Raw genomic sequence first — 72,089 nt, forward strand, 5'->3', positions numbered from 1 at the left:
AGCCAAAACACAGCTTCTTATGCATGAAATCCACAAATAAGAACATAATGACCTATATGCAACACAAACTGTACTTCCAATGAAGTAGCTCTCCTTTTTAATCATTCAAAAAGTACCTCGGGATCTTACAGTGCATGGAAATCATCAATATGTAAATACCTGATTATCCAGGTGATGTGGAAAAGAGTCCAGTAGCACAGAAGGTTGGTTAATAGGATGGTGTGTCCCAGTTTTTTACCGCACTTGTACTTGCTCTGAATATTTAGGAACCATATATAAAATGATCGTCTCCAAAGTTATAATTTCCAAGAAGATCTTATACACACACTATTTTCATAAGCAGTCAACTGCAAGATCTTTAGAACCATGAGGGGATCTCAATACACAACAATTTAAGATTAACCATTTTGTTGAATGTAAGATTATATCCCCTCCCCCAAAAGAAAGAAATTAAAATAGAGCAAAATAAACAGCACACGTGGAATCCTGAGCCTCTTGATGCCTTTTGCCTTGGGCTAAAGTTCCCTGGTGAGTTGCAAACTTCAAAAGTGTCCTCAAACTGGAACATTTCCATAGGAAAAGTCAGCAGAAAATATTGACCCCAGGATCAATTGTTTCTGTTTAAGTTACAGATTGCTGCAGTCAAAATCAGCAGCCAGTGTTTGATAAAGACAGCTCCTCTTAGAAAGAACTGTCATCTCCAAACACGTAGAGAGACACTCTCTCTGTCTTTCAATTACAATCATTATTTCCAGAATGGAGAAGATGATGATGATGATGAAGATATTGATTATGTTTGCTCTTGGAACGAACTACTGGTCTTGCTCAGGTAAGGTATTCACCAACCTGGCCACCTGCTCTGGATGATGCAGAGCCACGCTGGTGCCTGTGTCTTGTCTCACTGTGCCCCATGTGCTTGCATGTCCAGGTTTCCCAGTGTACGACTACGATCCATCCTCCTTGAGGGACGCCCTCAGTGCCTCTGTGGCAAAAGTGAATTCCCAGTCACTGAGTTCGTATCTGTTTCGGGCATTCAGAAGCTCATTAAAAAGAGTAAGTGCACAGTGAAGTCCTCTCTACTCCTCCTTCCAATGCTGTCTGCCTTTTGTCAGTTCATTGGATATACTTTTAAGAAATGTTCTCCAGTTTAAAAATGATAGTAGCTAGTCATGTCTTTCATACTGTCTCTTTTCTTTGACAGAGAAAGGATTTAATTACAATTTTTGTCATGAGGCTCTCCAAGCCACTTTTGATGACTGATTCTTCTGCTGTATTCTCCTCTCTAACCTTGTCTTCTGGTTTCCTGCATCTTGCTTTTGTACTTGAAGTCCTCGTGGTTCTTTCTGAGGTGTTTTATTAAGAACTTCTCATTTATTGGAAATGAGCCTCCTTTCAAATTCAGCAGCTCTGCTCCTAATACTTACTGGAAATAATCTGGCTTTTGAGCCAAAGAAATCCACCTTTCCTTGTCAATTTGGTAATAGTCTGTTTCCTCTTAGCCTTGGGAGCTAGAGAGAGAGTAATCACTTGGGCTTCCAGTGACTAAGTCTGTGATATGCAAGGAAAGAAATGTAAAAATATCCTTCAAAGGAAATGAGAAACATGAGCAGCAAGTCATCTCCTGTCTTCCTGTTCCCCAGGTAATTTCACGGCCTTATTATCATCTTCATGGGGCTCCTTTGGAGGTAGGAATGAATGTATTTTCAAGCAAATTTAGGTTAAGGTGGGAGGTAGAGAGGTTCTATAAAGTTGCACGTCTTAGGAATGAAGGCTCTGTGCAGCCAGGCAGCATGGGAATGAGAATGAAGACACGGCCGAAGGTCCAGGCAGCAGAGACCAGATGGGTGTTGATTTCTCTCTGTCTGCCTGCTGACTTCCCCCATCCCTCCTGGACTGACTCTTAGCTTGTTCCCTCTGCTACTCTGTAGAGCACATGGCTCATGGTTTCCTAGTTTTAGTCTCCAAATACAACATATTCAGCTTGATCTTCTTCAGAGCCTGGCTCCCAGTTTCTCTTTTCCAAATTTCAAGGAAATGAATCAAATGGACCCAGTTTTCTTTTTTAGTTTGGTTATAGTTCATGAAGACTATGGGCTGTGTTTTTTTTAGGTGCCATTCCAGAATCATGGCCAGAGTGGGGGTCACTTGCAATATCCAGAGATGTTGTGTGAAGGCACTGGTCAGCTGCCACACCAAAGGTTGAGCTGCTCCTGGATCAGAATACAGAACCCTCTTCCTTGCTTATATTGTCTTTCAAATGCCAGTTTCCATGGGCACTTAATGAAATCCACTTGTGGTGATGTGGAATCGGGATCTTGTTGCCAACCTTGCAGATGAACAGTTTAAATTTACTTTTGATTTAGCTATTGCTCACTACAGAAGAAAGTTAGCAGTGTATTAGATGAATAAGAGCATGAAGACAGATCGCAAGAGAACCAATTACTGACACCATGGAAATCTGGCCTGTGGGGATGAGCTATTGTGAGGTACAACCACCAGAGCGTGTTCTGGCTCATGCACCATCTTGGTGTGGTCACCCAGACTTGAGCCCAGACACACATGCACCTAAAAATAGACACACTTATATGTGATGTGTGTGACTCTTGATGAGCACGTGAAAAATGTTGCCTCTCCACCTCAAGTACACTGCTCCTTTACCTGGAGGTCTGCCTATTCTTGCCTCTCCCTACCCTTTTCTGATTATTCAAATTCATTGATCAAGCTACAGTCACCATGCCCTCTTGTTGAGAACTCTATTTCTTCCCCCACTGGAAGGGAGATTCTCTTCCTTTCATCTTTCCTGGTGATATTTTTCCTATTGGGAGTGTTTCATATTTTCATTTATGTTGTGTGTATTAACCACGTCTTTTATAAACACCTTATAGATGGCTCCAAATATACCAATTCTCTCTACCCTAGTAGACATGAGAGATACACTAAGAGGCAAAGCCCTCAGGAAAGAGTTGAGTGAATAGATCACTAGCACTAGGGTTACAAACAATTCACAAAAGAGGAAATACAAAAGACTAAGAAAGATTTGGAAAAGTATTCAACCTCTCTAATAGAAGAAAGGTGCAGAATTAAAATCGCAATGTGAAAAAGAAGAATAACAAGGTAAAAGAATAACAGGGTGAAAAAAAATCACAACTACTGCTTAAGAGTTTGTAATTTTGTAAAATTGTATTTGAAAAGCAAGTTGGAAATATGTGTTAAACGTATTTACTAGCATGTTAAACGTTAAAACTAGTAAATATTTAAAACTTTCAATTACATAGTTTCACTTCTAAGAATATGTTCAAAGCAAGTAAGTGGTTTAGTCATGAATATTTGGGGGTACAGTTCAATGGTTGTAGGGAGAAGGGTTGGGCCCTTCTGCTTTGCCCCCAGGTTTGCTTACCAAGCCCACTGATTCTCTACTCAGACTACACATCATCATCGCGTGGGATGATGTTTAAATATTTAAATATTTCTGATGTCCAGGACGGATGGTTGACTCCTTAAACCCCAGTCTCTGAGGGCAGGGCTCATATTCTTCAATGTTCTCCTGCTCATTCTAATGTGTGGTCTGAGTGAAGAACAACTGGGTATTAACAACAAACCTGGATCAAATATTCTTGTAATTGATTTCAAGTTACTCACCTCCTGGACTCCAAATCTGAAAAACGATGAGAAAAGATAAAACCACATGACTTTAGCATTGATGGTTTTCTTGCTCCAACCTTGACAATAGGCTCACTTGGACTGTTCCCTCAGTGGACACAAGCAGAGAAAGGAAAGGTGGGCACTGGCCCTGTGCTGGGCAGGGGGAAGCAAAAAGGACAAGTCAGGCTGTGGTTTCATAGGGAGCAGTTTCTACCGGGGAAAGAGAGGGAAGGGAGATGGGGAGGGAGAGGAAGGGGAAGAAAGGGGAAGAGGAAGAGGACACAGTTAAATAAACCAAATTCATTTCCAATAGTGGAGAGTACCGTAGAGTAGGGTAAGCAGGTTAACATGACAGGCCCGGTCTGGGGCAGCAGTCAGATGGGGCAAAAGTGTCCTCTGAGGCTGCGTATTTGAGCTAAGACTCACTCCAGTGACAGGAAGTTCCCACCATGGAAAGACCTTTTGAGGAAATATTGGGGTGAGCTGGCAGAGTCAGTGGGAGGGCCCTGAAGGACAAAAGGCCTTGAGAGGGAGGCTGGCTAGAGCCAAGTGAGCCTGGAAGAGAAAGGTGGGAGTGGAGAGAGGTCAGAGAGGTGGGCATGAGTGGGACATGCCTAGGTCATGATTATGAGGAGATTGGGGTCTGTTTTAAGGGCAATGGGTAACCCCTGGGGACATCTGCATTTGCAAACCATCTCTGCTTAGCTTGGGCCACAGTAACAAAGTACCATGAACACATAACAAACCATGGACTAGGTGATGCATAAACAGCACCAACTTATTTCTCAGAGTTCAAGAGGCTGAGATCCGGGATAAGCGTGCCAGCACGGTCCGATTCTGGTGAGGGCCCTCTTCTGGGCTGCAGACTGCTGATTTCCTGTTGTATCCTCACATGGCAGAAAGAGAGCTAGCTAACTCTCCAGCCTCTTCTTATAAGGATGCTAATCCCACTTACTAGAGCTCTATCTTGAAGACCTAATAACCTCCCAAAGGCCCAACCTCCAAATACCACATCAGGGATTAGAGTTTCAATATACGGATTGGGGCAGGGGACAAACAGTCCATTACAATCTCTCTAGCTGCCTGTGGAGTAGGGGGTGGGGGAGAAACTGAGCATGGTGAGATGCTGGTGTGGGGTCTCAAGTCAGGGGAGGGAGGATGGGGGGAGCAGATAGATTTGTGGTACGTTTGGAGGCAAAGCCATGGAGGTTTGGGATCCTTGAGGTCTCCATACCCTTTTTTGTGTGTCCATTTTACATTTCAACCTCTTTGCATTTTTTGGTTTTTGACTTTCTAAATTATTCTCAGCTAGTCATTTCTGATCTTTACTTTTTGTGCATTAATAAAGGATTCATTTGAAAAACCTAAGTGACCAGTGATGCCCTATTAGTGAGGGTTCTCCAGAGAAACAGAACCAATATGACATGTATACATATATAAATGCATGCATATGAATATATGGCGGGGGGTGGGGGAGAGAGAGACAGAGAGAGAGAGAGAGAGAAAGAGAGAGAGAGAGAGAGAGAGAGAGAGAGAGAGAGAGAGATTTATTATAAGGAATTGCCTCATACAATTTCAAAGGCTGGCAAGTCCAAAAGGAAAAAACAAAATCTCACGAGGTAGGCCAGCAGGCTGGAGATTCAGGGACAACTTATAGTTTGAATCCAAAGGCAGTCTGCTGGCGGAGCTCCTTTCTGATGGGAAGATTTCTGACTTTATTCTATTAAGGCCTTCAACTGATTGGATAAGGCCCACCCACATAATGGAGGGTCATCTGCTTTACTCAAAGTCCACTGACGTAAATATTAATCCCATTCAAAGAATAGCTTCACAGAAACATTCAGAATAATATTGACCAAATATCTGGGCACCATGGTTCAGTCAAGTTGACACTATAAAATTAACCGTTACAATTGTCAAACAGAATTGCTGTGGGTCTTTTATTTTTATATATTTGTATTTCTTTTAAAAATAAAAACCAAAATGTAATTATTACAAAAAGTCAGAAAATACAAGAAAGGGAAAATGAAAAATAACATTCATTATCCATTTCTGTGAGAAATACTCACTATAAACCCATGAGAGGATATCCTTTTGAGGTTTTTAAATTCATATGAAGGTATAAAATGCATTTTTAAAGAAAAGACCATATTGTAATACTGATTGTAAATTACCATAGTTTATTTCAGTAGTAATGCTGGGTTTTTAATTTTCTCCAGTTGATTTCTTATTGTTGAGCATTTAGGCTGTCCCACATTTTTTGAATTACACAGAATAGAAATTTACTGGCAGAAAGTGAGTTCAAAGGAAGCAGCAAAAATGTTAGGTGTTTCTCCTTATTCTTGAAAGACCCCTTCAAGATGCAAAAGAGGTTGCAAAATTATCTCACAGCTCAATAAAACGATCTGTACCCCCCAAAAACCCGCATTTTCATCTTTTCAGCTTTCGTGTTGCCAGTTTGCTTCCATCGAATTGCTTTCCGGTGAATTGCTGAAGCGTGCTTCGCAGTGGAGGGCCCCAAACAATGGACTTCAGTTGATGGGAGAGGTTTTTATTTTTTAATTTTTTAATGAGACTCAGATTTAACATTCAAAATATTAAAATTATAAATATATGAGGCAGTAATTCACAGTGAGGTTGAGTTTTTATTTCTACTTGTTTTCAGAAAATTCTGCTTTTATCAGCACTCATTACGTGTCCTATGTTAGGAGACATAAAGATCCCCATCTTAAGCTTGGAGTTTTGCCACTTTTTATCCAAAACAAAATGTTCTGCATGTGCCTATTATTCCCTAATTGTAAGCAGTTCTCGCTCTCACAGAAAGAGCGCTGCCTCCATCTCTCTCCTTCCTGGGTAGTATGTTCAATGTGTTGCTGACTTCAATTTGCTGCAAGGTAGGTTCAGAAACTAAGAGGGAAGAAGTGACTTGGATCCTGGGGGTGTTGTCAGGTACTGGACCATGGTGGGCTCCCCAGTGACTTCCTGCTGCCCCCTTGTTCCTGTCCCAAACTGTTTACCTTGCAGCAGGCACAGTGATTCAGATGCAGCTCTTAAAACCCTGTGATAGCATCTCGCTGCAGTGACAATGAAATCTAAACACCTTCCCGTGAGCTCCAAGACCATACCTTGTCTGACACGCTCCATCTCTCCAAAGTTGTAGTGTATGGTTCATGCCTTGGTCAGGTTGCTCCAGCCACAAGAGCCGGACTTGTCCCTGCCCCAGGGCATTGGCTCTGCTTTCTATTCACGGGATGAGCTCCTTCCCATCCTTCAAGGCTCAGTTTAAATTTGCCTTCCTTGGGAGGATTTTTCTGGCATTTTCTCTAAAACAGCTGCTTCCTTCCCTCACCCCCATTGCTATGTTGTTGTTTTTCTTGATAGCCCCATAACTATCTGGGAGGATCTTGTATAGTTTTCTTTGATGTGTCCACTGTGTGGCACTTCCTCTGGAATTTAAGCCACGTGGCATCTTCCCTGCTCTGCCTCTGGTACCGAACACACAGTGAGTACTCAAGAAGTCACAGGACTTTGTGACATCAGAACTCCCCAGATTTGTCAGAGTTTAGATGATTTTCCTTTGTGGAAAGGAGAATAAAATCATTTACACTCATTCACAGATCAGAACTGCTCAAGCAGGAAGCTAGGGCTGCAGAATAGTCTGTACTGCAGAGATGCACTTGTTGCTTAATTATTTATTTCAGGAATTATTTTTAAAATTATGGAGCAGTCTTTTAGGAAAATGACACTTAGAAATATGTACAGTTGATTCCTCTTACTTGTAGTAGTTACATTGTATAAAATCACCATGAACACCGAATTAGCAAACACAGAATCGTTGCTCCTAGGGGAAATAGAAGGTGCGGTTCCTGTGAGCCTCTGGTCACAACATTTTCATCAACCCATCAATACTAACCTTGTTTGTGTGAATTCCTGCTTGAGGATACTTAAATTAACATATATTGTTGATTCATTAACATTGAACTCATGACCAATAGCACTGTGACTCCTCCCTGAACAAAGCTTACCTCACTCACATATTTTCCGTGTCAGGTGCATCACAGCCTTGTGCTTGGGAACACTAGTGGGGTCTTCCACACCAGGCTTGGGGGCCATCTTAAACACTAAAGCTACCAACAAAAAGCACAAAAATGCAACAACAACAAAAAAAGCCACTAAAGAGACCATAAAAAGCACACCTGTTTTCAATATGAGAGTTGAAACAAGAAGGCAGAATGTCTCCTTGTTCGGCTTCTGTTGGTAACATGCACGTTGGGTGACTCAAGATTTTTGTCATTCGGCATTTGTCCATAGATGATTGCCAAAGTAAGTGCTACTAGTATTGATTTTGGGGTTACAAATAAATTTTAGTGAGTAGATGAGTTCGCCAATACGGAATCCACAAATAGTGAGTATCAATTGTCACTGTAAAGTGTTAGAAGCCATACTGGCCTTGGAGTTAGCACACCTACGTTCCGGTTCCATTTTTGTCACTAAACTATTGTACGACTTTGGTAAGTCACTTTTCCTCTCTGGTCTGGAGAAGAAAGGCATGGAATTAGGTGATTGCTAAGATAATGTATTGCTTTGATGGTGGACGATTCCGTAATTTTTTTCTCATGGGGCAGAAAGAATGGTTTATAGCATCGTAAACTTCAGACATGCATTGATCACACTCTGATACTTTATTTTTGTGAAGGTTGAGGTCCTGGATGAGAACAGCTTGGTCATGAATTTAGAGTTCAGCATCCGGGAGACTACATGCAGGAGGGATTCTGGAGAAGATCCTGCTACATGTGCCTTCCAGAGGGACTACTATGTGGTAAGTGGGAGAAGACCCCTCCCAGAAATGAACAAAAGGAAGAGCCTCACTTCTTCCATGACCTGGAGTCACACAAAGAACTTGGCTGCTGCCTGGCTAGCATCTGGCCCCACTGCTAACAGTGTGGACACGGTGTCCCCTGGTGGGGGATGTGTTACTCTGTGGCTGAACATTGAGCTGTGGAGTCTGAGATCCTGAGTGATCCTGACAAATTACTTAATCCCTGGTGCCTCAGTTTCCTGCTTTTTAACATGAGGATGTATTTGTATCAGGTAAAGTGAATAAACACCAGAGACAAATCCCAGACACACTTAAAATTCTCTTACAAAGGATTATGAAACACTGACTGTTCCTGGCACATGTCACGTTCTTTTGCCATTGACTGTTGAATGACACCTGTCTTCCCTACTATTTCAGGCTTAGTGAGATCAGGAGCACGGCATGTTCGTTTTTGTGTCTCTCATGACCAGAACATGTACAGCACTGCTCCATGGTGAGCAGGTCCATGCAAACCTAACCCCAAAGGCCAAGGGAGCTGAGAGGCTGAAGAAAGAGGCTCCCACATCCAGTTTACCAGAAAAAAACAAAACAAAACACTTCATAGGGACTTACAAACAGAACCCGTATCTTAGGTGGAGGTGAGACAGTGGATCCTGTGCCATTACCTTCCAGATCCAGGGCTTACATACTGTAGGGAATTTGACCTAAGGCCAGGATTTACAGTATGTACATGAAAGTGGAAATCTTAGAGGGATTCCCAGAAAAGGATTAATCAGAAGTAACATGGCAGATTGGCATCCAAGCTGGAATAGCTTTGGTTTCCACAGACACTTAGTCAACATCCACGGGCAGTAATCCCATCTGAACAGGGCAACTCCAGCAGTCCAAAATTTGCTTTCCAAAGTGTTTGCATTCCGAGGTTAGAGCTCGTGGGTTTTGTTACTTAAAAGAGGATTGTTTGATTTGTTATTTGTTGTGAAACTACTCGCTGTGACTCTGTTTTACAAAGGACTCATACCAAAGTGTCAGAAGCTTCTATTTCTAATGAAATCTGAGGTCTAAGAAGAAAAGGGTGAAGTCCTGTGGGGTTCTTCATCATTTCTTTTTGTCTGAATGAAAATTGACTCAGGGCAGCCCACTCAGCACTCATGGGGACATGTTTGCTTTTTCTAGAGACTTGTAATGGGTCAAACAGCAAAGAGATATTTAAATATTTCATTTGTTTCTGCTTCGGTCTTGAGGAATTTTCATTTTGAAAAAATAAAATGCCTCTGTGAAGATTTTCTTCCTTTGTCATTTCGCCAAACCTGACATTATTTCCTGATTTACTTGATGGAGGCTACCCCTTTCCACAAACAGCTGAAGAGAGAACTCACCACTTTGTCTTTTCCAGCCCACAGCTGTTTGCAGAAGCACCGTGAAGGTATCTGCCCAGCAGGTGCAGGGCGTGCATGCTCGCTGCAGCTGGTCCTCCTCCACGTCCGAGTCTTACAGCAGCGAAGAGGTATGACTGGGGCCTTGTCTTCTCTCAGACCGCAGCTCTTAGGGTCTGTGTGGGTTTGTGAAAAACAGAGTGGTTTGCTGGGTAGTTGGGTCATCGCCTGGGCTTGGGGACGCAGAACTCTGCTGACACAGTGGCATTCTCTCTTGGACACCTACAGCCTCACTGTCCACATCCCCTACTTCTCCCAGCCTATTCTTTCACTCTTGTACTCTCTCTCTCTCTCTCTCTCTCTCACACACACACACACACACACACACACACACACACACACACACTTGATTTCCCTGGGATTGGGAAATGGCTTTAAAGTAACAATTAGCAAACCTTTGAAGTTTCAGATCTAAGTATGTGGCTTGCTGGCACTGTGGTTTAGTGCAATCAAGAAGGACATTTTTGTTGAACCAGTGTTCAAAACTATTTTCCAGCTCTGCAGTCCAGGTCAGGACACTTGACTTTCATTTAACCCTCATGATCCATGACTTCTTCATCTGTTAAATGCTAGCAGTCATAAAGACCACCTTATAGGCTGTTGAGAGAATCCGGTAAGTTGATGGACATGAAGGATCTGGCCTGGCACTGGGATACTCAATGGATGGCAGGACCCTTATTTTTTCTCAATTGTATTGAAAGTGATTTGCAATAATACTGTAATATTAATAACATATACATTTTTTCCTTGAAATTATATTATATATGTGTCCAATTATTGGCTGCTTTCCTTACTAGACTGTGTGTCTCATGAGGGCAGGGAATGTTTGTTTTTGTCAGCCCAGGACAATGTTTGATGCAGCACAATGTTTGACACAGCTCACAAAATACTTGTTGTATAAATGCAAGAAAACTGGGGAAGAAATGGACAAGAATATGATAAGAAGAGGCCATCTCTTCACTTTAGGGATAAAAGCATGACATATTTGTTCCTGTGTAATAGGATAATATTATTGACAGATATTTCTCAAATATTTCCAACATTATATGGATGATTCTGTCAAACATATTCTTTCTGTTTAATATTTTTGTTCAGTTTTTCAAGATTTAACTCTAGTGAAAATTACATTAAAATATTATAAAATTTCTACTTCAAGAATTACACATAAAAGTTAATTTTCCCATATAATTAACATACTCACGCCTTAACTATTTTGTCTGGAAGTATGTTTCAGAATTAGAAAGTAATGAAACTAATGACTGAGACACTCCTATCACAGAGGATGGCCTTATTGGTACAAAGAGAACTTCACACAGTTTATTAGGACTTTCTCCACAAAAAGTTCAGTTGAGCATGGCCTTATTGATTGATCCCATTCACACTGACAACTTCGGAAGGTCATCTCCCAGCTGATCTCTGAACTTGTCCTGGAGCCATAGTTGAAGAATCTTCGTTTCTTAGTGCTGGGGCGAGTACCATGGGCCTCCTTCCTTAGATCCTATTGAAATATTTAGGAAGTCAAATACATTCTGTTGTAACACACTCATACACTGTGGCCCAGCTAACACAGAAATGACAAGGACCATGCTTATCACTTCACAAGTCTTTTGTTAGTCTTGATTTGTGGTTCATATGAGAAAAAAGATGGTGGGGAGGAAGACAAGCACAGTGCTAACCTTTGTGAAGTTTATAGACATGTCTGGGGGAAAGGTGTCCACTAAGCAGGAATTACCCTGTCAGGCAGGCACTGGGGGCTACATAGTGAGAGGAATTCAGGTCACGTGGGGAGCAGACAGCTTATCCCAGGAACTGACCTTCCAGCCAAGATCCAGAAGGCGGGTATACGTTAGAACAAACAGGGCAGAGTGTGGAGGGGGACGGGTATTTCAAGCATAGGGGAAATCTTGTGGAGTACCCTGAATTGCCAGGAAAGCTGGTAGGTTGAAATGGATAGAACTCTATTACAACAGGAATGAGAAAAACATGGGGAGAGAGGCACAAGGTGGAGCTGGAGGAACACTAGCAGTCAAGATGGACTTTGAGGGTCCTGTTGAGGATGTCTGGCTCTATCCTGAAGACATGGGGTTATGAAAGGGTTTTAAATGTGTGTGTGTTGGGAGCGGAGGAGGGTAACCGAATCAGATGATGAACAGATTGGAACTAGGTAAGAATAAATATGGAGTAAATATGAAGTAAATAACAGGTGAGAGAGAATGCTGACTGGGTCTAGGGCTTAGTAGTGAATGTTGAGAGAAATGGATTCTGGTTCATTTTATGACCTTTAACACAAAATGAATTTAGTAAATGGCCAGCTAAGTTAACGCCTCTTCCACCCCTCAATGGGAAAATGGGTTCTGGTTGTTTGCAAAGCCCACAAATCTGTTGCAACTTTCTAATTGCATAGTGAAGACCACTCTCTTTTCTTCCGATTTCGAGTTTTCTAAGAAGACTCAGATATTAAGTCAGCCCTTGTAAAAAAACTAGATCTTAAAATAAACTCCCAGGTTGCTTGTTCTTAAAGCTTAGGTGATCATAAACATTTTTGAGCAAATTTATTTTTAAAAATTCTCAAATTAAAAAAATTCTACAATTCAAAAGGAAAGAAGAAAGCAGATAGAGACTTGAGTAGTTCCTGGAAACTCTGAAATGAATTTCTTGCATGAAACAGAAGAAATGAGAGAACAACTGGTAATCATTTTCAGTGAAAAAAATGGTGATATTATAAATATGAAAGACATTAGATTAGGATAAATTTAGTCATAGAACAAACAAATTATCGTCGGAAGGAAGAAATAGAAGAAACAAAACTGAAAAAAACTCCCAGAGTAGTAAAAATAAAGATCACTTGAAAAACACATAGAGAATGTAGAGGAATTTCCAGAGTAAGGAATGTAAGATAAAGAAAAATGGAAGCCATGGCAAATAAACCCCAAAATCCAAATTATGACTAATAAGGACTTAGAGTAAGTCTGGTAAGGACATAATGAGAGACCTGAATATAAAATCTTTGGACTTTCCATGACATAATTTTTTAAAGTACAGCAACAATAAAAAATTGAGAAAATAATTTTCTAAATTTGCAAGTATTCTCTTATCCTTGACTAAATAGATATGTGAATTACTGTAGTTTTTATTATTTCTTTTACAATCCTGAAAGAGAAATGTGTAGAGGAGAAAAGCTTTCCATATGGTGCATAAGCACTCACTCAGTCTTATACTGGTGCAGGCGCCATCAGGAGTACAATGCTGAAAGGGTACAACGTAGTACAGTTGTAGGTTGGCGCTCTCTTTTTTTTTTTCCTTCAGTTTCTAATAAGTGAGCTTGACTTTAGACAAATCCTTCTGATTTGGAGTGGATACGATGAAGTCAGCTAGCGTTTCCGACACGAGACCCAAAATAGTCCAAGTGAGAGAAACTGAGGAAGAATAATGACAGGAATTCTGAGCTCAGGGGAGGGGTGACAGGCATTTAATTTACTTACTGCCTTTCATTTCAAGAGATAGATATTTAACTAGAAGTAGTCTAAGCCAAAAAGAGGTAATTCCCTGGATCACATTCCCAGAAAGGAAGGAGAGAAGTTGGCTTCAGGGACAACTCGACTTAGGGTCCTTCAGTCCTGTATGTGCCACATTCTTCTCCTTCCCCTTCTCTCCCTGCCTCCTCTTCCCTATGCCCCTCCCTGTTCCTCCTTCCCCTCATTCCCCTTTCTCTCTCTCTCTCTTCCTCCGTTTCCTCCTCCCTCTCCCTCTCCTTCTCCTTCCTTCTCTGCCTCCTCCATCTTCTCCTCCTTCCTCTCTCTCTGTGTCTCTCTCTCTCTGTCACTATGCCTCCCGCACTCCACGCCCACCCTTATTGCAGAGAGGCTTCCTCCTTGCAGCAGGAAGTAAAGCCTCAAGCTACTCCAGACTATGTCCTCTGTACTTAGGAGGGAAAGGAGGCATTTCTCTCTGCTGCCAGTTAGAGAAACCTCTCAGCATTTCCCCTGCTGGCCTGGCTTAGGTGTCCCCTTTTTTTGTTCTTTTATACATATAACTTTATTATTAATTTATTTTAAATTTTATATATTTACTGTGTACAATGTGATGTTTTGATACTCCCCTTCTAAAATACATTTTGGTGGAGATGTAATTTACATACCATAGAATTCACCCTTTTTATGTGTACAGTTCAGTGCTTTTTAGTATATTCAAAACTGCCACCACCATTTAAATCCAGAGCACTTTCATCACGTGGAAGAGAGACCCTAATAACAGTCGTTCTCTATTCCTCATTCCTCCCAACACCTGGCAACCACTAATCTACTTTGTGTGTCTATGGATTTGTCCATTCTGATCATTTCATACAAATGGAATCGTACAGCCTGTGTTCTTTTGTGACTGACTTGTTTCACTTAGCATAACGTTCTGGAGGTTTATCCATGTTGTAGCATGCATCAGTGCTTCATTCCTTTTTATTGTTCCATTTTACAGAGCCACATTTGATTGATCCATTCATTCGTTGATCAACATTTGGTTTATTTCTCCCTTTTTGGCTATCACAGATAATGATGCTAGAAGCATTCATGAGCAAGTTTTTGTGTACACATATATTTAATTCTCTTGGGAACAGAATTCCTGGATCATATAGTAACTCGATGTTTAATGACCATATAGTGACTTTATGTTTAACTTTTTGAGAAACTGCCACATTATTTCCATAGCAGCTGTACCATTTTACATTCCCACCAGTACTGTATGAGGATTTCAGTTTCTATACATTTTTGTCAATACTTGTCTTTTTTATTTTAACCATTCTAGTGAGTGTGACATGGTACCTCATTGTAGTTTTTTGTTGTTGTTGTTGACAGAGTCTCACTCTGTCACTCAGTCTGGAGTGCAGTGGCATAATCTCGGCTCACTATAACCTTTGTCTCCCGGGTTCAAGCAATTGTAGTGTCTCAGCCTCCCAAGAAGCTGGGACTACATGTGTGTGCCACTGTGCATGGCTAATTTTTGTATTTTTAGTAGAGACAGGGTTTCACCATGTTGGCCTGGTTGGTCTCCATCTGCTGGCCTCAGCTGATCTGCCTGCCTCGCCTCCCAAAGTCCTGGGATTACAGGCATGAGCCACTGTGCCCAGCTCTCATTGTGGTTTTAATTTACATTTTTCTAATGACTAATGATTGGCCATTATACATCTTCTTTGAAGAAATGTCTGTTCAAATCCTTGCCTATGATTTAATTGCACTATTTGTCTTTTTATTGAGTTGTTTTGAAACATTTTCTCCCCCTCTGTGGGTTATCTTTTACTTTCTTGATGGTGCCCTTTGAAGAGCCAAATTAAATTTTGATGAAGTCCAGTTTAGTAATTTTTTGTTTTGTTGTTTCTGTAGTTTTACATTAGGTCTATGCTCCGTGTTGATTTGATTTCTGCATATGATGTGAGGAAGGAGTTCGACTTCATTCTTTTGCATGTGCATATCTGGTAGTATCAGCACTATCTGTTGAAAGGAATGCTCTTTCTCTCTTAAATTGTCTTGGTATGTGTCCCTTCCTGGTCCAATGACTGTGATGGAGGCCAAGAGACTACCTGTGACTGTTCAGGATGGGGAGGACAGCCTACCAAGACTCTTGGTAGAAAGACTGTGAGCCAAGCAACCACTTTACTTTGCGATGATTGCATGGACTTTTAGTGGTTTCATGCAAACTTCTTGTGGACACCTTTTCTTACTGAACATATTACGGTGACTTTGTAGAGAGAAAACTCTAAAATTTGACCTAAACTTAGTCTATGTGCAAGTCTGTGTAACAGGGTTTTGCTTTTCTGGAGGTCGACCATGTTTGGGAGTACATTCTCAGTCTTGGGGAAAGATCTGCGGGCAATTTAAACTTCATGTAGGTTGCTCTTCCCCATGTGCTTTCTTAGACTTACATGTTTGATACCATATAAAGTTATTTAATATAATATATTGCCTATTTCTTTAAAAATGGATTATACAACATATATCAGAGTCTTCCAGATGACATTTACATTTTTCAGTGTCTTTTCTTTTTCTTTCTTTCATGTGTTGAAATATCCTGATGCCTGAATTTCTTTAGATGATTTTTGGGGACATGTTGGGATCTCGTAAATGGAGGAACAATTCTCTATTTGGTAAGTTAAGATTTGTTCTTTTTAATTTTTTTTCTTAAAATAACTTCATATTGCAGTTCTTTCCTAGTGAGTCATTTAAAACTAGAAATACGTATGTATATAATCTTGCAACAATTACAGTCATAGAAAATTAACATTTTGGCCGGGCGCGGTGGCTCAAGCCTGTAATCCCAGCACTTTGGGAGGCCGAGACGGGTGGATCACGAAGTCAGGAGATCGAGACCATCCTGGCTAACACGGTGAAACCCCGTCTCTACTAAAAAATACAAAAAACTAGCCGGGCGAGGTGGCGGGCGCCTGTAGTCCCAGCTACTCGGGAGGCTGAGGCAGGAGAATGGCGTGAACCCGGGAGGCGGAGCTTGCAGTGAGCTGAGATCCAGCCACTGCACTCCAACCCCGGGGGACAGAGTGAGACTCCGTCTCAAAAAAAAAAAAAAAAGAAAAAAAAGAAAATTAATATTTTGTTTTGCTTTTGCTTACTTTTTATCACTAGGTAGTAATGATACAACTATTCATTTAGATATTTCTTTGTATTCACGACAGAGCTTTTCCATACATCGTTCCATTTGATGGCCCCAACATCTCTGCCAAGTAAACAGAGCCAGTGTTGGTTTTCCCCTTAAGAATGTGTAGCTGGGAGGATCAGGAGTAAACAGGCTGAATTCTATCGTCTTTCAGCCATACAACTAGATCTGATCATCCCTTTGAATGTCTTGGTTCAGGGAGGAAGGGCTCCTCTTCTTTCTTTCCCTGTGTGGCTTTTAATACAAAGTGGGTTGGGTTAGTGTTCTATGATTTAGGAGGCATTTTTCCTATTAGTGCTGATAGCAATAAAACTCAGTGGTGATCTCTTACTGCTTTTTTGCTTAAGAAGCATATTGTGGCATTAATAATGAAGTCATAGAACATTCTGGAATAGTGAGAGGAGTCTTGTCTTATGATTATTACTGTGTTACAGGTCTCATTCCAGATGAGTCCACAAGTGAACAATTTTATGATCAGTCACTTGGTAAGTGGTTTCTTTCCTGCTGTGCTACCAGACCCTTTTCTGATCAATCTGGACTCCTGAGAAATCCTATTTCATAGCTGTTTCCAGTTTCATAGGAGTTAAATCTCTGAAAGACAAAATATTTTAAGTAAAAATGAAAAGAATAGTAATGTATAAACTTGCTTTGCAAATCATTAAAAAGAATGCCTTGAGGCACTAACTGACTTAAAAGTTACTAAGAATCAAAATATCAAATCTGGCTCAGGAAATAAGAATTCACCATTTTTTTCTGACACTCTCTGGAGCATTTAAAAAGTAGCATGAACTCTAATAACCTTCTATTTTTTAATTTGAAAAATTAAATTTTTATGGGTACATAGGAGGTATATATATTTATGGCATATATGAGATATTTTGATGCAGGCATACAACGTGTCTAATGATCTTCTTTTTGCCATACTCAACCAAACTTCTCACCAAATGGATGAAACAAAGTTATTTTGTCCCTCTCCTGTACAGATCAGTTTTCTCATTTGGTCCTCATGATAGCCCTGTCAACCAGGTGTGTTACCTGCTTTTATAGATGAAGAAAGCAGTAAGAACTCATGGCATTAATTGGCATATGCAAATTGCCTACCCTGTACTAATTGCTTAACACAATTTTCTTCTTCAGTGTCACAACCATTCTGTGAGGTAGCACTGTGTTCTTTCCCATTTTGTGGGCGAGCTAACTGAGGCTTAGTGAGTTTCCCTAATTTGCTTGTGGCTACATTGCCAATGCAGGACTTTAATCAGATTTGTCAGAATCTAAAACCTGTGCCTGTTTCATGCTGCCTCCCAGAAGAGCTGCGAAATCCACCTGATGTTCAGCATTCCCTATTAAAATGAATAACACAGATATTAACATTTCAGTGAGCTCAAAGTCTGACCTTCATTAGACATACTCCAGTTTATTTGAAGTGCTAGAGCTTATAACCTGATGCTTGTTTTTTTAAAATGCCAGTTTTATATTTCATCCAAGTTGTCACTTTGGGAGAATATACAGTTATTATAACAGCATGACCACCGCTGAAACGTTTTTATGAGCTTTTCCTTTGGAATTGTCTTCAGAATCCATGGCTTTTTTTTTTTTTTAAATCTCTGTCCTGGTGGCAAACATTTGCCCTTGGATTTGGTGTTGGGAATATTCAAAAGATATTTGGAAATAAATCTGATTAATCAGATTAATAATCAACTTGGGTGTGTTGGTTATCTATTGCTCTGTATCAAGTTACCCCAAAATTTGGCAGCTTAAAACAACACACATTTATTACCTCACAGTTTCTGAGGGTCAAAGACCCAGGAGAAACTTAGCTGGGTGGTTCTGGCTCAGAGTCTATCAAAAGGTTTCAGACAAGATGTTGACTGGGCTGTGATCTCATCTGAAGCTTGACTGGGGTTGAAGAAGCCACCTCTAAGCCCACTCACATGTTGTTAGGAAGCCTCAGTTCTTCACAGGCTGGTGGACCAAGGGCTTCAGTTTCTTCCCATGTGACCTTTCCATAGGACTTCTGAATGTTCTCAAATAATGACAGCTGGATCCCGCCAGAGATGATGATTTGATAAAGAGAGAGAGAGAGAGAGAGAGAGAGAGAGAGAGAGAGAGAATGAGCAAGCAAGAGCACCGAAGGCAGAAGACACGGTCTTTTATAAACTAATCTTGGAAGTGATATGACTTCACTCCTGCATAGTTTATTATTAAACACACAGACCAATCCTGCCCCAGTGTGGGAAGGGACTGCTCAGGAGTGTGAATACCAGGAAGCCATCTTGGAAACTGATTATTGCATTGGACAAATGCCATTTGGGACTAAAAATGTTATATGGATATAAATTAATGTGACCAATTCTTTTATATGTCTTGGAAGAGATTTCTAAGCCAAAATCTAAAAACACATTGGGCCTGGATGAGCATCATTGACACAGAAGTGCAGCTGTCTTGGAGACTGCTTTGAACATGATGATTTAATTTAATTCAACAAATGTGTGTGCCAAACACTGGGTAGATCTCATGGAGGACTGAAAGATAAAGGTGGCAGTTCCTGCCCTCGAGGGCATCCATGGTGGCTGAGACATCACATGTAGTAATACAGAGTGGGGAGAAATGAGCACTGGACCCAGCTGTAACACAACACAAGGGAGAAGGAGAGAGAGTGGAATAAGGAAGATGAAGTTATCATGCCCTCAGGTATTCTCATGGCAGATAGGTTCAGGTTATGCTTGTCACAATCCTTCTCATGAATTTGTAGTAACATTGTCCACACTGTCTCAGCTCTTGATGTGACTGACAGAGCCTATGCTTCCCTTTTCTATCTTTAGAGATCATGAGAAGGGTTTTGCCTCCTGGAAACAGAAGATACCCAAACCACCAGCACAGAGCAAGAATAAATGCTGACTTTGAGTAACAGCCTTGAGGTAAGAAAATGCAGGTGCACACATGTGTATTTAGAAATAGATGTGGAGTGAATGCCTTAAAACTGCCGGCCTCCAAATATCTACAATGTACTATTCAAATCTTTGCCTTTTGGCTTCTATGACCTCCTTCCCAAGACTTCTCCTCAATTGCCTCTTCAATCTCATGCACCCTCAATCTTTTTCCCATGACATTTGTATCTGTTGCCTCTGATGTGATCAAGTCTATCCATTTGAGGAGCAAACAAACAACAAGGGCACAGCCCCTTCTTTTGGCCCGTCTCATCCATCTAAGCAACTACCTTCCCTCCATCCTTCCTTCCCTGCTAAACTTTTTGACACAACTGTGGTCTCTGGTTGCTTCCTCAACCTCCTCACCTCACATCTATGAAATACCATCTAGCTTCCTTTTATTGATGTGTATTTTATTTATTATTTATTAATTTATTTTTTGAGAGGGAGTTTCGCTCTTGTTGCCCATACTGGAATGCAATGGCATGATATTGGCTCACTGCAACCTCTGCCTCTTGGGTTCAAGCGATTCTCCCACCTCAGCCTCTCTAGTAGCTGGGATTACAGGCTCCTGCCACCATGCTCAGCTAATTTTTGTATTTTTAGTAGAGATAGGGTTTCACCATGTTAGCCAGGCTGGTCTCAAACTCCTGAGCTCAGGTGATCTGCCTGCCTCAGCCTCCCAAAGTGCTAGGATTACAGGTGTGAGCCACCGCGCCTGGCTGATGTATACTTTAAATACTGGTGAGCATTTGTATGATCTCCTTAGTTTAATTCGTCCCCTATTCTGTAGATTACTCTTTTATCTCTTCTTCTTGCTTGACTTTAACTATCAATGATGCATAATTATTTCCAAACGCTTGTCTCTTATCACACTCTATGTCTGGATCCAGGCCTTTATATCAACTGCCTATGTGGCATTGCCATTGTGTATCCTGGGTGTCCCTGAAACTCAACTAGCTTCCTCAAGCTCCCTTTCTTAATTGATGACATTACATCCACCTAATTTGCTCAAGCTAAAACTCTTGAGGGCATCACTGACTCCCCTTCATCCTTCATCTTCTTGGAATGTACATTGGGGTCTGGTCTTATTCACTTCCCCCACACATTTCTCTGGCATTGGTCCATCGCTTCACTACCATCACCAATGAACTATTGATTGTATTCTTGCCTCAGGTTCTGATCCCACACTGTCTACCTTGCTTACTGTCTTCAGGTTTATCATGAAACATGGAGGAGACTCTGATCCTTGCCCCATATAAACTAATGCTTGCTTCACTTGTGGGACTGAGCAGAGGTGGGCAACAGCTAGACACTGGCCCAATAGGAAGAACAGCCTATCTGCCCCAGTTCTATAGAAAGCTAGAGATGGAGTCCTGGTTTATCACACTGGCACTGAGCTTCACAGAGTTTCACATGTGTATAAATTCCCAGTTACTAGGGACGGGATGGGAGCAAATGTAGCTATCATGAAGGGCACACGTAAGAGGAATGTCAAGAAGGAATTATAGACATCAATTCCATGCATAGGTATTTTACATGCACACATGTGCACACACAAGTTAATAATGAAGCTGGAGTGTTCAAGGGCTTTACAGTCTTCATAACACTGCATGCTTTCAGGATAAAGTCCAAACTCCCAGTGTAGCTCACAGTGGCCTTCATGACCTGGGTCTGCCCACATCTCCAGCCTACCTGGCTGCTCAGCTCCTGAGGCACTGAGGTACTTGCAGTCCCTCCAGCTTCTGCCTCTACTGGGACCATCCACCTGACTAGTTCTGCCTCACCGTTCAGGTCCCAGCTCAGTTGTCGCTTCCCTTTGGAGGTCTACGTTGACATCACAAGCCACCGCCACTGAATCAGAGATGATGTCCCTTTTTGGGCCTCTGTAGAGTCCTCATCACAGGGCACTGCAATTGGTTGTTTCCTGTCACCCATCTGACTACCAGACTCCCCAAGAGGAAGTCTCAAGGAACTTCAACTGCCACTGTCCCCCAGTGCCCTGCACATAGCCCAGCACACTCAATAAATAGCCCTCAGTAAATATTTTTTAAGCGAATGAAATCCTTCACTTTGGGTTCTTGAAATTCTTTTACCAAAAACATAAGTTAAGCATAGTATAATTAATTTTTAACCATATTGAGATTTGAAAGAAGTCAACTGACATTTTACTAAAATAGAAGGGAAATTCACCAGTGAGGCCTTCTTGGATGAAAGATACAAATGGTAGGTTTTCTTTTGAATGTATGGCACAACTCTAAATATAAAAACCAGCTCCATACTGAGATCGAGAATCTACGCATTATGAAGAAACAGACACATCATATTCCTCTTCTATAAATGTAAATGATATCTTTCTTTTTCTTTACAGAATATCATGGGTTGGGGCAGAGAGGATAGAGTTCTCAGTGGATTGGCTATATTTTGTTTATTGTAACATGATAACGTTGGATGTGTATACATATGTGTATTGCAATATAAATTCATCATCTGATTTTTTATGAAGAAGTTGATCACTCAAAACATTTATTTTTAAAGACAGCTGCAGCCCTGACCTGAACATGGGATTTGACTGAAGTCCCAGTTATATCTCTGCCCTCCCGTGACCTTTAGCAGGACAGGTTTCTACACCATGCTGGGTTCCCTGAAATCACAGAATGAGGCTGGTAAGGCCGGCACAGTGGGTCTAGTGAAGAGGCCAATCCGATGGGATCTGGAATCCATGGGCCTGATTCTGAGCCTGCTCTCCCATCTGCGATAGTGATCCAGTTCCTTAACCTCTCAGGATGCAATTCCTTCAAGGGTTTATTATTACTTTTTTTTTTTTTTTTTTTTTTTTGGTCTATACTAGACCACAAGCTTCCTTTTTATTTTGAGACAGAGTCTTGCTCTGTTGCCCAGACTGGAGTGCAGTGGCACAATCTCTGTTCACTGAAACCTCCACCTCCCAGGTTCAAGCAATTCTCCTGCCTCAGCCTCCCAAGTAGCTGGGATTGCAGGTGCACACCACCATGCCCAGCTAATTTTTCTATTTTTAGTAGAGATGCAGTTTCACCATGTTGGCCAGGCTGGTCTCCAACTCCTGACCTTAAGTGATCCACGCACTTTGGCTTCCCAAAGTGCTGGGATTACAGGCATGGGGCGCCATGCCGACCATAAACTTTTTGAGGATGCATTCTCCTTGTTAATTATTTCAGTTTTACAAGAAGTAAAAATATTATTAATGATATGTCTATATGAAATTATTAAAAATATCCTTCATCAATTTCATAGTGCTAAGAACAGTGTATAGAATACAATCAATCGGACTGGGAGGATAGAGTGAATGAATGCATGACCAGAATCAAAATTCCTCTTTTCAAATTGTGAGTGACATTTTTCCACCGGGGAGCTCTTTAAAGGTAGAGACTGTGGCTATTTGTTATGAAATCCCCAGAGCCCTCAACACTGTTCTAGGATTCTTTCATGTTGCCAGAAAACGATTTGATATATGAGTAGATAGTGAAATGTAATATTTAAATAAAATACTCTGAATTTTTTTCTCATTTATTGCTGTAAGGTAGGAAATGTAGAAAATCAGGTCCCAGCTCCCATGCTGAAAAAAAATCTCTTTGAGAATCTTAGACTTTCTTATCTTTGTAGCTGGAATAGTTCTGACTTTTCAATTATGTAGTGGCCGGAAGACCCTCAGCACCCAAACCATAGCAGTGTGAGTGATGCATTTTTCTTTATGTCACAATCTTGATTGTTAGTGTGGAGTTCCTAAACTATGCCCAAGAGCAGCAAAGGGGGCAGTTCTTTTTGAGGCCTTTTGTCATTAAGGGCATAGTAAAAAGAATCATTCTCATAATTTTATCCCTTTATTCAACAGATGTCCATTAAATGCCCTTCTGTGCCTGGCCTCTGTGCCCAGCCTCTGTGCCCACGAATATCACAGCTCTCAAGAATGCCTGGGCCTGTGTTTGGACCCATTCGTACATTCCCTTGCATAAACGTTGGAACAATCAAATGAAGTTTTCTTCTTGTCATTCTCTCTGTTTCATGGAGGAGGAAGCAGAGGCATTTAGAGGCCCCTGCCCTCAGAGATAGTGTTGGGATTGAGACTGAACTCTTGATGTCTGTCTGTTTCCAAAGCCTCTTCCCTCTTCTTTCCTGTTTTTCTCACATCTCCGTATTTTAAAAAAATAGGACGAGAGGGCAAAACTTCAAGGCTTATTTGTTTAAGAAGCATTTGTCATGTGTTGGGTGAAACTAGAAATGTAGTCACCAACTAGATGGCAAAGACTTTAACTGATCTAAAGTGTTAGAAACATACCTGCTTATCATCAACTATGTGGGAGGACTGGTCCCTAAAACACGCACCACCTCTGCCAGCTTTCTGAGTGATTTCCACATTCAGGTATCAGATTCATTCGTGACAACTTCTCATCATGGTCTCCCATGACAGTCCCCCTACTGAAGAGAGCCAGATGCCCCACAGAACACAGAAAAGACCCAACCGAGACTCCAGAGGCACAGACATGGTGATGTGCGGTTGTATTCATTTACACTTTCTCTGATTCACATTCACAGCACACTGTGTTAATTGCTGCGTCAAGTAGAGTTGGTTCTTGTTATCTGAGGCAGCTATCATCTATAAAGTTGCTTCGAACATTGAATTAGTGAACACTAAACTATCGCTCATATAGGCAATCCAGGGTTAGAGTTCTCTGAGCCTCTGTTCCCAACGTTTTCCTCAACCGATTAGCATATAACCTTGTTTCATGTGTGTTTCTGTTTAGATGCCGTATTTAATAGATACTGTTGACTCATTAACAATGAACTCATGGGCAATAGCGCCATAATTCATGCCTGAGTGAAGCTTCTCTAACACACATATATTTTCTCTGTAAGGCACATCACAGCCTTTTTGCACTTAGAAACACTTGACAGCACTATACTTGGGGGCTATTTTAAACAGTGACATCATGAACAAAAAGCACAAAAATGCAAAAATTGGGGCATTAAATAGACCGCGAAAAGGACACTTGTTGACAGCAGGAGAGCTGAGACATGGAGGTAGAGCGTTGCCTTGATTGACCTCAGCTGGGAAGGTGTGGGAAGGATGACTCCAATCTTTTGCTGCTCCGTGCCTGTCTGAGAATGAATGAGAAAGCACCATGAGTACTGATTTTGGGATTTCAAATAACTATTTGTTAGCAGTGAGTAGGCGAATTCACAAATACAGCATCTGTGACCAATGAGGATTGACTGCAGAGTGGGTTCGGGCCCCTCGTTTATCCCTAGCTTCTCATTACTCTCCCTTGATCGCTTCTCATCCTGTCTTTTTAAAAACGCCGTCTGCATGAGTTCCCCAGGGCCTCACGCAGTCTCTCCTCCTGCACCCGACACTGCCCTGCTCTGTAGCCACTTCACTGCTGTCCCATCCTCACGTCCACCCCTTCTCCTCCTGGACCTCACAGCCGCGTTGGATGTGGATGACCACTCCTTCTTTCTTGAAACCTTCTGACCTCTGAGATTTGGTCCCCTCTCAGGCCAAGACTTCTTGCTCTTCACAGACTGGCTTCTTCCTGCTGCCCTTGAAACCACGATGTTCCCCAGGATTTCAACCTTGGCTTTCCTTCTGCTCATGGCCCTCCCTCTCCTGGGTGATGCCATGCACCCCCAGGGCTTTGACACCCAGCTGTCTGGGGATTCTTCCCCCTCTCCTCCACACTGTTCCTCCAGCCTGGACTCCAAGCTTGAGTCAACGGCAGCCTGCCAGACACCTTCGTCTGGGTATTCCATACCACCTTCAAAATGCGATTCTTCCCTCGGAGAGTCACTCTTCCCCCTGTCTCCAACCCATCTTCCAAGGGCCCCTAGGCCTGAAGCAGATGCATCTCAGACCTCCTCCCCACCTCACCCAGTTGGTCACCGAGGTCCGCTAATCCTTCCTCCGAAATGTTTCACAGCTCTGTCCGCTCCGTGCTGTTGGCTCCAGTTCCAACTGCATCTCCAGCCTGCTATGTTCAGCATTTTCCTGGTGGCTGTGTGTTGTTGCTCTCAAAGGCACCTGTGCACTGTCATCAGAGTTGTTTTATCACGAGTCTGGGACCTTGCTCTGCCGGAGGATGGGGATGAGTTCCCTCAGAGTGTGCGCCTCAGCAGTCCTCGTCCACACACCTGGCAGCGTGCTGCCTGTCTGTCCCCAGCCTTGTGTGCCGCTTCTGTCTCCTGAGTCACATGGGAGAGCCTCACACAGCTGACTGTTCTCCTGGGGCCCGAGTCTGGGTCTCACCTCCACTCTCAGGCCCCCTCTGCTGGGATACAGTATTCCCACCCCAGCTTATCCTCCGAGTTCAGCGTACCTGTCCCCTCCAGGAACCCTTTTCCTCGGGTTTCCTGCACATGGGTGTCTCTGGAATTGGCATTTACCAAGCTGTACTCTAACTACTTCTACCCCCTTCACTAGGTTGTGGGAGATTTTTGAGGTCAAAACTATGCCTCATTGATCTTTGTAACCCCCAGCAAATGCTCAGTGCATACGTGTTTATCAAACAGATGAATTGATAAATGGATGAATGGCTGGAGGGAGTATCCTGATCTCCAGCCCCACACCCGCTCACGATGGCAGCTGTGGACAGCCTACTCTTTTGCTTTTGCTTGGTTCCTTCCTTTCTGACCTCACGCCACAAACACCTTCACAGACCAGCCTGGGGCCCAACACCTGGCTGCAGCCTCTGCTTGGGGTCTCTTTGATTCTTCCCTTTATGAGATTTGAGCTTCCTTTCTGGGGCTGTGTGTCTGCTCCCCAGACCCAGTTACCTGTTCTTCCTCCTGTAGGCGTCTCTCACCCTTTTGGTTTGTTCAAGGAGCTGCTGCTTCGCATAGCTGCTCTAGTGTCTCGTATCATCGGATCTGGTTTTGAGTAATGCCCAGGAGTCCTGGGTCCCGGGCCTCCAAAGCTGGAATGTGAATGCATGCCATGGTGGTCTGACCCTCATGCTCCTTTTCTCTTAACAGCAAAATGCACTGGAAGGAAGAGAAGTTCCAACAAAGAATGATTTTGTGAATTCTGTGATTTTTCTTCTGATCACTTTCAATCTGTAATAAATGCCTTATTTTTCTGGTAAGACTTTGTCTTTCATTGCCTGGTGGTTGTTTTTTTGTTTTTGTTTTTGTTTTTTAAAGTAACATTAACTATGAAATTTTTCTCTTCCCATGGAAGAGATGGGACTCTCTTCTGGAGAGAGAGAATAGTAGCAAACAAATACTAGGCCTGGAATATTAGATCCTTGCTTAGCCACGGTCATTGGCCCAGGAGAGTGCTGGGGTGTGTAAGGGGTACTGGCATCAGAACTGTCTCATGTGTTTTAGAAATGTGTCCTTTGGGATTGTGGCAGCCAATTTCGATTTGTGTTTACAACATAAATGTATATTGAACTTTACTAAATGTCTTGAAATTATCTCATTTTGTTCTTCCTTGATAAATAAAAGAAACTAATAAGATTGGTATTAGCTAAGGATTTTAGGAGTTGAGGACTCTCAAAGTGACTGGTGTATTTCAGGTCAATTTACAATGGTTGTAAATTTCTTGTTATTAGAAAGGCAAGCAGCTCAGTGTCAGAAGAGCTCTGTCTTTCTCTTTATGTTTGATTTTTTTTTTTTGAAATGGAGTCTCGCTCTGCCGCCCAGGCTGGAGTGCAGTGGTGTGATCTCAGCTCACTGCAAGCTCTGCCTCCCGGGTTCACGCCATTCTCCCGCCTCAGCCTCCTGAGTAGATGGGACTACAGGTGCCTGCCACCGCGCCTGGCTAATTGTTTTGTATTTTTAGTAGAGATGGGGTTTCACCGTGTTAGCCAGGATGGTCTCGATCTCCTGACCTCGTGATCTGCCCGCCTCGGCCTCCCAAAGTGCTGGGATTACAGGCATGAGCCACCATGCTCGGCCTGTGTCTGATTTTAATTTTGAAAAAGTCATCCATGGAGCTCAGGGGACTTTCAGGACAGTGAAACTGCTCTGTATTATACTGAAATGGGAGATGCATGACATTATGCACTGTGGAAACCCGGAGGATGTGCAATGCAGAGCGCACACCCTAATGCGCCACACTCAAGCCAGATGTTAATGGTAGAGGAAATTCTGTGGGGTGAGGTTTAGGGTGGGGAAAGGGGGTATCTGAGAACTCACTGTTTTCTGTTCAACTTTTTAAGAAACCTAATCCTGGTCTAAAAAATAAAGTTTATTAATAAAAGAATTATCTGGTGCCTTAGGAGTAAGAGGTATCACAGTCATCATTGTCCCCATGAAAGTACCCTTGTTGCTTCTTTTCCTCTGGGTTTCTCAGTCTAGGGAATCAATAGCAAAGCAAGCTTTCTATCAAAGCAGGTATTGCCAGGAAGAGGTCCAGAGGACTGGGGCTTTTGTTCTCCAAGCCACTTACTTAGAAATGTGCTCCAAATTGGTTCCGTTCCTGGAGCCAGGCCTGCTTTGGGGCTGATTGAGCAGTGAAAGAATTTGAGGATGTGAGAATCCCCCAAACCAATCACAGTCTCCTGCTAGGACTGAAGCCCACATGCGTTACCAGGGCAGTGGCGGAAGACATCATGAACCCTTGAAAACTATTTCCTGGATGCATGATACACTAAGTCATTATCAGTCATTTGTGCCTGGGTGTAGATGTGGCTATTTAATTCTGCTCCATAGCAAACTGCTTTACTTATTACAGCTTTTAAATGTCTGATAAGGCTAGTCGCTATCTCACCCCAATTCTTCTATAATTTTTCCAGAACTTTCCTGAATATTTTCATATGCTTATTTTATTTCAACTGTAGGATCAACTTGTCAGGTTATGAAGAAAACTCGGATAGCATTTCAAATCAAATTAATAACATCAAATTTACAAATTAAGTTAGAAAAACATGACATCTTTGGATTTTTTAGTTTTGCTCCATAAGACTAAAATATATGTTTCCATGTACTAAAGTCTTCCTTTATGCCCCTCTGGAGTTTAAGAATTTTCTCATATGTGTTCTGCATATTTCCCTTAAGATTTATTTATTGCTATAATTCTTTTCAATGTTATTATAAATGGGATCTTTTGTCATCATATTTCATAATATAAAATTGACTAACATATATTAAGATTTTGGCCTATCTTCCTGCTGACTTTTCATATTGTTACTAATAGATTTTCAGCTGACACTCTTGAATATTCCATGTATTACAGCCATAACTTTTTCAAATAATATTAATTTTGCCTTCTTTTCATTTTTTTAAACATTCTTTCTTTCTTTTTCCTATTTTCTTTGATGAGTCTATTCCAACAGGACTAAATGCCAGAGTGATGATAGACTCCGCTGTGTCCCGTTCCTTACTTTGACAGCATTCTAAGAAGCACTTTAGTGTTTCACCACGGACAATGCTGACGTCAGTTTGGGTGTAAGAGGATCTATATTCTTAAGCACATTAAAGTTGCATCTGTTCTTCCACTATTAAAAGCTCACAACACAAATGTATATTGAACTTTACTAAATGTCTTGAAATTATCTCATTTTGTTCTTCCTTGATTAAAAAAAAGTAGAATGCATTGTTAACAAATCACTGTATTGAACCATCTTTGCTTTCTTGGGACAACCCCACTTGGTCATGGTTTACCACTCTGTAAATACGCCGCTGTTTCATTCAGGTTGTTTATACTAAGCTCCCTAAGTGAGAACCGACTGTAGTTTATTCTATGCTGTCTTTGTTTGGTTTTGGTGTCCGGGTTGTGAAGTCCCTTCCATCTCTATTGTCTCTCCACGGCATCGCCTCCTGTCCCAACAACCTCCAACACTCTGGTCTAGTAAAGGACCTATCTTTAAACATCCTCGGAGGGTGGGTGTGATTTTTCTTTATGGTCTGAATAGAACATTAACTGTATCTAAAGTAATATATATTAATTTACATATTTTTGTAATCTGCCAATCTTTGAATTCAGCAACCTTTTCCAAGCCTTTTTCTTCCACTTTCTTCTGGAAAGTTGGCAAAAATACTCTTCATTTTTATTTCACTTTCTTCTGAAGAAAGAGGATAGTAGCAAACAAATACTAGGCCCGGAATGTGAGATCCTTGCTTAGCCATGGCCATTGGCCCAGGAGAGTGCTGGGGTGTGTAAGGGGTACTGGCCTCAGAACTGTCTCATGTGTTGTAGAAATGTGTCCTTTGGGATTGTGGCAGGCAATTCCATCATTAACCTGGCTACCAGGCCCCAGCTCAGCCCATGCCTTCTCAGAACACTGCCTTTCCTTGGGCATTAGCAGACCAATAGGAATAGAAATACACGTAGTGGGGAACACGGCTGTCAGCAGCAACTGAGACGTCACAGAAGATGCAGATGGAGGCTGTGGGACCCACATACTCTGCACCCTCAGCAGAGCCTGTTTCTGAAAACAAACATGATCTACTTCCTTCAGACTGGAATCCAGGTGCGTCATTAATTTTCTGTTAAACAAAGAGAACTGTGGCTTTTTTTGAGTGGAGCACACCTGTCCCCACTTGTGGGATTGCAGAATGTGGTTGCTGCCAGGATTCTCTCTCAGCTCTCACCTCTGTAGAAATCCCGGCACAACACAAACAGTGGAAAGCCCCTCTTTTAAAATGTCTGGGTGCCACTGGGAGGCTTGCAGCAGAACAATTTTGGCCTCTCTCCAGAGGCCGGTGTGACTGGAGCCAACTTGTCTGGAGTGACTTTTTCACTATGAAACTATCAGCAGCACGGACGAGCGAAACAATGTTGCATTATTTAGAGCCCCTGTGAATGTGCACACCTTTTATAAATGGACTGTGTTTACCCTCCTGTCCCTTCACAGCTGGGATTAAAAATTGCCAGAGTTCAAATATTTAATGTTCTGTCTTGTTTTCTATCCTTGGAATGTTTCAGTGTAGCCTGACTTGTTGCCAACAGGTACACCACATTGTTCCTCCCTTGCCCAGGTTACCGCATGTATGAGAAGCTGGACAGTCAGTTGTTGTCACCTTTGGTGATGTGTCAGCCTGAAAATCAGCTGGTGCCCTCCTCAAGTTTGGAGGCAGCTTCCTAGGGCTATTCTGATCCATGTTATTTTTCTTTCCAGGTTGCGACAAGAGATTTAATTTTGATCATGAGAATAATTTTATATTGCATTTCACAATTCGTTGTTTCATTTCTTCAGTGATTTTGGAATGTTAGTAGTCACAAAAGGATGCATGTAAGAGAAGTGGGAAAGGGGCAAGTTACGAATTACTCTATAGAATGTTATGTACTGCAAATATGACAAATTCTATCTTTCTTTCTTGCTCAAGACCCCTGTCAGATCAGACTGCTTGGCAAGAGGAAGAATTTGAGTGAGAAAGTGGCGCTTCCAGATATTTAGCAGACCAGGCTGAGGCCTGATGTCTAAACACAGGCTGTGAGTGGCACTGCATAGCTAGGGGCCCAGCTACAGTTGCTATGAGAGTGGCTGGGGCCACTGGTCCAAGGAACACATGAAATCTCTAACTGGGGTGAGCTGTAGGGAGCATCCAGGATTAGACAGGGACAGGGGAACAGTGGCAGTGTCTTAGTCTGCTTGGGCAGCAATCACAAGATACTATAGACTGGGATGCTTAAACAACAGACATTTATGGCTCTCACAGTCCTAGAGGCCAGGAAATCCAGCACCAAGGTGCCGGCAGATTTGGTTCCTGGTGAGTGCCCTCTTTCCGGCTGATGGCTGACTTCTCACTGTGCACTCGCAGTGGAGAGAGAACGAGCTCTGACCCCTCTTCCTCTTCTTATAAGGAGACCCGCCAATCCCATCACGGAGCCACACCCTCAGGACTTCACCTAAACCTCATCTCCAAGTAATCCCCATCCTATTGGGGATTAGAGCTTCAATATATGAATTTTGAGGGGGAGACAAAAATTCAGTCCATAACAGTCATGGGGCATCAGATACACCAGAGCCGTTACACAATCCTCTGACTACGGGAGCTCTGAGAGCTGGGGTCACATATTTAGCTGCTGACCAACTTCACCCCCACTTCCCTGATCCAGTGCTAGCCAGTTCCCCAGATCAGCAGGAATGCGTCTGCTGCATCTCTGGACTCTCACAGTTGCTACAGTCCCAGTTCGGCCCCCCAAGATCACCCTGCCAAAGGACTCCCCAGGGTAAGAACCGGTCTTCCTGGAGGTACCAACAGGCAGAGAAAGAGAAACCTCCTCAACCTGCTCATTCTTATTGATTTTCCAACCACATTTATTTCCGTGGAACAGCAATGGGTCAGTGACAGAAACCACAGTCTGAGACCTGAAGATTTCTCAAACGCACACATATGAGTTTGCATATGTACCCCCAAACCACACCTTTTCTTGTTCCCTCTTTCGATTCCACCTTCACCTGTTCCCTCCACCACACCAGGATATTCTGTACCACCCCTGAGTGGGGCCCCAGAGCTGACCTCTTCCTTGCCCAGCTCAATTCTGTACATCTCCCTCCTGGTATTTTTGTGCCCTTATAATGTAGGACGTGGTTTGGGTCCCAAATGTCTGTGATGGATTCCCATGTTTTCCTTCCTTGGTAGTAGATTGCTTTGGCTATTATTCTTTTATGATCCAATTTATGCAAAGTGTCAAGCATTTATTTTCTTAACTTTCTTAAGTTAGTAATAAAATAAGCTGAATATTTCCCTTCACTGTCCATTATTGTTTTGTGCTGTTTGTTGTGCAGACCTTTATTTCAAATGCTGTCTACTCATTTCTACATCCTATTTGAACGTGACTATATTAATATATTTAATGGTCAGTTTCTCAATCAATATTTTACTTGCTAATAGGTTCACCCTGACCGAACCCTTGGACTATTGACTGGGAGGAAATCCCTTTCATAAAAATAAAAATCTTGAATTTTCTTATCCATCACGTAAGATGCTTAGAAGTCTCCACTCTGTCTTAACAAAAAGTAAAAGCTGAACAAACTGAAAAATCAAGATTTTTAGATTCTTATATTCTTAGGCTTGTCAGAGAAGTTAGGTCACAGGACAAACTGCTGATCTTAAAATTGGAGAGATAGACGGGTGAATACAGAGAGTCACAACTTTCCAGAGCAGAATCTACAAGCATAAGCCTCTGGGGAAACAACGCCAGGGTAGGGAAAGCTGAGCTGTAATTGATGAATTGCTGAAGGCTCAGGATGGACAGGTCTGAGTTTTAAAAATTCCAGGGGATGCACTCAAAGGAAGTCTCCACACATTTGTGTTTCACCCTGAGATGCTCTAGCATCCTCACCGTGAACATTGGAGAAAAATACCCCCAGGAATCATATTTACCTTTCAATAAAAAAATTACAAAACATACGAAAAGGGAAAAAACCTTACAGTTTGAAGAGACTGAACAAATATCAGAACCAGAGTCAGATATGGCAGGAATTTTGGAATTTTCAGTACAGGAATAATTTTTAGTACTCCAAAACTAGGATTAATATGCTAAGGGCTTTAATGAAAAAAATATACAACATCCAAGAGCAGATGGATAATGTAAGCAGAGAGATATATCTTCTAAGACAAAATTTAAAAGAAAGGCTAGAGATTAAAAATATTGAAAGAGAAATGAAGAATGCTGTTGATGGGCTCGTTAGTAGACTGGACATAGACAAGGAAAGAATCTCCAAGCTTGAGGATATGTCAATAGAAATTTCCAAAACTGGAAAGCAAAGAAAAAATGACCAACCCCAACCCCCATCCCCAAACAAAAACAAAACCAAACAAATAACAGAGCAGAATATCCCAGAACTGTGAGATGACTACAAAAAGCATAACATATGTGTAATGGGGATACTAGAAGACAAAGAAAGAGGGGAAGAAACAAAGCAATGTTTGAAGCAACAATGACTGATAGTTTCCCCAAACTAATGTCAGACGCCCAAACTACAGATCCAGGAAGCCCAGAGAACACCAAGCAAGATAAATGCCCAAAAGAAATACACCTGGGCCAAGCACATCATATTCAAACTTCAGAAAAATCAAAGATAAAAAGAATGTCCTGAAAGAAGCCAGAAGAAGAAAACACCTTACTTATAGAGAGGCAAAGATAACAATGACATGTGACGTTTTCTCAGAAACCACGCAAGCAGGGAGGGAGTGGAGTGAAATATCTGAAACGTTGAGAGAAGAAACCCACCTCTTTACTCTGCATGTAATTATCCTTCTTACGTGAAGGAGAAATAAGAACATTCTTAGATGAAAATTGAGAGAATTTGTTGCCAGTAGGCCTGCCTTTGAAAAAAGTGTTGAGAGGGTTGTTCGATGAGAAGGAAAATGTTATAGGTCAGAAACTCGTATCAACATTAAGAAATGAAGAGCATTGGAGAAGGAATAAGTGAAGATAAAGCAAAACTTTTATTGTTCTTATTCTTATTTGATCTAACAGATAATAGTTTGTTCAGAATAACAATAGCTACATTGTGCTCTTATATAGATATAATATGTTTATGTATAAATGAAATAAATGGCAACAATGACACAAGGAAGAAGAGGGAGAAATTAGGAATATTTTGTTATTATAAGGTACTTGCACTACCCATGAAATGGCAAAGTGTTATTTAAAAGTGGACTTGGATTAGTTGTAATGTGTGTTGGAAACTCTGAGGTAATCACTAAGAAGAGTACAGAAAGAGAAAAATAATATGCTAACAAAAGAGAAAATAGCATCATATAAAATGCTCAATTGAAATAAAAGGCAGAAACAGTGTAGAAGACAAAAATAAGAGCAAAGAACAAGTGCAACAAACAAAATAGTAACAAATTTGGTAGATATTAGTCCAAGATCTCAATCACTTTAAACATCAATTTCCTAAATATTAGATTGGTGCAAAAGTAATTGTGGGTTTTGCTATTACTTTTTTTTTTTTTTTTTTTTTTTGAGCTGGAGTCTCACTCTGTTGCCAGGCTGGAGTGTAGTGGCGTGATCTCAACTCACTGCAACCTCCGACTCCTGGGTTCAAGCAATTCTCCTGCCTCAGCCTCCCGAGAAGCTGGGATTACAAGCATGCACCACCATGCCCAGCTAATTTTTGTATTTTTAGTAGAGACAGGGTTTCACCATGTTGACCAGGTTGGTCTCGATCTCCTGACCTTGTGATCTGCCCACCCAGCCTCCCAAAGTGTTGGGATTACAGGCATGAGCCACCGCGCCTGGCCTGCTATTACTTTTAATTGCAAAAACTGCAATTACTTTTACACCAACCTAATACATCAATTAAAGACAGAGGTTGTTTCAATGGATCAAAATATGACCAAACATCTTGTCTTAAAAAAGCCCACTTTAAATATAAAGACACATAAAAGTAAAGCTATGGAAAAGGATATATCATACTAACACTAATCAAAAGAAAGCAAGAATAGTTGTATTAGTTTCAGACAGAACAGAATTCAGAGCAAGGAAAGTTATCAGGGTTAAAGAGGGTGACTATATAATGATGAAGGACTTAATACTCCAAGAAAACAACAATCATTAATGTGCCTAATAAAAGAGCATCAAAATATGTGAGACAAAAACCAATAAAACTGCTTGGAGAAATAGATGAATCCACTATTATAGTTGGAGTTTTTAACATTCTTCTATCAGAGATGGACAGATGCAGCAGGCAGAAAATCAGGAAGGACATAGTTGCACTCAATAGCACCATCAATCAACTGGATGTAATTGACATCTATGGACTACTTCATCTAACAACAGCATATTACACATTCTTCTCAAGCTCATATGGAATATTCACCAAGATGTAGCACATTCTGAACTGTAACACACCTTAACAAGTTTGAAAGAATAGAAATCATACAATGTCTGCTTTCATACCACAGTGGAATTAAATTAGAAATTAGTACAGAAAGATAGCTGAAAAATTCCCCAATACTTGGAGATTAAACAACATACTTTTAAGTCACAAATGGGTCAAAGAAAATCTTAAGGGAAATTACAAAAAAAAAATTGAACTAAATTAAAATGAAAATACAACTTAATTTGTGGTGTGCTAGAAAAGCAGTGCTTAGGGGAATTTTTTTTAGCATTGAATGCATATGACAAAGAGGAAAAAAGATCTGAAATCAATAGTCTAAGTTTACACTTTAGGAAACTAGTGAAAGAAGAGAAAATTAATTCCAAAGTAAGCAGAAGAAATATAATAAATATTAGCACAGAAATCAGTGAAACTGAAGATAGGAACTCAACAGAGAAAAGTCAATAAAACCAAAAGCTGATTCTTTGAAAAGATTAATAAAATTTATCAGCCTCTAGCCAGGATAACAAAGAAAACAAGAAAAGAAAAGAAAAGGAAAGAAAGAAAAGAAAAAACAGAAAAGAGATGACACAAATTACTAATATCACAGTAAAAGAAGGAACATCACTACAGATCTCATGGACATTAAAAGAACAATAAGGGAATGCTATGAATAAATCTACGTCCACAAATTTGATAACCTAGATGAAACAAACTAATTCCTTAGAGGATACAATTTGCCGAAACTTACACATTAAAAAATAGACAATTGGAATACGCCTATGCCTTTAAAGAAATAGAATCAGTAATGAATAACCTTCCAAACAGAATGCTCAAAGCCCAGATGGGTTCACTGGTGAATTCTACCAAACATTTAAGGAGGAAATTATACCAGTTGTCTACAGTCTGTTCTAGAAGTTAGAAGCAAAGAAAATGCTTCCTAATTCTATGAGGCCAACATTAACTTAAAACCAAAACCAAAGAGGTTACAAGAAAATAAAAAATATATAGACCAATATCGCTCTTGATCATAGATGCAAAAATTCTCAACAAAATATTAACAAATCAAATATAATAATGTACAATCAGAATTATTCAAAACAATCCCAATAAAGATCCAAGGAAGGTATTTTTTGGTATCTATACTGATTCTAAAGTGTATATAAAGATGCTGAAAACCCCAAATACAGAAATCAAGAACAACAAGAAAGCCAGAAGACTGATACTACTCCACTTTAAGATGTAAGTAGAACTCATCGAAGGAGGTATACAAATGGCAAAGGTATACAAATGGCAAACACACATATGAAAAAATGCTAAATATCACATGCCATTAAGGAATTGCAAATTAAAACAACATTGTGATACCACTACACATCTACTAGAATGGCCAAAAACCAAAACACAGACAATTCCAAATGCTCCTGAGGATGTGTAATAACAAGAACACTCATTCATTACCGTGGGAATGCAAAATGGTACAGCCACTTTGGAAGACAGTTTGGTGGTTTCTTACAAAGCTGAACATACTTGTACCCTAAGATCAAGCAATCTTGTTCCATGGTGTTGACCCAAATGATTTGAAAACATACACTTGGATATTTACAACAGCTTTATTTATAATTGCCAAAGCCTGGAAGCAACCAAGATGTCCTTCAGTAGATAAATGGATAAACTGTGGCATATCCAGACAATGGAGTATTATTCAGTGCTAAAAAGAAATGGACTATTAAGTCATGAAGACATGGAAAAAAACTTAAATATATGTTACTAAGTGAAAGAAGCTAATCTGAAAAGACTACATGCTGTACAATTCCAACTATATGACATTTTGGAAAATGCAAAGCTATGGAGACAGTCGAAAGATTGGTGGTTGTGAAGGGTTGGGGATAGGAAGGGATGGATAGTTGGAGCACTGGGAATTTTTAGGGCAGTGAAACTATTCTGTATGATACTATATTGGTGGGAAAATGTCATTATACATTTGTCCAAACCCACAAAATGCACAATATTAAGAGTAAACCCTAATGAAACTATAGATTTGGGGTGATGATGTGTCAATGCATGTTCATCAGTTGTAACAAAGGCACCACTGTGGTGTGGGATGTTGATCATGAGAGAGGCTGAGCATGTGTGGTAGCAGGAACTCTGTCCTTTCTACTCAGTTCGACTGTGAACCTAAAACTTCTCTGAAAATTAAAGTTTATTAATTTTCAAAGAAGGAGCCTGACCCAATGTCATGATTCATGTGACACATTTGGGGTTGGGGGGTTGGTAGTTATACTTGTATTGGTTTCCTATTGCTGCTAAACAAATTGCCACAAACTTAGAAGATTAACACAATTCAAATGTATTACCTTACAGTCCTGGAAGACAGACATCTGCAATGGGTCTCATTGGGCTAAAATCAAGATGTTGGCAGGGCTGGTTCCTGCGGGGGCTCCAGGGGAGAATGTTTCCATGTTCTTTCCACTTCTAGAGGCCACCTGCATTCCTTGGCTCATGGTCTCTTCCTCTATCTTCCCCATGTGAAACTCCAGCCTTGGTTTCCATCATCGTATGGCCAGTTTTCTCTCAGACTCTGACTCTCTTCTCTCCCTTTTGGAAGAGCCCTTGTGGTTACATTGGGTCCACCTGGGTAATCCAGAATAATCTCCTCATCTCAAGATCCTTAACCTAATAACACCTTTCCCTTTTACCATGTAAGGGAACTGTTACGGACTGAATTGTGTCTCCCAAAACCCGTATGTTTAAGTCCTAATCTCTGGTTTCTCAGAATGTGGCTGTATTTGGAGAGAAGGCCTTTAAAGAGGAAATTAAAATAAAATGAGTTCATAGAGGTGGGTCAACATGAGCAGTGTCCTTATAAGAAGACGAGATTAGGACACAGACACACAGAGGAAACATGATGCAGAGATGCAGGGAGAAGACGGCCACCCACAAGCCAGGGAGGCAGGCCTCAGGACAATCCAAACCTGATGACACTTTGATCTCAAACTTCCAGCCTCCAGAACTGTAAGAAAATAATTTTCTACTGTTTAAGTCACCCAACCGGTGGTATTTGGTTATGGCAGCCCAAACAAAATGGAAGTAGCATATTCACAGATTCTGGGGATGAGGATGTGAACATCTTTGTGGGTAGGGAGGGCATTTTTCAATCTACCACAACCACCACAAACCATCCAAATGGCTGCCACGTGTTGAATGTTGCAGGCCAGGCAGGAACCTTACATGTATTATATTATTTAATTCTTAAATCAACCCTACTGGGTAGCTACCATCACTATCCCAATTTTACCAATAAGGAAAAGATAGCTTAGAGAAAACTTGTTGCATTGCTAGTAAGAGGCAAAAGCAAGACTTACATTTTAGCTCTCTGGTTTCTGTCTTCTCCCTTCTATTAAAAGAAAAAAAAAAAATTCAATGGAATTGCAGTTCTCCGGATAGATATGAAGCAAAGGGGATGACAGCCACACTGCAGGCCTGATGTACCTCTCTGGCTATCAGATGTTGCCAGTGTTTGCTTCTTACACAGCGATTGCAAGCCCCCCTTGCCGTCCTGCCTGCCTTTCTAAAAAATGTGCATTGAGTGGCTTCATAAGGAAATCCAGAGAACTTGGTTCTCTGAGTCTGATGCAGCTACAGAAACTGTGCAGATGCGGGTGTGGAATTATTTTACCCTAAAGGACCCTGTTAAACACTCACACTTTTGCCTAAATCTTAGACCGAAGGCGTGAAGTTTTCAGCTCATGAGATTAGACAAGGAGCTGGGGTTCATTTCAAGTTTCCCTTTACCTGTGACCCTGGCATTCTTTCTTTTGACATCCAAATAGACACTCCCTTGGCTCCCACTCAACAGAAAATTGGCATCCTGAAAAGCCAAATAAAACCTGCCTCAAAAGGGAAAACAAAATTAATGAACAGACAGGAAATCTGAGACTTATTTTTCTCTGAAGTAGGATACGGGGGAGTTAATGGCTTTGTGAATAAACTGGAGGAGGAGGGAGAGAGAAACAAAGCTGGATTTCCAAGGTTGGTTCCCCAGCTGCTCCGGGTGTTTTGAGCTAGAGGGCACTCGGTGGCAGAGTTTGCTAAGCACCGTGGCTCCGTGGGCTCCCAGGGCCCCAGGCTTGTGACTACAAGAGCAAGGCTCGGTATTTTCTCCAGGTTCCAGTCAATTATCACAGTTAAATTGGAACATGCGTGTCCTTCTGTGGACAGAATTGCAGGAGCTGCCGCAGCTTCTTCCAAAATAGAGCTCTCCTGGCCGCTGCAGCTGCTGATGTTTTCCCGTGTCTCTCAACCTGCTCTTCCTCTCCTTTCTTCCTGACACGCCATCTCCCCTCGCCTGCTTTCCCTCGCTTGGACTGGGGCCCGCTGGGACATCACCCAGTCTACGTAGCACCCTGGTGTCTCAGAGGGTGGGTGAGGTCACTGTTTTCCATTCCAAACCACACCTGGTGTTAGGAACATTCCATTTTCATCTCTTCACTGGTTTGCTTCTGTGGGGACAAAACTCAGATTTCCAAGAAAACACATTGCATTGTAAAAGGATCCTTCAGATTAAAAAAAAAAAAAATCAATTCACCAAGAATCCCACCACCTACATTTTGTGTCTCTTGTGCTCCCTTTAAAATCTGTTGGGGAAATCTTCCCCTGACCAAGAATGGGCATGCTGGCTGATCGTGGCTACTCTCAGATAGTTAAAAGCTCTGTGGTCAATTCCACTGCTAAAATAGACTCATGTCTTTAATTAGGATGACGCCATGTTGCAGGATACATGGGTATAGTGCGTATCAGTACAAACGTATTAGCATATGTCCTCGATACAGTCAACACTCTAAGCCAACTGTCACATTTCTTGCCTCTTCCTTTCAGTTGCATTTGCAGCTGCACCTGTGAAGGGGAAACGGAGGTGGTTCTGTTATCCACCCTCACCCTGCAAGCACAGGCTGGGGACCGGACAGTTTGCAGGAGACTGGGTAGCTTGGTGCCCTGGCCCTGGCATTTGGTAATCTGGTCCTTCCACTCAGGGCTCCTAAGAAATGCCCTGTGTTCCCTTCTCCCTGGAGTTCTTTTCCCCTGGGCTCAGAGCGGACCCAGCTCCATTCCAAATATTACCTGCGGCTCCTCGCTCAGTCCCAGGCTAATCTCCAACACACCTGCCCTCCTTCCCTGAGTCTCTTACCCCTCCACACCTCATGTGAACTGACTCAGGGTGACCCCATCTCATCCTGGGTTAAATAGTGTCACCCCAAAATTCATGTGCATGCAGAACCCCAGAAGGTGACATTATTTGGTAATAGGGTCTTCGTAAATGAAATTAATTAAGTTTAAATTAGTTAAATTTGCTTAAGATGAAATCATACTAGATTAGAGTGGTTTCTAATCCAATAATGGGTGTCCTTATAAGAAGAGAAAACAGAGATGCCGAGGCAGAGGAAAGAAGGCCATGTGATGAAGGAGGTAGGATTGGGGGTGCACGCCCACAAGCCAGAAAACGCCGAGGGGTGTTGAAGCCGCCGAGAGCTAGGAGGGAGGCATGGAAGAGATTGTCCCGCAGAACTTCCAAAGGAAGCAACTCTGCCAACAACCAGATTTCAGACTTTCGACCTCCAGAACTGTGAAAAAATTAGTATGTGTTGGTATAAACCTCTGCATTTGAGATAATGTGTTATGGCAGCCCCCGGAAGAGAATATACTGACTTGCTCCCCACTTGCCCACATGTAGTCCCAGGAAGGACCCATGTGTCATTTGTCCTCATAAACCCTGGAGGCCAGGCTGGTCCTCCGAGCGCAGCCCTCTCCTGGTCCTTCCTCCAAAGCCCTTGCACAGCTCTGCTCTGGCCCCTCCACCTCCTAGTGGCAGTTGGATCCCAGGCCTTTGTCCGTTTTCTCCATCTCAGTTTTGGATTGGACACCAGGTATCACTAACTTCCCTCCAAGGCTATGGCTTAGCACTAGCATCCCCTTCCTTTTTCCCAAGGGTGGGCTTCCACAGCAAGGAAACTGTTCTCTCCAGAGATCTCTTCACAGTCTTTTCTCCAAAGCCTCCCTCCCTCTGACCCCTTTGCAAATCTGTGGTCCTGCCAAGAGCTCCATGCCATGGGCCACAAGTTCTCCTCCCTTCCCTTTGAAAATTCTGCATATGGGCTTAGCAGCAGGGTCCTTTTGGTCATTTTGGTTCTCCAGGCCCATCCTAGCATCCTGTTACATATCTGGGTTCTTCCACTGTGGAGGGAGGACCATGTACAGTGATATCGACTGCCTTTCTGACTCGTTGTACTGGTTGGCTTGCGGTCCCTTCATTCCCCTTCCCCCAAAAACATGTCCAAACAGAGCCTGTGAATGTGACCTCGGATGGGAAAAGGGTTGTTGCAGATACAATTCAGTCAAAGATCTTGAGATGAGATCATCCTGGGTTTGGGATAAGCCCTAACCAGGGGACAGGTGTCCTTATAAGAAGAGAGGAAGGCACAGAGACACAGAGAGAAGAAGGCAACGTGACCACAAAAGCAAAGGTAGCAGTGATACTACCACAAGCCAAGGAACACCTGGAGCCACCGGAAGCTGGGGAAGACAGGGAGCGTCCTCTCCTAGAGTCTCGGGAGGGAGCATGTCCCTATCAACACCTTGATTTTGGATTCTGGCCTTCGTAATTGTGAGAGAATATATGTCTGTTGTTTTAAGCCATCCAGCTCATAGTACTTTGCTGTGGCAGTCACAGAAAACTAATACCCCTCCAAAAATACAAACATTTTTCCTAATGGCAGAACATTATTCTGTAGTATGAGGAAGCCAATCTATTCTTTATCATAAAATATTTAATATTGGAAAATTGAACTACAGTAACTAATAAGAAATTAACTACACTTGAACATACATTTTGAGTATCTGACAATTTCCTTAGGAAATTTTCCTGGAGATGCAATTGCTGGGTCAAGAGACACACCCTCTGCATTGGCACCATACGTGCCTCTCTTGCCTGAAGCCTATTGCTCAAAGCCTATAATTTCCATAAATATTATTTTCTACTAGTTGGTACAAGACATGTAATAACTATGATTCATTTATATAACAATGATTTCAAATGAGTCCTTGTGAGCATGAAAAACGACCATCTGAAAACCAGGCACAACCCAGTAGTTAGGCTGTCTGGGTTACCCATTTAATATATTTTAGTCACAATTAGCTCACATCCCTTAAATTTGGTGTCAGATGTGTATTTAAAAATGTGCTTCTTTGTGGCTTTTCTTTTATTGGTCTCAACTCTAAAAGCAAATTCTGAAATAGAGCAAACTATTCTTAAGTACTGCGAACAAAAGTGATGTGGGTCAGCTCCGTCCTTATTCTTTAATGCCTAATAAAATAAATCCACCAGCTGTGGCAGTAAAGTTAGCTCAAGAAGGCTTTGAGCATCTTTGTTTTGAAGAAGTTGGCCTAGAAGAGCTACTGAAAACTGTGTCCATCCAAAGTCAGGGGATCTGGGATTCCACTTGTATTTTGCTAACTTTTAATTTTTTTTTCCCTGGGAGTGTTTGTGAGTCACTTAAACTTGGTGACATATTCTGGGCAACAAGGACGGTGGGCTAAGTAAACTCTAAGACTTCCAAGAGTTGATCCTCCTGCTAACGTTTAAATGGCCCATGTGAAGGCCACTTGCACATCGATTCCCAAGTACTGAGGCAAATGTGTCTGAACCACATCATCTGGACAAGTCATTCCATGTGCTGTGCTCAAAGACAGCATTCATAAGTTAAGCCCTTGCTAAAATTACCATCATAAAGGTCATAATTATATTAAACAGATGCAATTGTACCAGGAGCTGAGCTCGTTGCTTTTTTCAGTTGAATAAAACTTTTGATTGTTATATAAACAACTATCTTGATACTCAAGGTTATAATTAGAAACAATACAATAAATCATGAAATTATTACCCAACTAGCTATTGTGCTGAGGCACAAATACTAATTGCAAGTTTATAGGCGCCCTGTGACCTCTTATAAGCTTATATAAAAGAAAAAGTCTGTGTAATTTTAACTCAGGGTCAAAATTACACAGACTTTTAAAATGACGTTAAAAATTCAGTCTAGAGGCCGGGCACGGTGTCTCAGGCCCGTAATACCAGCACTTTGGGAGGCTGAGGCGGGCGGATCATGTGAGGTCGGGAGTTCGCGACCAACCTGACCAACATGGTATTTTGTATTTGTACTAAAAATACAAAAGTAGCTGGGAGTGGTGGTGCATGCCCGTACTCAGCTACTCGGAGGCTGAGGCAGGAGAATCGCCTGAACCTGGGAGGCGAGGTTGCAGTGAGCCAAGATTGCACCACTGCACTCCAGCCTGGGCAACAAGAGCAAAACTCTGTCTCAAAAAAAAAAAAACAAAAAACAAAAACAAAAACAAAAAAAAACTAGTCTAGAAAGAGGTTGATTAGTACAATCAAATAAGAAAAACATTCTTACTTTGGCTAATAACTATTAAATAACACTCCTTGATTCTAAAAAAGAAACACAAGCGCACATGCACCCATTCATACACACATGTACGTACACATGCATATGAACACATGCACACGTACACACACACTAAAAGGACAAAGCAGATGCACTGTAACTCTTCGCCTTCCTCTTTCTAGCATCTTCTTCCCAGTGTCTCTTCTTTAGGAGGAGATAATACCACCATATAGCATGAAGAGAGGCTGTCTTAGTAAAATCGTCATGGCTAGAATGATGTAACATCCCTTTTGAAGTATATGAAAAACTAAAAGACGTTCATCCTTAAATTGCACACAGTATCACGAGAAGGCCCAGGGACAATTTAGCTAAATTATTTGGAATTAAGTTTCTTTAATAGTATGCCTCTAGTTTGGTTTCCTTGATTTTTCTAAGTTTTAATTTTTTAAATTGTTTCACAAAACTTGTTGACTCTTTAGTTAGATGAAACTTTAGAGACCTTCGACAGTAGATGCACAAAGTCTTTTCCAACATCCTTTCTGTCTCTTTCACAGTTTGGGCCAATGTGGTCTCAGCCAGTGGTGGGATCTCAGCCAGCGCTGGGAACATCAGTTCCTTCCAGTGACTGGTTCAGAAATGGGCCCAGGAGTCCATGCAGGCCCGCGTTGAGCAAGAGTGAGTTTGCTGGAGCCTGCTGGATACATTTTCCTGCTTTACGGGTCTCTCCTTCCTCTACAAAGCTGAATATGAAGTTGCCACCTGGCAGAGGGCAGAGCTGAGAAAATCAGAGACATGGAGCCAGAGCCACAGGGTTCAATTGAGCCTCAAACCCATCCTGCACTTCCAGAGCCAACGCATTCTTTACTGTTTAAGTCATTTTGGGCTGCTTGTTATTGCAAAAGGGTCATAAGTATGATATACTACAGTGTTCAATACATTTCATTTTATGCAAGAAACCAGAGTCCAACAGGCCAAAGTTAAAGGACTTGTCCAAGATTACTGGTTGTTTAGAGCAAGATCGGAAACCAGGACCCCGTCTCCTGATAAGTCTGCAGTTCTTTCCATCTCATAGTCCACAGTCCTTACGAGCAGGAGCAGTTCTTCCACACACCTTTCTAAACACACTGCGCTTTGGTGGATAAACAGGCTTCTCGGAGACATCTTTAATGTTCAGAGAAAATGGATAAAGTCAGGGAGGCAGCATTTGTTTGGGACATGTTATCTTCATAACCCAACTTATTGAGGTTTTTCTGTTTTTTATTTGTTTTGTTTGTTTGTTGTTGTTGTTGTTGTTTGAGACAGGGCGCCAGGGTGCTGTGGTGCGATCATAGTTCACCACAGCCTGGAACTCCTAGGTTCAAACGATCCTCCCACCTCAGCCTCCAGGGTAGATGGAATTACAGTGCCTGCCACCACGCCCACCCAATTTTTAAAATTTTTTGTAGAGATAGGGTCTTGCTATGTTGCCCAGGCTGGTCTCAAACTCCTGACCTCAAGTGATCCTCCCTCCTTTGCCTCCCAAAGCACTCGGATTACAGGCTTAAGCCTCCTCGCCCAAACTGACACCTTTCTTGAGGCTTGCAGAAGCACCAAGGTGCCTGCCTGTGCCTGGCCAATAACATTTTAGCATTTTGATATGGGCAGGCATGCTAATTGAGAGTCCAGTTCTCCAATTAGTTCTTGCTTTTGGATTGGAATGTTCCTGCCCATTGCTATTGAAACGCTCAGAAAGGGCCTTGACCTCCTGAGGATATCTTCCTCACATGCCTGCTCTAGCCTGTGCCTCCTCAGGGAAAGGAGAGGACCAGGGAAGCCTGTGGACATCCCTTCCTCCCACAGGCTGGGACATTTTTCAGAGTAGGTGAATCCACTTTTACCTCTCTCCTCTTTTATCTCTCTCCTTTTCGTGGCTTACATTATTCTTCCCCGGACTCCTTCCCTCATTAACACACCTTTTTTTGTTGTTGTTGTTCCGGGCAATATACTGAAAACAAAGGTTACTAGACAGCACATCAGACAACCTGCTATAACATCTGGAAATGACTTTGAACAGAATAACTTAGTATCTCCAGGTTCTACTCACACATCTGAATATGAAAATAACAACATCTGCCCAACACATTTCTCACCTGAGCTGCTCTACACCCCAACCTCATTGTGGTGACCAGTTTTCCAACACGTTTTGGGTAACCACTATGTAAAAGGCACATTGCTAGGGAGGAAATATCAATGTAAATTGTGGAGCATTATCTAAATGTAAGGTCTTGTCACCATTAATAAAACACTCATCTGGAAACTATATAAAACATTGTATTTCTTCTTCAACTACTGGTCCTCGTCCACCTCCATAAACTTCCCAGCTCTTCTATTACTCGCATTAGAGAGAAAAACAAAATGCCATCTTTTTCATGCTCTGTCACCTTCCTCCACTGAGCAATAACCATGTCGACCGGCAATATTAGAAAGGTCATCCGGTGAAGCGTTGACTCTGCAGTTGTGCACCATTGGGTTTTGAGAGTGCTGGCTAAATATTTTAAGTGATGGATGTCCCCGCCACTTCTCACTTTGCGTTTTTTATTTAATCAGTCTCAAACGGATCAGGAAAAACACAAACCTTTACTCCCTGTGAAAACATTGTAGTCAAAACAGATTAAGCTTGTTTAACTCAGGCTACAGTAGCATGTTAGTAAAAAGCATCCTTGGTAGAGGCTATGAATTGAATTTTTCACTGCCTCCCATTGCCCCACTAAAAAAAGAGATATGTAAGGTTCTAACCTTTAGTACTTCAGAATGTCGTTTTGTTTGGAAATAGGGTCACTGCAGATGTGACTGATTAAATTGAGATGAAGTCATTCTGGACTAAGGTGGGCCCCTAATCCAATATGACTGGTGTCTTTGTGGAAAGAGGGTCTGTGAAGACAGAGCTGCACAGGGAAAAACCATGTGACAACAGGGGCAAGATTAGAGTTAATGCAACTGTAAGCCAAGAAATGTCGAGGACTGAAGCAACCACAGAAAAGGGAAGTATTCTCTACAGGTTTCAGAGGAATCACAGTCCTGCCAACACATTCATTTCAGATTTCTAGCTTCCAAAACTGTGAAGCAATAAATCTCTGTTGTTTTAAGCCACCCAGTTTGTGGCACAGTCATCCCTTAGTATCCCTGGAGGATTGGTTCCAGGACCCCACGTGGATACCAACATCCATACATGTTCAAGTCTTTTATATAAAGTAATGTACAATTTGCATATGACCTAGGTACATCTTCTCATATACTTTAAATCATCTCCAGGTTACTTGTAATAGTACCTAATACAATGAAAATGCTATATAAAGAGTTGTTCTACTGTATTTCCCAGAGAATAAGGACAAGAAAAAACTATGTATATGCTTCAGCACAGATGCAGGCATTCATTCTTTTCTTTCAAATATTTTTGATCCATAGTTGGTCAGGTCCATAGATACAGAACCCACAGAAATAGAGGGCTAGGGATACTTTGTTATAGAAGCTCTGTGAGACTAATACAGTATAGAAGAAGTTTGAGAAAAGGTTGTTTTCCAAATGGTGCTGTATTTAGCTATCTATTGCTATATAACAAATCACTACAAACTTAGTCACTTAAAACAACACCCATTTCACAATTTCTATAGGTTAGGAACCTGAGCATAACTTACCATCTTCTCTTTCGAAGTCTCACATAAGCTACAGTCAAAGTGTTGGCCAGGGCTGGTGTCTCATCTGAAGGCTCAATTGGGATAGAGTTCATTATAAACCGGTGGTGGGGTCTGGTCCCAGCTGTAATTAGTGTGCAGGTGACAGAGGGGACTCTTGGGTAGGCTCTTAAAGTCAGCAATAGAGGCTCATCTATCTTCAGATACTAAGAGAAAGGATAGCTTATCTTAATCTAATAGGTTAAAATCTGTAGGGATGGCTGGGCATGGAGGCTCCCGTCTGTAATCCAAGAACTTTGGGAGGCCGAGGTGGGCAGATCACCTGAGGTCAGGAGTTCGAGACCAGCCTGGCCAACATGGTGAAACCCTGTCTCTACTAAAATCACAAAAATTAGCTGGGCATGGAGGTGGGTGCCTGTAATCCCAGGTACTCAGAAGACTCAGGCAGGGAGAATTGCTTGAACCTGGGAGGCAGAGGCTGCAGTGAGGCAAGACTGGGCCACTGCACTCCAGCCTGAGTGACAAAGTGAGACTCTATCTAAAAAAAAAAAAAAAAAAAAATCTGTAGGGACAAAAGAGCAGAGTATATTTAATGTAGGTAAACTGTTGCTTAAACTAAGACTCCATGTTCGGTTATCTTTTCTGTGATTCATATATTTTTGGAAATGTAATATTTTTGACCATGTCAAAATAAGACAGATTGACAATTGAAGAAATGAAGGCTTCTTATCATTTCCTTTTGTGATATTTTAGGGAAATCTGTGGTAGGATCTCAGTCCTCTGAAATGCTGTGACTGTAGGTGAAAGCAAAAACAACAGCAGCACAGCTGACATTTAACATAAAATTTTGTGCACAATACTTGTATTTACATACTCAATCACTTTTCTGGAACATGTGTGTTAATATATATCTCTACCATTTTACATATATATTGAGCCTGCTCTATATGCCAGGGACTACGCTTGGCACTGGAGATACGGCAGATAACAAGACACGTTTTGTGGTTAAGATTTAAAGGGATAAATAATTAAATCCCTTGTTCTCAGAGTTCTAAATTGTGTCATTTAGAAACATAAGTATCAAGTATGAATAAAAACTGCTTTGTGACTGATGAATTAGAAACTATAGTATGATTCAAAGTTCAAAATTGACTTCCTATTTCTCCATGGACGTATAGTGGAGACCCCGTGAATGCTTCTGCCCATGGTAAAGTGGAGGGGAAGACCTCTGTGGTCTGTGGGTAGGGGGAGGGTGATGAGAGACGGAGAGACAGAGACAGAGACAGAGGGACAGGCAGACAGAAAGAGAAAGGAACAGAGACAGAAAGAGACAGAGGGAAAGAGGGAGACAGAGGAAGAGAGAAAGGCAGACACATACACACGCACACACACACACATACACACAGTCTTGTTCAAAGTCTCTTCCCTTTTATCCTCCAGGGAGCAGGCATGGTGGACATGGCCAATATAGGGGGCTGTTAGCAATCTGGCTCCTGGTTAACACCCAATCAGAGATGTGGCTCTCTGTGAGATATTTTTAAGGAGAGGAGCTTCTGCTTGATTCACCTACAGGGCCACTTGTTAGCTGGCTCTGGGGCAAAGAGCGTGGGCCAGGGAGATTGAGAGTTGAAAGTGGTTTTGTATTTAAGAGTCTTTTGACTTCAGTTGTGTTATTTACCTTCACTGAACCTCAGGTTGCCTACCTGTAGGGTGGGATGTTACTACCTACCATAGTGGGTTGGGAGGATTAAGAATGAACACACGCCAACCATGACATGTGATATGTTCAGCGAATGTTGGCTTCCTCTTCTCCCTGCTTCAAGGCTGGTTTTTCCATCCCCTTTCCGTTCTTATTGTTTCCTTCTAATATTCCTTCCATTCTGAGAAGGAGTAAGCTCAAATTTCTTCTGAAGTTTTGAAAGGTTTAGGGGAGGTAGGGGAAAGAGTAAGAGGTTCTTTTGGCACCAAGTTTATTGCACTTTGGAGTTTTCCATGACGTGTCAAGGGATGGGGTGAGAAGAGAGAATGGGACCATAGACTTGGAGATATCAGCATCAGGAGGTCACACAGAGGTTGAAAGGTGGAGGCAGGAGTACCCAATGCCCTGCACAGGTCCTTATCATCCTGCAGACTCCAGGAGGGAGAAGCAGGTCGGGCGAGTTCTGCGCACACCAAACCACTGGACTACAGAGACTCCTTTGTATTAAAGAGAGTACTGCAGGTGGTTGCTTCCTGTCAGCCACCTCTGATGTGAAATGGCTGAGTTACTAGGGGAGACCTTGTGTACAGTCAGACATACATTTCCATTACAGTTCAACGCTACTTTTTAGCTGGATTTCTCTGAGCAAAAAATTTGACTTCTCTGAGCCTTTATTACTTCATAGCGTTTTTGAGAGAGTCACATGGGAGAATTTCTAAAACTGTGCTCCATAAATAGCGCTATTTTGATTTTGGTGTCTACGCTATCCCGGCATCAACTCTCTCTGCTGCTGTCCAGAGTTACCTTTCTCCACTTTAAGTTAATCCCACCTGCAGGGGCCCTTGGCCATATAAAGTACACATTCATAGTGTAGGGCTAGGGAGGTATTATTCAATCTACCAAAATATAAATAAGAAACAAGAGTCTCATTGCCATTCCTGGGACAAGGACGGGCAGCAAACGCTTTCCAGGGTCTCCCCTGCCTCTCTAAGCCAGGGCCTGGGCCGCTGCTTCCTGTCTTGCCAGTTTCCTCCTGGAGCTCTGGTGGAAAGAAGGCTACCCTTCACTTTCCTGCCTCTTCCCTGAGTTTTCCCAATAAACCAGTAACTTCAGGATGTATGTATGTATGTATGTATGTATGTATGTATGTATCTATCTATCTATCTATCTATCTATCTATCTATCCATCCATCCATACATCATCCATCTTCCTACCTATCAGGGTCTGGCAAACTCTTCTGAATAGCAGGAAGGAATTACAGTGTAGAAAGAAAAAAAAAATCAGTCAAGTATAACTGTTCTCATAGTTCCAGGGAAAAGAATAATAAATGAACTAACCCATTCACAGAGAAAATGCACCAATCCTGGCTTTACCCCTGGTTTTGAGGATAGCTTTCTTATCCTCACTCTATCCACACTTCCCTCTTAAATCAATAAAAGGCAAAACCCGAAACTTCTGTTTAGAAATGTGGAAAGGAATATGCAGGGAAGCAACATGATCTTCCCTAAAGCCAGTCTGGAACCAAGGGACTGAGAGGCCCAGATAGGCACTGTGTAAAAATCAGTCTATGTGTATGTCCAGGTGTGTTCAAAGACTGAATGGAGACCTCCTTTGCAACTGCTGATCTCTCTTGACTGAGGAAATTGGAAACTAAACCTAAAACAACACAAAAAACTCACACATAAACCTGCGTCATGAGTAACTTCACTGGACACGAGGAAAAAGTCCCTTAGGCTGGGAAAAGGCCCTGGTCCATAGGCCCCAGCAGCCTCTCCCTATAGTTTGTCCAGCAGCTTAGCTCGCTAACAATGAGTCTGAATGAAGAAGGAATCAGCACAGAATCTATACAACAGCAATATATAAAAAATGAGAAAAGAAACAGGAAACATATATTGCAGATAAGCAAGCATCACAGAAAAAACATTGCCATGGGTCAGATGAACATTGTGATTAAACCAATCGCTGCAAATTTTCTAAAATCTTAGTGAAGAAATGGAGAGTTTTATAAACAATAAGCCAGGCACAGTGGCTCACACCTGTAATCCCAGCACTTTGGGAGACTGAGGTGGGAAGATTGCTTGAGCCTAGGAGTTCAAGACTAGCCTGGGCAAAATGGCAAAACCCCATCTCTGCAAAAAATACAGAAATATGCAGGCGTGGTGGTGTGTGCCTGTAGTCTTAGCTACTTGGGAGGCTGAGGCAGGAGGATCACTTGAGCCCAGGAGGTCAAGGCTGCAATGAGCTATGACTGCACCACTGCACTCCATCCTGAGCAACAGACCAAGACCTTGCCTTAATAAAAAAAAAAAAAAAAGAAAGAAAAAAAAAAAAAAGAATTCTTTAGAAAACCAGAGCCCAAAGATAGGAGCTCAGGGATGACATGGTCAGATAAGAGAACGAGATAAAGCATGAATTGGGAGAGGTCTTGAAAGGGGTAGATGAGAAATAAAACAACTACAGGAAGGAAAGCCAGATGGGAAGCAGTGCAGAGCGCTGATGTCGAAAATGCCAAAAGTAATGGATGATAAGATGGAGAAAGATGGGAAAAATAAAATTCATATGAGCCAAGAGTCATAAGAGGATTGCAGAGAAAGTGAGAAATAAGCAAGACAGACAAAGAAGTTCAAACACACCCATAACTGATGTCTCCAAAGAAGATAACCAAATATGTTACTGCATATTTTAAGAAGGTTAAGGGTAGAAATTGGGGAGATGTTGTCCAAAGGATGTAGAATTCTGGTTCATTAGAGAAGTAGTTCAAGAGATCTATTGTATTATACACTAGATATACAATGGTGACTGTAGTTAACAATATATTGTATTCTTGAAAAATGCTGAGAGTGAGTGTCAAGTATGCTCACCACAAACATGATAAAACTATGTGAGGTAATGCATAGATTCATTAGCCAGAGTCAGTCACTCCACAATGTGTACATACTTCAACCATATGTCATGCACAGTAAATACGTAAATTTTATCTATCATTAAAACATAAATAAATTCAACCTTCCTACCAAAAAATAAAAAATAAAGATGTAATCCAAGTACAGTTACTAAAAATAAAAAGACTTGGCTCTTCAACTTGAAAGATCATAACAGTGTGTCTTAGAGGGAAATATTTACAGAACCATTGATATGGAGCCTCATCTGAGTGAAGTTACTGAACGTCAGACAGAAAGAGAGAATCTTTTGGACAGGTAGATCAAGAGATCAAATTACCTCTTAACGGGAAAATATCAGCCTGGCTCAAAGCACTTCACAGCCTCAATCGACCCTTGAAGTCAGTAGAGCAAAGTCTATAAAGTCCTAAAGAGAAAACGTGTATTTTATAGCCGTCTGTACCATGCATCATAAATAAGAGAGCAGAAAAGCATCTTTGAACATGCAAGAGCTTAGGGAGTGTGGTTCCCACGAGTCACTTTCGAAGAAACTACTAGAGGATGACATTCAGGCAATTTTTTACTGGAAAAAAATGTGGTAAAAAGACCACCAGGGAGTACTGACTGACTCCATTAAGGTGTAGGATTCAGACCAAAGCGATCTGGTTACCGGCATGTCGAAATTATGCAGCTGATGAAAACCAGGAGACAAAACACCTGTGTATTGGAGAAGGAAAAGGAGAGAGATGTTTTCCCTTGTTTAATATTTGCTATTTTCTGAGTTTTGGCCCACAGACACTTATTATCTATTCAAGAAATAAATAGGCCGGGCGCGGTGGCTCAAGCCTGTCATCCCAGCACTTTGGGAGGCCGAGGCGGGCGGATCACGAGGTCAGGAGATCGAGACCATCCTGGCTAACACGGTGAAACCCCGTCTCTACCAAAAAAAATACAAAAAACTAGCCGGGCGAGGTGGCGGGCGCCTGTAGTCCCAGCTACTCGGGAGGCTGAGGCAGGAGAATGGCGGGAACCTGGGAGGCGGAGCTTGCAGTGAGCTGAGATCTGGCCACTGCACTCCAGCCTGGGCGACAGAGCGAGACTCTGTCTCAAAAAAAAAAAAAAAAAGAAATAAATAATGTATTTAAAAATATCATGAAAAGGATGAGCCAACAGTTGAAGCTTCACTGTCTTTCAGCTAGAAACCAAAAGATGTGTACAGTTTTGTATTATCTCAACCACAACTAATGGGGGTGGAGAGGAGTTGTTCTCTCACACAGTCAGAAAAAAGGATAAGAAGAAAAAGGAAAGGAAAGGGAGCATTCTGTCTTAGGGTTGGCATTTTTCCAGCAACAAGCATTCGAGTGATCATTCTACAAGGACACCTTGTTATGCTGGTGTGCATTTGTGAAAGGAAGAGGTTCTTGGGGGGACTTTTCATATCCAGTGATGTCCATAGTGAGCCTGTGGCTTTTCATCCCTGTGAGCCTCACTAGATCTCCGTGGCTTCCTTCTCCGAGTTCTGCCTTTACCTTGGTTGCAGAGTGGTTCAGATGGCATCTAAGCCCCAGCAGCTGGTCTGTGGTGGTTCAGTCCTGGATGCCTTCTCATCTTCAGAGCCACCCATTTCCCATGTTGCAGTCTCATTGGTCTCTCTGGGCCTCAGTTTCTTGGCCTGGGATACTGCTTTGCATTGTTTGGCTTTCCCCTGCTCCTCCCAACTTCTCCCCCAAGAGAATGTGGCCTTTTCCTTGAATCCCAGCCCAGTAGCAAGACCTTACCATACCTTAGAAAGCTCTGTTGGACAATGATAGACTGAACCATGTCCTCATTGTGTCAAAGCCTCCTCAATGGGACCCTTCCACCTTCTTTTGCAATGTCCAATTCTATTTTTACATTAGGCTTATTGTTATTGTTGAGTGGCGTTTGGCCACCTGAAGTCCCAATGTGCCCCAAGTTAACTTCACGACCTTTGACTTGAATGGATAGGTTTCTTGCCAAGCTCTAACATCCCTCTCCTTCTGTTGGAACATGGAATCATCAATTCTTTTGCCTGATTATTTAAATCAATTATCCATAAGAGTGCACCTCAATTTTAATGTCCCTGTGAATGATCTGGGTTCTTATTAAAATGTGAATTCTAGTTCATTAGAGCTGGCCATAGTCTACACATCTAGTGAGCTCCCAGATGATATCAGGTACTCCTGGATATATAGACCACACTTTGAGTAGCAAGGAACCTGTATCATATCACTTTAATTGGAGAGAGAAAGATTTTTTAAAGAAATTTATTTTTTGCAAATCAATACCACAAGGAGAAAACCATCTCACACCAGTCAGAATGGTGATTATTAAAAAGTCAGGAAACAACAGATGTTGGCGAGGCTGTGGAGAAATAGGAACGCTTTTACACTGTTGGTGAGAGTGTAAATTAGTTCAACCATTGTGAAAGACAGTGTGGCGATTCCTCAAGGATCTACAACCAGAAATACCGTTTGCTCTAGCAATCCCATTCCTGGGTATATACCCCCAAAATTCTAAATTATTATGCCCCCAAAATTCTAAATTATTCTACTATAAAGACACATGTACACGTATGCTTATTGCAGCACTATTTACAGTAGCAAAGACTTGGAACAAACCCAAATGCCCATCAATGATAGACTGGATGGAAAAAAGTGGCACATATACATCATGGAATACAATGCAGCCATAAAAAAGAATGAGTTCATGTCCTTTGCAGGGACATGGATGAAGCTGGAAACCATCATTCTCAGCAAACTAACACAGGAAGAGAAAACCAAACACCACTTGTTCTCACTCATAAGTTGAATAATGAGAATACTTGGACACAGTGAGGGGAACATCACACACCGGGGTCTGTTGCGGGTGGGGGACAAGGGGAGGGAGAGCATTAGGACAAATATCTAATGCATGCAGGGCTTAAAACCTAGATGACAGGTTGATAGGTACAGCAAACCACCATGGCACATGTATACCTATGTAACAAACCTGCAGGTTCTGGACATGTATCCCAGAACTTAAAGTAAAATTTAAAAAAAAATTATTTCTAATTGGCAAATAATAATTGTGTGTATTTATGAGGTACAATGTGATGTTTTGATATATGTTTACAGTATGGAATGATTAAATCAAGCTAACTAAGCAATCTATCACCTCATATACTTTTTTTGCTATGAAAACATGTAAAATCTACTCTTAGAAATATACAACACATGATTATCTTTTTGAAATAGACAATGCGTTATGTTTTATCATAGTCGCCATTTTGTGCAACAGATCACTAAAGCTTATTCCTCCTGTCTAGCTGTGCTCTTCACTCTGTACTCTTTACTCTTTGACCAACATCTCCCCTTTCCACTACAGTTGCTTTTCAGGTTCTGGAAAGATGTGTTTTTGACATTGCAACTTGGAAGTCACAAGGCATTTTTCACAAAACAATGCAGCTGGATGTAGTAAAAATAGTATGATTAGAGATGTAATGTGAGTGTTTGTGGGTTAAATAAGCTTTTGCGCACTGTCTGGAAATCATACCACCAAGAATGAAGTTGTCACTGAGGAAGAATCTACTCAGGGTTGCAACCAGCTTATACACAGAATTCAACCCGGGGCTTAATTGAGGTAGTGGACTTTGCTGGATTTCTCACAGTAAAGCTTTTTCTCAAGCTTAAAATATGCACCCCTTTTTGAATGACTGAATCTAACATGAATGGTTTTACTTGTTGCCAACTTGTGTGCCTTGAAATCCGGAGACATGTTCTTTCATGTTGAATTTTCCATAGGAATTAAAGAAATCCTTAATAAATGTCTTACAATTATAATCAACTTTAATTACTTGTTGCTATAGAGTTTTGCTTGGTTAAAAATTCTTCATCTGCTGCTTCTAATTCAGCTCAAGTTTCTGCAGCTGAAGGGATATTTTGACTCTAATGAGAGAAAATATATAAATTTTTAAATAGTTTTAGTCTTTCCTCTAGCAATGGCTATCCAAGCAGTACCAAGAGAAGAAAGCAGAGCAGGGGAGAGTGATATTTCATAAGAGTTCTAATATTGATCTTAAGAAGAAAGATTTGGAATGGTTTGCCTTTTCCAGGATGGAAATTTTGCTGTAATAGCTTGAGAACAGGAGAAAAAAATATTTGTCAACAGGTTAATCCTAAAGCTTAAGCTACTAATTGGAAAGCAGTGTCCTCACCACAAGTTTTGTGGTGCTTTTTCCTGCAGAAATTTTTAAAAGTTTCGTGTGTGTCAAAATTATTTTGATGGTTTCATTCTACATTTAGAAGAGGAAAATAAAAATCATCTCCATACCAGGCCAGATGAATCTAACAAAATCTTCTTTAAAAAGAAGGTACTGTGTTAAATGAGAGTAGCATCAAACTGCAGTCACGCATGCCTTGTTGCAAACACTTATATCCACGCCACTTGTGAGAGCTGAGCGTTGGCTGTGGTACGTTCCTTGGTCCACTGTTCTCTTCTGCCATATAAGAGTGGGCCATGGGCATGAAGGCTAAAGTATTTAGAAGTAAAGGGACAACATTTTTTGAAATCTATTTTGAAATCATGACTTTATAATGTGTCAACTTGACTAAGCTGAACTACGTTTCCAGGATTCCCTCTCCTGTATGTTTCACATTAGATTGGACCACAAAAGACAAACGGGAGATTTTGAAGGCAGAGGGGAAGCCACAGCCATTTGGCAGCTCTGGTGCATCCTCACGGAGTAGGTGGTTCCCCTCTCCCCCTCACCTGTCAGCAAGCATTCTGCCTTCCCTGGGACCTCCTCCAGCTGCTCCAGCTCCTGGGTCATGGGTGTGCTTTTAGCTTCATAAGGAGGGACCCGTGGCTTCCCCCTTCCCCTCAACTGTTGGTGTGAGTCAGCGGGGCCTGCAAGCATTCTGCCTTCTCTGGAATCCTCCTCCAGCTGTTCCAGCTTCTGGGACAGGTGTGTGCATTTATCTTCATAGGGAGGGACCCCTGGCTTCACTAGGACACCCACTTCATCAGGGTTGGAAGCGACAAGAATGAAGGGAGTCTATCAATGGTAGACTTACCTGCTCTCTGAAGACCAGCAGTCTGTCCGTCCAGGTGAAGGCCCAGCTCACACTAGTGGGTTCCAGCCTGCTCTTGGTCTCCCACATTCCACATGCATCTTGTTTTCTTGACTCCTGCTCTGTGAGCCTCAAGCTCCAGCATAAAACATGAAGAACAGCCTTGCAGATATGAAGAAATACAGATAAACAGTGGCTCTGCTTTTCTGATTGAACCCAGCTGATACACAAGCCTACCTACGTATACAAATAAGTACATATTTCTGTATGCATATTACATGTATATACATATTTATGTTATATAATATATACATTTCATTTTTGTATAAACATTTATATATTTATGCTTATATATACAAACAAACATATGTAAATGTATTTGAAATGTTCAAAGAAATCAAATAAATTGTTAACAATTATTAAACCTAGATAGTGAGTGCGTGATTGTTTATTTTGCTCTTCTTTCAACATTTTCTTGTGTCTGAACTTTCCTATATAAATAATTTGGGGAAAGAAAGAATAGATCTTAACAATAAGTAAAGCCTCCAGATCCTTAGTCCAAAGAGCTGTGGAGGAAAGTCTCAGCAAAAGTTTTTTTTTTTTTTCATTGAAATTAAATATCATTACATAAGTATTGAACTTTCCACTAGGTGCCAGACACTGTCCTAGGTGCTGAGGAGTCAATGGCGAGAAAATCACGAGTTCCTTGCTTCCTGCGGTTGGTATTCTAGGGTTTCTCTAAACAGCCATGGTTCTTTGAAGCCTTACATTCCGCATCCTCATGGCCACTCCTGGTATAAACAAAAAATACAAATGGTAGAAACCAATCATAGATTTCCCCTGCTGTCTGAAGGGTAGCCATTAACTTTCTCGTTTGTTTTCATTGGGAACCCATCATATGCTTGGCCCTGATTAAGGAATAAGATGTCAGGGATATTTTTTTTTTGGACTATGGTCTTCCAGTTGTACCTGGACAGCAAAACTGACCTCAGTAGAGGAACTGTTGGTGTTTTGGGGGTCCTTTTCAGTTAGGGACCAGCCTCTGAGTTGCGTATCTGGGCAGTGCTTTGTGAGGATTGTGGTTCGGGGCTGGCGGAGGTGTGATGCTGGATCACAGGTACCTGGGCTGAGAGTTAAGGGAATGATGAGTGGAGAGGGGTTGAAGACATGCACAGGTTTCACAAGCTGAGATCCTCCTCTGCCAGCAAGGCTCAGTAGGCCTGTTGTGACACATGTCTTTTTGATGAAAGGTTCTAAATGTCTCGGATGACAGTATTTGAGGAGTGTTCTTTTGCTTTTTGGCAAACACAGGATAGGAAAGGCAAGCTTTTGTAGTTTTGGAAGGGAAAGAATAAGTGGAAGATTGCAATCTCAATATGCTTAAAACCTTTTGGTTTCTATAAGCTCAAAAGCAGGGCAGGTTGTCACCTTTATTATCATCATCTGCCAGTGAATCGTCTCTATGCCAGCACTGTCCTTCTGTAATGATGGCATCAGCTTCTAGCTGTGGTAAACTTCTGGGCTGACTCTTGCCGGGCATCTCAGCACAAAGCCTCAAATGATGGGAATGAAAAAATATATATACATATGCACACATTAATTATACATATGTATTGATTCATATATTCATCAGCAAGTCTCTTGTTAAGCTGCATTTCCAGTTGTATGGCCCCACTTCCTACTGGTAGTACCGTCACAGGGCATGCCACCATTTAATCAAAATCAATGTTGATGTGTTGCAGAAATGTTTTTATAAGTGGTGTGCGTTGATTCCAGTTGTCTCTTTATTCCTGAATATAAACAGGCAAGAACAACATTGCTTTAAGATGCCTATGGAAAATGTCAACTGTTAGACTGCTATTGTTCTTTCATTGCACTAGAAAGTATATTACTATATGGTACTCTGTGATCTTAAACAATGATAACCCCACCCATGACATCTTTGTTCATATTATTATCTCAGAGGCCAGTAATAGCTGGCCTCTGAGATGACTGTCTGTGATCTCATCTTCTGGTATTTATGCCCTTGTGAAGGGTCCTCTACTGAATCAGAGTTGGCCCTGTGTGCCCCGTAGAATATGGCAGAGGTGCCAGCGTGTAACTAAGGATAAGTCACAAAAAGCATTTCAAGGCCTACCTTTGTCTCTTGTTCAAATTTTCCATATCTTTAATGATTTTTGTCTATTTGCTCTATAGTTTACTGAGAGAGTAGGATTGAAATCCCAGACTATAGTTACAAATTTGCCAAATTATTTTCATTTCTATCATTGTTTTGTTTATGTATTTTGAAGCTGTTACTAGACACATATGCATGTAGGTTATTATGTCTTTTTAATGAATTAACTCATTTATCATTATAAAATGCTTCCTCTTAATCCCTTTTAATATTGCTGGTTCTAAAATTCTCTGTCTATATTAATATAAGCCCTCCAGGTTTTTTATTATATATATATAATGCAAATATATCTATCTATCTATCTATCTATCTATCTATCTATCTATCTATCTATCTATCTCACACGTGTGTGTGTGTGTATTTCTATCATGCTACTTTCAGCCTGTCTGTGCCTTTATATTTAAAATGCATTTCTCTTAAACAACATGCCATGGAATTTTGTTGCTTTGTCAATTCACAAAAGCCTTTTAATTGATGGATATACAAGTTGGGTTTCAACCAGAGAAGCAAAACCAGTAGGAGATAAGAGTAATAGATTTACTGTAAGAAATTGGCTTATGTGATTGTGGTAACTGGCTAGGCAAGTTGGACATTATTGGGCAGGTCACTGAGAAGGGGGAACCGGAACTCAGGCGTGGTGGATGCTGCTGTCCACAGGCAGAATTTCTTCTTCATCGGAGAGGCTTCAGCTCTGCTCTTAGGCCTTTCAACTGACTGAGTAAGGCCCACCCAGATTATCTAGGATAAGTAAATGAAACTATCATAGCAACACCTAGATTCATGTTTGATTAAGATATTGTGAATTGTAGCCCACAAAAGCCAACACATCATTAGGCTGTCACAGTGAGGTTGATCACAAGCCTTTTACATTAAATGTAACTATTAATAGAGTTGGGTTTAAATTTACCATGCTGAGACTTATTTTATATGTATTTCCTATTTCCCTTGTAATTTTTCTTTATTCCCTGATATCTTTTGGATTGAGCACTTTTTATGGTAGTTATTCTTCTTCACGTTACTTTTTTAATGGTTCCTCAGGGATTTCCAGTATAAGTTTTTCACTGAGCGATGAATTCTAGGTTGATAGTTTTTTTTTTCTTTCAGCACTTTAAAAACATGGCTTTACTGTATTTTGATGTGCATAACTCCTGTCTTCCTTGTCTTTGTTGCCTCTATTTAAAGTGTCTTTTTTTTTTTTTTTTTTTTCTTTTTTGAGAAGGAGTCTCAGTCTGTCGCCCAGGCTGGAGTGCAATGGCGTGATCTCAGCTCACTGCAACCTTGGCCTCCCGCGTTCAAGCAATTCTCCCGCCTCAGTCTCCTGAGCAGCTGGAATTACAGGTGCCTGTCACCACGCCCGGCTAACAGGATTTCACCATGTTCGTCATGTTGGTCTCAAACTCCTGACCTTGTCATCCTCCTGTCTCAACCTCCCAAAGTGCTGGGATTACAGGCATGAACCACTGCGTCCGGCCCTAAAGTGTCATTTTTAAAACAAGTTTTAGTGTTCGTTTTTTGATCACCAGGTTTTAGAAATTTGGTTATGAAGTGGCTTGAAATGGCTTGAAAGTTTATTTTACTTGACCTTCTGGGATCTGAGGACTTACAGTCTTCCTAAAGATTTGTAAAATTCAAATGTGGCCATTATTCTTCAAATGTTTTTTCTGTATCTGCCCTTCCTCTCCTAGAATTCCATACATGTGTGTTAGAACATTTAATAGTATACATAGTCATGGATACCCTTGTTATTTCCTCCCATCTTTTGTCTGTTTTATTTTGAATAGATTTTTATTGCTTTGTATTCCTGTTCATTGATATTTTTCTCTGCAGTGTCTAATTTGCTGTTAATGGCTCTTCAGATATTTTACTTTTCGTCTCTAGAAGTTCTATTTGGGTCTTTTCCTATGTTACATCTTTCACCTCATCATACTTATGTTTTCCTATACCTTCATGAACATATGTGGGCTATTTATAAATGTTTTTATCATCTTCTTCTGCTGGTTTCATCGTGTCTATCATTTCTGGCTCAGTGGCTAATGAGTAAATTTTCTTCATGCTTCTTCGTGTGGTAACTTTTGTTGGACACAGAACATTGTAAATTTTTTGTTCTCAAGTGCTAGATTTTTTGAATTCCTTACTGGTGTTTAATTTTGTTTTATCACTTAGTTAAATTACTTGGAATCAGATTTTTTAAGGCTTGCTTTTAAGCTTTGTTAGGACTTGTTCAGTGCAACTTTTAATCTAGGTCTAGTTCCTAGCCCCACGAGGAAAGCAATTCTCTGAGGGTTTTACCCAATGCCTCATGTATCACAAAGTCTTTTTGGATGGTGGGAACACAGATGATTTCCAGCTCTGGGTGAGCTCAGAGAATTGTTCTGCATTCTACTTTCTGGTGACTCTTTGCCAGACTCAGATAATTGCCTCTCCCATAATCACAGATGAACCCTCAGCCAAAGATTTGAAGGCTCTTCTCTGGCAATCTCCAGAACTCTCACTCTCTCTTTGTAGCTCTCTCCTCTCCAGTATTTTGCCTTGAAAATTCTTGCCCTCTTGATCAAACTTCAATTTCTTTTTCTCAATTCGGGGAGACCACCAGGCTCTGTTTGGATTCTCTTCCCTTTGCTGAATCTTGGAAACGTCTTCTAGACAGTGAGCTGGAGAAACCTTGGGGAATTATTTGCTTACCTTCTCTACAGGCCCCTGAACTTTTTAAATTGCCCAGTTTATAGAAAACATTATTTTTACCATTCTCTAGTTGTTTAAGACAGGAGGGTCGCTGTTACTCCATCTTGGCCAGAAGCAGAAATGTCCATTTATTTGTTTTGAACAGAATAGAATATCGTCATAAAATAACCTTTTAATATTTAAAATTTAACATTGTAAAAAGAAGGAAGGAGACCCAATTATAAACACAGGATAAACCTTAGAGTTATGTCTTACATTTCTAACTTTAGCACAGCAATTGAAGTGTAAAATTCTCATAGGGTAATTACGTTAATAAACCATTACCCTTTCACAGTTTTAGCAGTCAAATTTTGTACACCAACAGTGAGTCCTTCAGGCTCCATGAATTTGGTTACAAATTCCGCTTGATAGGAATCTGTCTCAGGCCACTGGGCCTCGAGTCTATTTTTTCCCCTTGAGCTATGTAAGTATAGTTTTAGGTAAATAAGAATTGGAAATGAGCCTCACTCTAGTGACTGGCTAGGTCAGCCCAATATCTATTAGTGCTGACAACCCAATAACTTTCTTTTGAAGACCATCTAACAAACAGCCAAGATTGCTTAGCTAGATAGCAACAGAAAAATAATTTGAGAGCTTCAAGTGTATTGAACTTCTGGGATGAGGTTTTGCAATGAATCTGTAAAATTCTCACACATAGTTGGTTTTTTATATTACATATAATGACTCCGTTCATCTAAATATGGCTCTAATTTTTTTCTTTTTCTGTAAATTACCATAAAAGTTAAAATTTTATTTTATATACGCAAATGTTGGTCCTGTACACTGATTTTTACTGTTCTCTTAACACACTAACCACATCACTGCAATCGTCATTCCTATAAAACACTTCTGGTTCGTAAAAGAGCCACATATGCAAAGCAACCCCCCAAAATGCTGAAGGAACCAAGAGACCAAAGGGAAAGGTAGACAAATCCTGTTTGTCAGTGTGGGATGATTCAGTGGGAGAACTTAGAGTCAGAAGTGTGGTCTTGGGTGGCCACAAGACAGGCAGATGGCCACACCATAACCCCCTAGACCCAGGGATTATGCCTGGGGAGAAAGGATACGTGCTCTGGAAGGAATGTGTAGGTAGCTACGGCTGTCACAGCCTATGATTTCTGCAACAATATCAAGGATTGTTTGGAAGAAAACTTACAGTGAATAGGTGTTCCTACATAAAGAGTAATTCATCAACAACATTTTGGAGGCATTCCTAGACTTGGGGTTAGTTAGAAGTGGGATGGCAGATTAGCATTTAAGATTAAGTCATTCTTGTCCCCGTATCTTCCTTTTGAATATCTCAACTCTTCAACAAGGAAGGTTATTTTGGTTTCAAAACCCTTCAGAAATTAATTTTGGCATAACCCTTTTACTCCTTCCAACCTTCTTTGAAACTTTCATCATTTCTCTGAAATTATCACAACAGTATTTTTGTTTCCTTTGAAAATGAAAATCCCTCATTTCACTTTGAATCATTTTTTTAAAAGTGTATAGCACTCACTTGGTAAAAATATGATAATTCAAATTTAGACCAATGTCTATAAACTCATATCATTGAGATATTGTTTAATACATTTGTTTCATAAACTTCCAGTATTTCAAATACTTAAAAATCTACTCAATACCTACTGCAATGTAAATTGTGTCTTATAAAAATTGACAAATTGGGAGCGATTGCTATTTTCCTACGCAAGATCCATTTTCTTGTCTTTTTTTAAGAGAACCAGAGAAATAACCCTAATGTTAGCTGTTTGGAATAAAGACTACATTTCCCAGCTGCACTTGCATGTGGATATGACTATGTGATTAAGTCCTGGTCAATGCAACATAAGCAGAAGCATCGTGTGGGACTTCTGAGAAGCTCCTTAAAGTCAACTGGCCCCACTGGGAGCTGTGTCCTCTTTTGGCTTCTCCTCTTTCTCCCTCTTCTTCATAGCCTAGAATTCAGATTGATGGAGCTCCAGTAGCCAACTTGGACGATGAAACAAACATGAGAATGGAAACCATACATTAGAAGGGTAGAAAGAGAGAAAGAGCTTGGGTCCTTGGTGACTATAGAGCTACTTTACCAACCTTGTGCAGACCCCTTGCTTTCTCTTAAGGAAGAGAGAAAATCTCCTATTTTGTTTTAGCCACTATATTATATATATATATATGTGTGTGTGTGTGCGTGTGCATGTGTGTGTGTGTACATATGTGTGTGTGTGTATATGTGTGTGTGTATGTATATATGTACATATATACATTTATATACATATATGCACACACATATATAATAGCGTGGCTAAAACATATATATATATATAAAAATATAAAGAGAGAGAGAGAGCGAGAGAAAGACAGAGAGAGACAGAGAGATGGAGTTTCGCTCTTGTTGCCCAAGCTGGAGTACAGTGGCATGATCTCGACTCACTGCAACCTCCGCCTCCTGGGTTCAAGCGATTCTCCTGCCTCAGCCTTCCGAGCAGCTGGGATTACAGGCGCCTGCCACCATACCCAGCTAATTTTTTTTTGTATTTTTAGTAGAGATGAAGTCTTGCCATGTTGCCAGGCTGGTCTTGAACTCCTGACCTCAGTCGATCCACCCCCCTCAGCCTTCCAAAGTGCTGGGATTACAGGCGTAAGCCACTGCGCCCAGCCTATTTTTTTGTTATCTACAACAGAAACAAATCCTGAGTGATACAACAATAGTGATATCATTTTGTAAATAATTCAAATCATCAAAAACCTCAAATTATATGTGTAAAAATATACAGATATAGGCGTAGGTACATATATTTATGTATACACACACACACACACACACGCACATATATATGGTGATCATATGCATACAGTGATTGGCATTTATTTCAGGAAGTTTGGTTAGACTCCTTTGTACTTGCATAGCCCGGTCTTTTGCCCATACTATCACAGGCCATGCCACATTTTATCAAAATGAATTTTGATTTTTTGTAGAAATACTTTTATGATTGGTAAAAATACTTCTACCATTTATTTCAGCTACCTATTCATTAATGAAAAAATAGCAACATTGCTTTTAGTAAGATAGCCATAGAAAATATAAAGTACTAGATTGGCTGCTGTTAATTCACTGCACTAAAAGATATATTACTGTGTGTTATCTTATACGCTTAGATAATGATGATCTCACCCATGATATCTTAGTCCATACTCTTCTGTAATAACTAGCCTCCAAGATGGCTGGCCCTTAATGATTCTCATCTCTTTTTCATACCCTTTTGTATCCCTACCCACACTGAATCAGTGCTGGTCTCTTATGCCTCATAGTATATGGCACAAGTGACAATGTGTGCACTCTGGGGCTGGGACATAGGAGGTATTTCAGGTTTCACCTTGCTCTCTGGGGTCACTTGCCCTGGGGGAGGCTAGCATCAGGTTGTGAGGACACTCAAATAATCCCATAGTGAAGTCTCCATGGGGAGAAGAGGACTTGCCAAAACTGACCTGCCAGGCAGATGAGTGAGCCATCTTGGAACCGGATTCTCCAGCCCCCACCAAGCCTTCAGATGATGGCAGCCCCAATTGAAATCTGACTCCGCTTCACCAAAAACTCAGAGCCAGAATCACATAATCAAGCCACTCCTGAATTTATGACCCACAGAATCCAAGCGAGATAAAAAATGATTGTGGTTACTTTAAGCCACTGTGTTTTGTAGTGATTTGCTATAGTAGTAAATAATAGTATGCTAGCATAGTAAACAATAGATAGCAGTAGTAAATAACAGATACGCTAATGATCGAACTTTGGATATTTTTATAGAAATCAAATCAAGCTCATCATTATAGCTCTTTCTTCTCCTTTAACCTTTGGTTAATTTCTAATAATTCACAAATTTTTTTTTCTTTTTTTGGGAAAATAAAAACTTGTTAATGGCAATCACGGGTTTACAAGAAACAAATATTTTCAACTCTAATTTTCAGGCATATTTTATCCTTTTTAAAAACTTATTTTGAGTGAGTAATTTATTAGCTATGGTTTTATTTTAAAGCTATCTAGTCCAAATTTATTATTATTACAGTTATATTTCAGGTATTTCATTTCTAATTTACTGAAAATTTTTCGAGTTGTTTTTCCAGATAGAAACTCCTTGTATCATAAGTAGATTTTTTTACACAACTGATTTTGTTATTGACATAATAGTAGGCAGGACGAAATGTTAAAATGATGCATCCTTGATAACTATATTCAACCTATTGAATATCTGAAATTCAAAGTTCTTTGACATCTTACATTTGGCCTTGAGTTGTTTTGTATGTTCTGATTTAATTGTAACCCATGGCCCAATACCCTATCTCCTTGTGTTCTGAGGTGTAGATTTGGGGTCTACGCTCTGGAATTAATCCCTATAGACCCATGAACAGTGGAGTCTGAGCTTTGCTTTAATGTACAGGCTCCCAGGATCCAGGTGATACTTTCGGACTGCCTGGATGGGAGACTTGGTCTTTCTAGTTTATTCTATGCCTACCTGAAGGCCCCCGGCAGGTCCTATGGGAGCCATCACAGGTGACATGAGCAGAAAACTGCATTCGAGTCTCACATAAAAATTAAGCTCTCCACAGAGGGGCCTGAAGGCAGGTGGACAGATGGAGTATGTGGTATCTATTCTGATAGCAAGACATCCCAGTCTGATTCTTTGGCGATATATGGCAAAGATGTTTAAAATGCAGAGAGGCTTTTACAAGGCCAGGTTCACTTTTGCCCACTGAAACATCTGGAATTCGGCACAGGGTCTGCGAGTTTTCTCACCAAGGAAATCCTCTCTGTGGAGGTAACAGGGGCTCAGCTGATCTTGCTCAGAGACGCTTGAGGAGCTGCACCTCCTTGTGCATGAGAGACCTGTCTTTAGGTGGAAGGAGGAAGGTTGCTCACTGGTGATGGTGGAGGTGCACATGGAATGAGACTCACTGGCTTTGGAGTTAGACGGATCTGGAGTTAGACAGATCCTAATTCACCAACATGACACTTTGGGAAAATTTACTCAGACTCACTATATCTCAGTCTTCTCATTCTATAAAAACAGAATAATAAAACTTCCCTCAAAGAGTTGCTGGGACTCAGTGACTTCCGTCCTGCCCTTCACCCCATAATGGGTGAGTGCTCAAGAGATAAGAGCAATTATTCTTATCATCCAATTAACTCTGGATGTGCATTCAGGTTGTGGGGGGTGATAGCTGGCATAGTTAGCTTCTCCTCTGCTCTCCCTCTTGGGTGCCCCAGGCCACTCTGGTCTCAAACTTGAGACAAAGACTCAGAAACCTCTGAAGGAAGACACCTAGGCAAAAGTGAAAAGATTCTTGCAGAAGCCATTTTCCATTGTCAAAGACTAGAGAGCGAGCAAAGGAAGGGGGAGGCAATGCCACTGGAAAGAGAAAGAAGGGGGCAGAATCCCCCCAGCCCCAAAGCAAGGAGGATCTTCAGGTTGTCCCAAGAGAGCAATAGGGACAGAGAGACAGCTCAGCACTTAGCTTTCCTCAGTTTGGCCTCCACTGACACATGTTTTGGGGACATCTGCTGTCCAAAGGTGTGGCCACTTGCTTCTGAGCAGAGAAGTAGGAACCTGGGCACCGAGTCCCAAGAGTGGGAATGTGAAGCACAAGCCTCACTCCCTGACCAAGCAGTAATGGAGAAAGACCAGGTGAGAACTGCTCTGTGGCCAGGACACAGGGGGCATCTTCTCCCCCTCCCCCAGTGCTGGGCCCTTGTCACCATCCTTCCTTTGCCAACACATAGGAGAGACACAGATGCTAGATGGGTCACTCACAGACCCTAGGATAATGTGGCTCACAGTAATTTGCACAGATATATATATTTTGGAGGCCATACATGTTGACAAAGTTTTACTTTAAAAATGATGTTAAGATAAACAAACTAACTTCTCTTAGCACCATCAATGTGCCAAAGAAAGGACATTCTACTAGAAAGAAAAGGTTAGAAAGGACACTATCAGAGTAAAGAAGTGCTCTTCAAATGGAAGAACTTGGCTTTCTTCAAAATGAACCGTGCACTTGGTTCTCTTTCTTGTAGGTGGTAGAGCCTGTCTGTACCCAGCATGGGAGTCAGAACGTTTCTGAGGATCCACCTTGAAATGGGCCCCACGTTCCTTAGGAGCATGGGCATAGGAGTCCGATGCCCTGGGCTGGCATCTGCTCTGCTCCTTAGTGTCTGCATGGCCTCAGAGGAATTGCTTAGGGTCTCTGGGTCACAGTTGCTTCCTGGGTAACATGGAGTATGTGAGATGTGCTCAAGAGATGAAAGCAATTATTCTTATCGTGCAATTAACTCTGGATGTGCATTCAGGTTGTGGTGGGTGATAGCTGGCATAGTTATCCTCTCCTCTGCTCTCCCCTGCCCACCTAATAGAATTGTTTTGAGGATAATTTAGGTTAACATCAGCAAAGCACTTAGCTCAATATCCAGAATTAGGAAAGGGGTTTATAAGTGAGAGCTGCCATTACTTTTCATTGTTTTAACTTTAGATCATCCAGAGACTGCTATGTTTATCTACAAAGTACTGTTTTCTACTAATTCAATGATATCACTTGGCTAGCTTTAGGGACTTCTGATAATATCCATAACATACTCATGCATGCCCCAAAAAAGTCCCTCATGTCAACCAAGTTATGGAGTGATCTAGAACATGTTTTACAATTGCCTTACGTGAACCAGGTAAGGGGTCTGACCCTCACCAGTTTAGCCACCCATTAACCTTCCAGCATTTGGTCCTGAGGCTTTGGGCAGAAGTCACTGCTGATTCCACAGTTCTTCCGGGAGATGAGTCTGCCCTCTCCCCTTGCACTTTAAAGGAAGTTAATCTGGCCCTGGATCTTCTGGAGTTGAGTAAGGCTTTTTCCTGAAGGGTGATTCTGAGCTATCCTTTGTTTCTCCCCCTCTCTCTCCTTGTCCTCCCTCACCCTACCCCTTTCTGCAAATAACAGGTATGTGATTGTGTAAGAGCCAGCCTGACCTACAACCTACGTGTTTGGACAGAGCCATCGGAGAGGTGGACGCTAAGTACTGTGAGCCCAGCCCTTGGCTCCCTGTACAAACGCACAGCCCTCAACAGAGGGTGCCCAATAAAGCAAGTTCTGTCCTATTTCTTATTCTTGCCCTTCTGCTTTCATCCCAACTTTTTGGCTTATATCCAAAAGTTGAAAAGTACCCCATAATAATTTGCTTTTTTTTTTTTTCTTTTTGGAGACAGAGTCTCACTGTGTTGCCCAGGCTGGAGTGCAATGGTGTGATCTTGGCTCACTGCAACCTCCACTTCCTGGGCTCAAGCAATCCTTCCACCTTAGCCTCCCAAGTAGCTGAGACTACAGGCGTGCACCACCACGCCTGGCTAATTTTTTATATTTTAGTAGAGATGGGGTTTTACCATGTTGCCCAGGCTGGTCTCAAATTCCTGAGCTCAAGCAATGCACTCGCCTCGGCCTCCCAAACTGTGCCCAGCCTAAATTTGCTTTGAATATTAAAAAGATGGGGATATGAATTACTTTCTGTAACATTAATATCAAATGCTGAAAGCGTAAGTACTTTATAAAGAATGATTTGAGTAATTCACTGAAACAATATAATGAAGTAAAAGATACATAGATACACCCCTATCAGCTTATGGGGATGAACACATATCTGTGACCATTTATCTGGAACCAAGAGATCAAAATTCACAGCTCTGATTGCAGATATCTCCTAGAGACCATCTCACTGATGCACAGTGCTGTAAACATTGCAAACACATCACCACATAATAATAATGCAAAGATATCCTAGAATCATATAGGGAATCTCCGGAGAAAGGATGAGGTAATAAGCCAGGCAGTTGGAAAATGGGAAAATGATTGGGCCTGTAGCCCCTGAAAGCTCGTCCTGCATTGAGAGGGAGGCCCCATGTGATGGGGCTGACAATGTATTGTTCATTCCTCATCTTACAGAATCACTCTCGGTAGTTTGGTTGATTGTATCAGACTACTACAATAATAATAACATCAATAAAAAAAGAGAATCTGGGACTTTTCCTACTTTTACCAAAAAAGAAGGAAACATTTTAAAGCATCTTTCTGAACCCTACTCTAATTGTATTTCTTTAGTTTCCTAATTGGAAGGTACAGATTTCTGTAGCCAAATTTGATGAAATCAAAGTCCTACAATTTTTTTTTTTTTTGAGATGGAGTCTTGCTGCAATGCCCAGGCTGGAGTGCAGTGGCACGATCTCGACTCACTGCTACCTCCGCTTTCCAGGTTCAAGAGAGTCTTCTGCCTCAGGATCCTGAGTAGCTGGGACTACAAGTGCACACCACCACGCCCAGCTAATTTTTGTATTTTTAGTAGAGACGGGGTTTCACCATATGGGCCAGGCTGGTCTCGAATTCCTCACCTCAGGTGATCTGCCCTCCTCAGCCTCCCAAGGTGCTGGGATTACAGGTGTGAGCCACCGCCCTGCCCAAAAGAATAATTTGAACTAAATGAATTTCATATTTTTGTTTGAAAGTCTGGACTTTTATGAAAGAATGTATTTATCTGCTAAACATTAACTGAGAAATTGGAATGAAGACAGCGCTTTTCAATTTAGAGGAGGAAGAAAAATTAATAATAATAATGGTATTAATATTATTTTTAAAAGGCTTTAATACAAGTATGAGTAGGATTATTATACAAAATAATGGTCACTAGGTATCAAAACTGACTTTTCCACCCTTAAAAAGCTACTTTCTGGAAACTAAGTGTGATTAGTAAGGAGGGGAGACCTTTGGTCTTCTAGTTGCACCTGTTGCCAGAAGAAGGGGGTCCCTATCTAGGCAGCAAGAGAGGGTTCTTGGATCTCCCGCAGGAAAGAACTCAAGGTGAGTCACAGAGTGCAGCAAGAACACAGAGAGTTTATCGAAAGCTACTCAGAGTAGACTGCCCTCAGAAGGCAGGAGGAGGAAAGCCTCCTCTTTGTTTTAAGTTTTTCTTACATAGGGGTCTTATCTATGTAAAAGCTACGCTGTATCTACGTGCAGGTGGGCTGACAGCATGACAACATTTATTACTTTGCTGATTTAAAGGAAATGATCCATGGCATTTACTGCGTAAATACATTTAGCGCATAACTATATTGGGCCAGCCAGTCGGCTGTCGGAGGAGGGTGTCCTTGCAGGTGTTATCAAGCTGCTTCCTCAGCCGTAAACATCTTATGACCATGGGTCATGACTAGCAAGGAATGTGCCTTGATTTCAAAATGGTGTTGCTCTGGCTCTCCTATGCTCCTGCTTCCCTAACACACCCATCAATGAATGAGATGTGCCTCCTTTCCGATGACGCCATATCTATGCCCTGAGCCCCCCGCTGCCTGATTAGTAGGCAGTGCCATCTTTTCCTGGTGCCTTCTTGCCCAACTGCTCCTTTTTGGAGTCCTCAGTGGGGGAGGAGAGGGTGGTTCTCATGGGCCCCCGGATTGAACCTGGGGGTATTCACCACCCACCACACACCCCCTAGTGGGATTGGGGTCCCTGGGAGTTGTGATGGCTGTCCAAGCTGCCAGCCTCTTGCTGCTGTCCCTGCCTCTCGCCACCAGCCTCCAGGGGGTGCCAGTCCAGCTCTTCCTCTGGGGCTTTCTCCAATCATTTTGTCGGTTTGTCTCGGTTGTGGAGTAGATAAAGGCATTAAGTATAACAAATTTACATCTTATTTCTGTTTGTACACTTAAAAGAAATAGTATAATAAAAACAATGCAAGTAAACTCTTTTAGAAGCAGTTGCGTTGATGTAAAATTGGGAGATGGCGTATACTAAGATGGTTGTGATATAAACTAGACAAACGTTTTTAAGGATTTTTTTTTTTAAAGCGTTCAGGGAGGACATGCCTTGTATCAAATAACTTGATTGGCTTCTGAATAAAAGATGTATTCTCTTTCCACTACTCCAGGTGATCCCCTGGGCATATTCTGTGTAGGCCTGGAACCAGGAGTCCAGGGCCTGAGTTTGAAGAAGGCAGGTTTAGAATCAAGGAAAGAAAAACCCTGAGCTGTTAGCTAAAGGTGAGAGGGGCGTGATGGCTGCAGGGATGGTGTGGTGTCCAGGCAGGGGTGGGGGCAGGGGCATGTCAGTATCAGAGTCTCCTAGGGAGACACCCACGTCCCTCCTGGAGAGACCTGGTGAGATCTCAGATAGCAGAGGTTAAA

At 41.5% G+C, this 72,089-nt stretch overlaps 1 protein-coding gene and 1 long non-coding RNA gene across 8 annotated transcripts; one reads left to right on the forward strand and one right to left on the reverse strand.

Annotated features, from left to right (window-relative positions):
- Positions 1-619: 619 nt before the first annotated feature.
- Positions 620-26,590, forward strand: SPP2 (secreted phosphoprotein 2). Of its 7 annotated transcripts, none has more exons than XM_015111391.3 (9): positions 629-829; positions 929-1,053; positions 6,085-6,189; positions 8,339-8,461; positions 9,855-9,965; positions 15,973-16,027; positions 16,986-17,036; positions 19,374-19,469; positions 26,484-26,590. In XM_015111391.3, exons 1-8 carry the CDS (start codon positions 757-759, stop codon positions 19,457-19,459), a joined length of 729 nt encoding a protein of 242 aa, XP_014966877.3. In that variant the 5' UTR covers positions 629-756; the 3' UTR covers positions 19,460-19,469; positions 26,484-26,590. The 7 variants fall into 7 exon arrangements, with proteins under 7 accessions (XP_014966880.3, XP_077814077.1, XP_014966877.3 ...); XM_015111390.3 differs by lacking the exon at positions 26,484-26,590 and adding an exon at positions 23,350-23,487; XM_015111392.3 differs by lacking the exon at positions 26,484-26,590 and adding an exon at positions 21,273-21,527.
- An 11,102-nt stretch (positions 26,591-37,692) lies between these two features.
- On the reverse strand, positions 37,693-38,860 carry LOC144333530 (uncharacterized). The gene is made up of 3 exons (XR_013402244.1): positions 38,726-38,860; positions 38,599-38,630; positions 37,693-37,831 (listed from the first exon to the last, which is right to left on the reverse strand). It is a non-coding gene; the product is annotated as an uncharacterized LOC144333530 (long non-coding RNA).
- Between the last annotated feature and the right edge of the window lie 33,229 nt (positions 38,861-72,089).

Source organism: Macaca mulatta, chromosome 12, assembly GCF_049350105.2.
Source record: "Macaca mulatta isolate MMU2019108-1 chromosome 12, T2T-MMU8v2.0, whole genome shotgun sequence".
NCBI classification, from domain to species: Eukaryota; Metazoa; Chordata; class Mammalia; order Primates; family Cercopithecidae; genus Macaca; species Macaca mulatta.

Coding starts and splice junctions, on each gene's coding strand:
- SPP2 (XM_015111391.3), top strand. CDS start 757: ATGGAGAAGATGATGATGATGATGAAGATATTGATTATGTTTGCTCTT. Junction 830..928: donor GAACTACTGGTCTTGCTCAG/GTAAGGTATTCA, acceptor TTGCATGTCCAG/GTTTCCCAGTGTACGACTAC. Junction 17,037..19,373: donor ATTTTATGATCAGTCACTTG/GTAAGTGGTTTC, acceptor TTCTATCTTTAG/AGATCATGAGAAGGGTTTTG.